Raw genomic sequence first — 72,089 nt, 5'->3', positions numbered from 1 at the left:
TAAATATTTATTAAAGTAGGAAGTTTTATTTGGAGGTTTTACATTAAAGCCACCACTTTTTAAAAATGAAATTTATATTTAAATAGAAAAAATTTGAAAAACAATAAATCCTAACCAACAAATGAATAAGATGGAAAAGGTAGTCATCTAACAATTAGGAAATGAATAATTATAATATTATTCAATAAAAAAAAAGTTATGGGCAAGAGATTTTTTCGAAAAATAGTGGGTTTAAGATCTAGAATTTTTTTGCATTAGAATTGCAATGGTTATGATTTTCATTCACTTTTGTTTTTATGAAAAAAAATTATTATTTTTTAAATAGAAGAAAGCTAGAGTACTCATAGATTAATTATAATGTGTTGCATAACATATTATACAAAATAGCTTTGCATTAATGGGTGAATTCGCCAAATTACAATATTAAAACAATCACGAAAATTAAGAAATTAGTAATATTTTTCATTATTATTGTTAAAAGGAAAGAGAACGAACAAACTAAATTAGGGTTAGATGGATAAGTTTTAATTTTTTTTAATGAATTAAATTAAGAAATTCTCACCATTTACTAAAAGATATTTCTAAAAATAGAAAAATAAGAGAAACTATTTACTCTAAATAACAAAATTTTATGGAGTCTATCAATGCTTTTTTAAAAAAAAAAAAAATAGTTAGACATTTTTTTTATATGTGAAAATTTCTCTTCAACAGATTCTCAATAATAATATAACATTAGTTTCAAAAGTTTCTTTTTTCAATTATGTATAAATAAAACATAATTGGAGGAATTAATTAGTTCATGCATATGAGGTTGTTTCTTCAAATATATATTAATGTCTCTATGATTTTATGATCAAACTAAATTTTATTTCTTGGAATATTATAATACATAGAATTGTTAGACAATATAACTTACTTTGCAATTCATAATATAAAGAAAAATAATTATTTTGCATGCCATAAACTTTGGAAAAAGGGTTGAGAGTGAGGAAGGAAAACAAACCATTAATACATGCATATGAGATTGCTTTCTTCAAAATTCAAATATATGCCAACCTCTCACATTTGTGTTTAAGATCAAGTTAAAAGTTATTTCTTTAAATACAACAATATAATTGTTGGACAACTTACTTTACAATTTTAAAAGAAAAAAAAATCATTTTGCTTACCTAATTGAAAGTAAAAAGGAAAATAAACCAAGAGAAGATGTAATGATAAAAGAAAAAAAAGCATAAGACATAAGTCTTATATAATTTTAAGAAGTGAGGAGGTTGCAAAACTTTTTAAATTCCACAACGTTTGGAATTACGGTATTAATTATAATTAAATGTAAGTAATTATAATATAAAAAACTTATCATATTCTTGTTTTGGGTGGAGGAATATTGAAAGGTTTATGGGTTTTTAATAATTAATATTAATATTTAGTGAATTAGATAATAATTAATATTTTAATTATAAGCTACTACATGTCCATTCTAATCTAATAGTTGAGTTGATTTACTTTATACCGTGGGATTGATTTAATAGTTGGGTGGTTTTGAATGATAGTTTTGACATTATCAAGAAATGCAAGGTCAATATTGTCAAAAAAAAAAAAAAAAATCTTCCACGTTCATATTTATATATTATAAATTATAGATATATAGATAAGATGTGATTTTTTAATATCTTTTTTCCTTGTATCTAATGTGAATTAGATTTAAGAAACAAAATGTGATTTTTAAAATTTACCTTCTTTTAACCTGAATTTGAGATTTTAGAGATAAAATAGGTTTTTTTAAAAAAAAAAAATTAAAAAACCATTCTTTTAATGTGAATGCATAAAAATAGGGAGAATTTTTTTATTTAATAATTTGTAAAATTACATTATATAACCCTATAACTATCATCTAAAAGGGGCAGAATATCAAATGTTGTATCAATGGCCTTTTGTTGATGTCAGCCACATGTGAATATAGTAATTTGTCCTTAGAACGCGCATAAGGGCTTGACGCTTCCACGAATTCTCGTTTCTCCCTCTCACTCCTCAATGTTTCCTCTCGCTTATTCTTCTTGTTCTCCATCAGGCATACCTGCAATTTTTTTCTTTAATTTTTTTTTCTTTGTTGGGATTCTTCCTTTTGCATCTCCATCTAGCTTCTCGCTCCTTCGTTTGGATCCCCCCCCCCCAATTTGGCATTTCCTAGTCTTTTTTTTATTATTTTATTTTAATTTCATTTTCATTTTTCCTCATCACACTTTCCTTTTCCATTTTCCTTAATCGTTACATCACCTAGTCCTCCGTCGTCCACACCTTCCAAAAGACTCGTAACTTCCTCTCATCTAGGCCTCTCCTCGACGCCCTCCCTGTCTCCTACATCGACTCCAACGTTGTTTCTCCTCTCTCTCCCTCCGGATCCAACCAGTCTCCTCCCCTACAACCTCTCAGCAATTCGAAAATCAAAGTCCACATCCTCAATCGAAGGTATCGCTGGCAGCTACGTCCAAGAGAGAGAAACCTCAAAATATACAATTGTTTTTCAATCTGATGGGGAACGAGAGGAAAAAGCGAGAGGAAGATGTTGGGGTTGATGCCCTAAATCTTGTGGGTCATGTAGTTTGTAATTGTATTGTACAAACAGTTTATTTATAAAATTTGAGGTATTTTATTTGACATTTAGTATCATTAACGCACAAAGCCTATAAACAAACATCCAAGGTTATCTTTTGTAGCTTAAACATATATGTAGAGACATATAGGTGGATCGTGTTTAAGTGATAACCTAAATGGTCTGTAGTATATGGATAAGGTTGGGTACCTTATCTTAGTGATATTACGAATACAACCCGCTTTGTAGATGTTACCATTATTGTAAAGTTCTACAATTGCTATGATTCTGATCATTCATGTAGAGATATATGAGCGGGGGTGTTCTATACGAAAAGGCTTATATAAGATCGGACCACGAAATGAATAGTCTCATTATATACACTACAAGAATTTTAGTTTTTCCCAACGAAACTTTCCCAACGAAGAAAAAAGCGTCGGGATAGTTTATTTTTCCCAATGGTTTTTTTTTGTGGTGTTGGGAACATATAATCTCCCGACGAAAAATAGAATCACGTTAAGATAAATCGGCTCTCCCGACGCCATTCTATTAAACCATCAGCATAAACCACGTTTAGGAAAAAGATTTGTTGGCCTTTCCTGATACTAAAATTGCGACATCGGAAGATAGTGCCTATCTTGACGATATAGACGAGGTGTCGAGTTTTAAAAGAAGGTCGAGAAAATTTTATTAGAGTTATTCCGACAGTGGGTCGAACTACCATCGGGAGAACATGCTTCATCCAACGGTTTTAAGAGCATTGGGAGAGGGTCAATTTTTTTTTTTAAAAAAAAAAAAAAGTTTGGGAAATTTTATTAAAGTTATCCCGACAGTGGTTCAAACAACCGTTAGGAGAACGCAGTTAGCCTGGCGGTTATACTAGCATCGAGAGATGGTGAATTTAAATAAAAGGGTTGCCGAAATTTTATTTAAGTTATCCCGATGGTAGTTCAAACTACTGTCGGGAGAACATACTTATCCCGACAGTGTTACAAGCGTCAAGAGAGGGTAAATTTAAAAAAAGTTTGGGAAATTTTTATTAGAGTTATCCCGATGGTTGTCCAAATGAACATCGGGAGAACGTACTTAGCCCGACGGTTTTAAGAGTGTCGGGAGATGGTCAATTAAAACCCTCATTTTCCCCCTCTTTCTTTTTCAGTAACCGTCGCCCGATTTTTTTCTTTCTTCTCCCCGTGTCTCTTTCAGCAGTCGTCTACTGTTCGATGTGATACTCTCCCCGCCCTCTGTCGTTGTCTTTCCCATCCTTGTCGTCCAATGTGATTCTCGTCATCCTTGCCCTCTGTCGTCATCCCCAACTAGGTACAAATTATAAATAGGTTGAGTTTGCTTAATATGTAACCAACATGTTAAGTTTAATGAATATCGTCAACATGTAGAGTATGAAAAAACTTCCATCGAATACGTGATTTCATAAAAAGTTCATCTAGTAGATAATAGATTATAATTTTGTTTCTTGATTTTGGTTATTTTGTAGTTTTAGTTTTACATGTGCAATTCTATGTTTAAGTTTTACATGAACGGTTCTATGTCCGGGCCAACTTAGAAGGTGAATTTGGTTGCAATTCGTGCTTCTAGTTTATGATCTTACTCCACTTCATGTTGGGGAAAGTGGCTTGTATGGTTTTGGATCTAATTCTAGTTTGTTGGTGTAGTGGTATATGGTAAATGCGAAGTATATGGTAAATGAACAAGTATAGGTAATTGAGAAGCAAATTTTGGAAAACAAATTAATATTATGAAATTCCATGTTATCTCCCTTTTCTTCTAGCTTATCTATAAATAGAATCAAAATTTTCAATCTCTAACCCCGCGTTTCATCATCTAATTCATCCTTTCTTTTCCTTGAGCACACTTTAAATCTCTAAACAAAAATCTTTTAAAACCTCTAAATAGTGATACTGTCAAGTTTTTCATTAAGGGCAAATAAGAAAAAAATTTCAAACGAAAAATTCTTCTTCAGATATATTTAGAAAATTTCTCTTTTAGATGTATATTAAATAGAGAAATTGTCCGAAATAGCATATTTATGTTTTTACCTTATAAAACTAGCATCTTTTTTAAAACTCGTGAAAATAATTTTCATTTTTTTATCAAAACATATCAAGAATTGAGTACTTGTTACAATTTACAATTAATAGTCATTCATGGTTGGTGCATGCATAACATTAGCAATATTTACAGATTGTGCTTTTACACACTATGTTTCATAAAATAGTTGGTATGTATTTTTATATTATATCAATTTAGTTAGGACTTAGTGACTATTTTCTTTTGCATATCAATGAAAGGAAGTATTGCTAATGTTTCTTAAGGAAACTACGGTTAATCTTTCTTACACATACATTATCACTAATATGTATATTTAATGGTTGACACCATGGATAACCTGAATTTAGGTGTAAAATGATTATAGGTTTGAACTGAATGATTCACAACACACAAGTTTTCCACACTTACAACATACCTTAATATAAAATCTAACTCATCTTTGTTGATATTCCAAATAAGTAGTATGAAAAGTGATTAGTTTGTTTGCTAATAAAAGGACATCTTATATAGCTTAGGTTCTTCTGAACACTATTTCTTCCATCTTTACTATAGTTTAAGTATTCAGTTTGTTCTCCAATTTCTTGTACCTTCTAAAATCTCAGTTTTTAATTCTTTACTATTCTTTACTATAACTTCTTCCATCTTTACTATAGTTTAAGCTAATAAATTTTTAACACAACTTGGTATAAAGGTAAGTTTAAATTGAGATTTAAGCTCAATAAGTCCATATTTGTTTATGTTACCTATGTGTCTGAATTCATTGATAGTTGCAAATTTGTTTATTGCCCAAACACTTGGAAGTTTCTTACTTCGGACACTTCTTCTTGTATCATCCCTTTCTATTTCATTTTGACCTTTTTTGTTTGATTGGATTACAAGTGATTGCCAAGGGAATGATAATCCCTTGTAATAAAAGAAAGAGACCCTTAAAAGAAAACTTTATTTTGAAGGATGATTGGGGAAATTCACCAAAAAAATGAAACACAAACAAGAAATAAATTAAATTAAATTAAAAGTCTTAATATATATTTTAACTTGAGTTTATTATTTGTGGTCGAATATTGTTCTTAAAGAAAACAACTCTTCTAACAAAAAAATAATACTTACAAATTGAAACTATGTGTTCTAATATAACTAATTGTCTAAATCACACAGGCTCAATTTATCACATATATTATTAAGAATGGATAAGGAGTGGATTAAGATTAGGAACAAGTTATCAACTGAGTATGCAGAAAGAGTATACCGATTCTTTGAAGTTACAAAACTTTATGTTAATAACTCGAGAAAAACAAGACATCTATGCAAAAAATTTATGAATGCAATGTGGGAGCCAATAGATGGAGTTGAACACATTTATTCATTTAACGGAATTTCTCCATCGTACCATCAATGGGTATATCATGGAGACCCAGTCGACTTGTCTAGGGGATACGGGAGTCACACATCTCAATTGATACATAATTATGATGGATTAAGTACGACAGAGATGAATGTTATAAATGAAGAAAATGAAATTTTGAATATTATAAATGAACTATAGTGTCCAATTGCTGATGTAAATGAAGAAGATAACAAGAATGAGATGCACACCAGTGCCCAAGAAAGAGATAACAATTTAAGACCCTGGTTGTACAAAATTTTCTTCATTGTTGTTCTTGGAGAATTCGATGCATATTAAGGTTTTTAACGGTTGGACTAACAAGTCGTTTGATTTGTTACTTGAATTGTTAAAAGAAGCATTTTCCATTGGAGCATCTATACCTAGTTCATTTTATGAAGCTAAAAGAAAATTATGTGACTTAGGACTAGGTTATGATTCTATTCATACTTGCAAATATGATTGCATCATCTATTAGAAAGAATTTGTCAATTGGCAGCAATGTCCATTATATGGTAAGTCTCAATACAACGTTGAAGATGGAAAAAGTAAAAAAATTTCACATAAAATTTCACGACATTTTCCTTTAATACCAAGATTAAAGCGATTATATGCATATAAACATATTGAACCTGAAATGAGGTAGCATAAAGATAAACATGTTGAAACTAATGGAGTGTTGCGACATTCAACTGATGTTGAAGAATGGAAGCATTTTGATCGTGAGTTTCCTCAGTTTGCTTCAGACCCACAAAATAATTGTTTAGGACTAACTTTAGATGGCTTCAATCCATTCGGGAATATGAGTACTTCATATAGTATGTGGGCCAATAATGTTCATTCCTTACAATTTGCCACCTTGGAAATGTATGAAAGAGACAAATTTCCTATACTCGGGCTGAAATCTCCTAGAAAAAAATTGATATTTACTTACAACCATTGATTGAAGAGTTAAAGGAGTTATGGAATGATGGTGTACACACTTATGATTGTGTTAGCAGTGAATACTTTCAACTAGCGCGAGCTTATTGTGGACTATTAGTGACTTTCATGCGTAGAGTGACCTATCTGGACGGAGTACCAAAGGTTACCAAGCATGCCCTATTTGTAAAGAGGATACATCATTATTAAGACTAAGAGGAAAGCAATATTTTATGGGGCATCGACGTTATTTTCCAGATAATCACAGTTGACTTAAGAGCAAATAATATGATGGAAAAGTGGAACTAGACCTCCTCCAGTTTTCATGGATGGAGAAAATATCTTACAGTAGGTGAACTTGTTAAACTTTTCTTTGCTTAGCAAACATCCAGAGGAACGTGATAAAAAACATAAACCAAGTTCAAATTGGAATAAAAAAAAGCATATTTTCCAACTTCCATATTAGTCGAAACTTTCATTGAAAATAAAATTGGATATGATGCATATCAAAATGAATATTTGTGATAAATTGGTAAACACATTGTTAAATATTGAGGGAAATAATAGGGATGCAACTAATGCTCGTTTGAATTTAGAAGATCTAATATACGAAAAGAACTACATTTGCAAAAGGTATGAGGTAAAATTGTAAAACCACATACTGCATACAGATTGACTAATAGTGACAAACAAGATTGCATTCTGTAAGTGCATGAAATCAACCAATTTCCTCATGGATTTGTATCAAATATATCAAGATATATGAGTGAGAAAGATGGAAAGCTATGGGGATTAAAAACTCACGACTTTCATGTCCTGCTTTAGAGGCTTCTTCCAATTGGTGTTCGAGCATACTTAAAAAAAGATGTGTACATTATTGTTGTTGAGTTATGCAATTTTTTTGTGATCTATGTGCAAAACAATATCTATAGAAGATTTGGATCGATTACAAAGAGACATTATAATCATGCTTTGTAAGTTAGAAAAAATATTTCCACCGGCATTTTTTTGATGTAATGGTGAACCTAATAGTCCATTTGCCATATGAAACAAAAGTTGCAGGTTTAGTTAGTTATTGTTGGATGTACCCTATCAGAAGAAGTTTATGGACATTGAGATAATACGTAAGAAACAAAGCACGTCACGAGGGTTCTATAGCGGAAGCGTAATAATAAATGAATCATTGGTATTTTGTTCTTTGTACATAGCTGGAATTGAGACGAGGTACAATAAAAATGAAAGAAATGATGATAGACTTCCAAATAATGAGATATATGGTGAATTTTCAATGTTTAGACAAAATGCGCAACCATTAATAGCACCAAGAGTAAAGACATTATCAAGAGAAGAGAAATGCAATTCACATTGGTACATTTTGAACAATTGCATGGAAATAAAATCTTATCGAAAGTATATTTCAAGCATTCTATTATAATTGATGATTTTGATACAAAGTGTGAAAATTTGAGACATGTCTCTTTCTTATAGGCAATATTTGAGACTAATTCGACATGAGGCTCAAAGTCAAGGTGATTTATATGGAAGGCACCCGCGAGGCTTTCTTGATTAGTTCAAATCTCATGTAAGTATGACTTTAAAAGACAAGTAACAATTCCATTGAATTAATGTGAGTGACATTAGTTTTTAAGATCTAGTGTGTTATACTGAATTAATAGGTTCTTTCATTGCAAGAAAATGGAGATATATTTGATGATATATATTCACTAGCCATGGAGCCGACTTCGGAAGTCGCTTATATAGTGGATATATTGTTAATGGAGTACGCTATATTTTAATGTTGAGTGTGATAATTGTCAGAGTACACAAAATAGCGAGATCATGGTGCCTTCAGAAAGTGAAAGTGGAGGTGATCTCCATAATTTCTATGGTGTTATCAATAAAATCTTGGACTTTCAATATGCCAAGAGAAGATGTGTAATTGTGTTTAAGTGTATATGGTTCAACACATACTCTAAAAAGACCAATAAAGTACACATGAATTTGGGGTATAAATCAATTAATACAACTCGTCATTGGTTTGTTAACAAGCCTTTTGTATTTGCCAGTCAAGTTAAACAAGTGTTTTACCTCAACGATCCCAAATATGGTAATAATTAGAAAGTGGTGCAAGTAGTCCAAAACAAGCGTGTGTTCATGCCAGAAGTAGAAGAACATGAGAATGACCAAACTGAATTATTAGAAGTTGTGAATAGTATTCTTTGTACAATCGATGAACCAATGAACGACATTAGTTTATGGAACATGGAGAGATATACCAATATAAACTAGAGAGTTTGTTAAAAGTCGATTAATGGTAAGATGATTATTTGATATTTTACAAATTATATATATGCGTTTGTATGAATACTAACTATTTTTTAAAAAAAAAAATTTAGAACATCTGTTTAACTTGTCCAATCAACTATTCAATGATTTCATTGATGAACAGATGAAAAATTATTTAAAGAGTATAGGGTGGAACTACACAAATACTATAAAAAAAAATATATATGTAAGTCCTGAAGAGGCATAAGCACACCTACTTAATCGACTTAAAGATGCCATCGAAGATTGACACTTTTTATGTACCAAGTTTGAATCCACAAAATGGAAAGTAAAAACTTTAGTGTTTATTTCAGTTTATTTACATTTCAATTATTCCTTTCCTCTTAATTTCTCATTTTATTAGAAAGTGGCAGAGACTAATAAAAAAATCGATCAACTCTAAAGTTCACTCAAACAACTGGTTCTAAGACTTTCATACGCATATAAGAATCCATGGTAGAAATAAAAGTATTTCTATATTTGATTTGTAAGAAAATATTAGTAATATCTTCTATGTAAATTGTTTTACAAAAAGGACCCGACGGTCAAACAATGGACATAGTAGATTTATTTAAGCATACGCACTCTAAGAGTGACAACTCATTTGTTACTCAGGCTGCTAATAATGCATATGTAAGTTTTTATTCCTCAATGTAACTTTATTTATATATAATTGTCATATAATTATTAGTCTTAATTATTTGATGTAGAGTTAAATGATCGAGCTGAGAGAAGCCTCCACCCAGGAAGGGTCTGAACCATATCAGAAGAAGAAATATGCAAGCAGGTGTTGGGCACAAGAGTGGGTCTTGGTAGGACATCAAAGTGTAAAAAATCAAGAAAAAAATAAATTATTGTCTAGTGCATCCTCCTCAAAAATTATAGAGGAGCAACAACAAAAGATATAATCCTTAAAGGCTAGATTGACTAGGCTGGATGAACTAGAAGAAAGAAGACAAACTGAGATAGATGATATGAAAGTTATGATCTTACAACTCATAAAAGAAATTGAACTAGGTATGAGCTCTTCAACTTTTGTAGTAAACTAATTAGAAGATTGTGTATGTTATTATCCTGCAATTATGGTAACAATATAAACGTATAGTTATGTAAAGTATAGTTAATGTTCTGAAGTTGAGTTTTAAGTTTTATACTGAGTTGGAGATTAATTTTGAGATGAGAATATGCTATATTAGGTTTGAGGCTAAAGTGAGTGGGGGAGGAATTGAATAAAGTTCATTTATATTTGTCAATGTTCTTATGTTGGGTTTAAAGTTGGTTTAGGCATAACACTTACCAAGCTTCCACCATTAACAAATCTGTTTCAATAAAGTGTTATGCCCAAACGAATTGGTTTGTTTCAATTTGTTAATGTTCTTAAGTTGAGTTTTAAGTTTTATGTTCATTTTGAATAAAGTTCATTTGAATATGTTAATATTCTTATGTTGGGTTTCCATTCGTATAGAGGTGATTGTCTAATTATGTTTATGCTGAAGTTGAGTTTTAAGTTATATACTATTGAGATTGTTATTTGTATATTGAGTTTGAGTTTAAAATGTGTATATACAGATTGGTTTGAGGTTAAAGGGGGGGTTGCCAAAATTCATTTATATTTGTTAATGTTCTTATGTTGGGTTTAAAGTTGGTATAGAGATAAATGTATAATTATATTTAAGTTTAAATTGGGTTTTAGGTTCTATATTGAGTTCGAGATTGAAATATGTAAATTTGAGTTGGTTTGTTTCAATTCATTAATGTTCTTAGTTGAGTTTTAAGTTCTGTATTTATTTTGAGATTGGTATATAGTATATTGAGTACTAAACTTATTTAAATTTGTATTTTGTAGGTATCTTGAGATTTATGTTGAAGATGCATCTCCCAACAAGCTAAGTTAGGTTGTAGAATTGTGTTTTATATGTGCTTTGTGGATATTATTTAATGTTATTTCGGAGTTAAGAATTTGTGGATTTATGTTATATTTAAGACGAATAGTATTAATAGTTATTTATTTGACAAATTCTTAAGATTCAAACATGTTTTCTAGATATTATTTAATATTGTAGATATCTAATTAACTTTAGAAATTTTTACTTTAGTTCATTTGATATTTGTAAGATTCAAACATATATGACATTTGTTAAAAAAAAATAGACATACAATTTAGTAAATAAAGAAAAAAATATTTTTGACGCCTAAATATGTAATCTTGATAGTGCATGGGTTTGGAAAAAGTGTAATTTCATGCTTGTTTTTTCTTTACCTTTTTCACGACGCTAAAATAAATCACCGTCGACATAAGTAACCATCTCTTGACGGTACATGGGTCGGAAAAAGTGTAATTTCACACCAAAATAACTCTCAAGATAACTTTTACTGACGGTCGAATCGTAGATTAAGCGTCGGGATAAGTAACCATCTCTTGACGCCAACTAAAACTGTCGATATAAGCTGACTTCTCCCAATAGTGGAAAATTATTCTTACATTCGGGAGACATAACTTTTTCCGATAGTATCTCGGCAAAAGCCCTCATCTTTGTTCCGTTGAGATATCTTTTTCTCCCATACAACAAGACTTTTTTAGGTTGATGAAGGTTTTCTCAACGACACTGTCCTAATGATACTGCTGACGATTGGGTTACTGTCAGGATAGATTTTCCCGAAGGTTTTTTAATTTTTTCCAACGATTTTCGTCGTCGGCAAAAGTCCAAATTCTTGTAGTGATAACATTGTTAATAGTAGAGACTTACATTTCACCAAGATGACCATAGATGATATGACCTAAATCTTGAGTGAGTTGTAAACTCCTGCTTATAAAGGCGATCTTTTGATTTGCATGGGTGAGAGTGACCAGTTCGCCGACTTAATATGCCTACCATTTTGGAGATTCGTCTTATTAAGGAGCTGGAAACATAGCTATACAAGAAGGAATTCACTCATTTCCTACTGTCAGGGTAAGTAGATAAATTACTCTCTTAAAGATTGATTCCGGAGCTTGAATGATATGGCATCACACCCTCTCTTGGCTCGAAAGAGGTTTGGTCATAGGTGGACTATGACGTATTGTTCATTAGAGGGATCGATGGTACTTAAGGAGTTAAATATAACTATAGGAGCAAAATGATAATTTTGGCCCAACTATACTTATGAGCAATTTGTGAAATGTCATTACACCGTTGTTTGGTTAAATTTAATGGACATAGAAATATATCTATCATGTAAAGAATGCAATTGTCGGTCTTTAGTGGAATGACTGACAGTTAATGAAAGTTGAGTAATTTAATTAAAATAGTTTAATTAATTATTTAAGTACCATTGGAGCTTCAATCTATAGGTCCATAAGGTCCCCTCCATAACTCAACTTGGATAATTGAGATCAAATTAATTTTGGGTAAATTTGAATTGTTCAAATTAATTTTATATGATATAATTAATTTAAATTAATTTTATATGATATAATTAATTTAAATTAATTTTACATGATATAATTAATTTAAATTAATTATATCTGATATAATTAACCTAATGTATTTGATATATTATAATATATAGTTTATTTTGAGAGGAAATAAATATTTGATTATGATTCAAATATAAATTTATATAAACTTGATTCATATAACAACTATAGCTTAAAATTTAATATGAATTAGATTTATATTAAACACTATAGATTTGATGAGAGATAAATAACCTTATGTTGTATTTGATGTAACATAAAGTTAGTTATATATATATATATATATATTAATTGTTAATATATGTATAATCAGTTATATATTTATATACATATTGATATATGATATAAAATTTTATATTTTATTTTAAAATAAAATTGAGAGGGAGTTATGTAATTCCCTTTTCCTAATTTTTTTTTATCATGGATTGTTGGGAGTTGGGAAAAAGAATAGTCTTCTTCCTCATCCTGCACACAAGAAGTTTTTTTTTTTAAAAAAAATGATTTGCTCTAGTAAAATCTCCCGTCATAAAGATTATCCTATTATTCTTTTAAAAAATTAACACAAAGCCCCGCACTGTCACACCCCCTCCCAGTTTACCCTATAAAACTGGGGACATGACACGGGCTGTTACCAACCTACTTGGTAGCACTTACTGCCTAACTTAAGTGAAACTTGCTTAAGACCTTAATATGCAAAAACAACTTAGCAGTAAACCAATTATGACTTTAATCAGCAAAACAACTTAAATACAATTCCGAAAAGACAACAAACATATGTCCTACAAACAACACAAGAACGAATCATGGGTCCCAAAATAAAATCCATAAGTTCCAGACTTCTCTCAAAATATGTGTACATCAAAACAAGTTTAACCTAAGCTTCTTCCTTCTTAACCGAGCTTTGAGTGGCAAGCAGCAGTAGGTTTAACCGCGAGGAAATTGACCGTTACTTGGGAAAAAGGAAAACATTTGAAATGATGAGCTAGTTGCCCAGTAAGTTACTCATAGAAATACAGTTCGTCTCAAGCCTTTCATACACATTATTTTAAACATATAAACATGTTAGAAATAATCTCAAGCAACTTACGTAGTTTCACGGTTCCATTATATTGACTGTGGCCAGGAGACCCATACTTCGGCTTCTCATATAGAACCACCTACGTGCACGTGATACTAAGTACGGTCAACACTTTAGGTACTTTCTCGGATACCTTCTATACCTCCGGTATCCGATTTTTTAGAATCATAACATTCATAGAAGATTTGGGTACAATAAGCTTTAAGCATAGCACTTACCTAGCTTCCACCATAATAGCATTATCACAATTCAACATGCATACTTCACAAATTATAAACATGTAGTTTTGCAATATCTTATCATTCAACCTTAACATGTGCTAGATTTAGTAAACCTCATTTAAATAACTTACAACATCATGCTTAAGAAATGCCATGAATCATTTAAAAACATAAGTATAAACTTTAGTTGCTTGGAAAACCTGTAAACCCTAGCATGAAATTCATTTGGAACGTATGCTCCTTTGATATATATATATTTTAAAACATTTCATCACTCACTGGTCTTTAGGCTTGACTTTTCGTAGGCTTGGTAGGCGTCTCCAATGGACATCGCTCCTATATATAAGAGTAAGAATTTTAATTACTACTTGGGTCTCCCTTTTGAGACTACTCTTTTTAACCAAGCTCATACTTAGCAAGAAGTTGCCTGTTCATCCACAATTATTCAACTTCTAACGTCAATAACTTGAAAACCATAACCCATTTTAAGAAAGTTCATTTTTCAAACATGCTCAGAATTTTGTTAACAATGTTACCTCAACCAACGTAACACTCTTGTGGTTTAACCTGGGCCTTTAGATCTTTCTCGATGGCCCTAAACCGCAACTCCCTGCTTAAACAAAGATTCTGGGTTTAACTTCCAAAATATGTAACTCGAACTCCATATCTTATCTTACCAAAGTTCCTTCTACAAACTCACTAGAAATGTGTTAGCAATAATACCTTAAAATTTCAGCTTGAAAAACCAAGTGATTCGATTTAGATCTTTGATTCTTCGTCGAGTGCTTGGAACGCTCAACAACAAACCTTTGTCTCTCTCTTCCTTTTTCGGCCCTTTTTCTGGCGAGAACTCCCTTCCAAAGGCTCGATTTTAGGAACTAGACTCACAGAGCTTTCAATGATACTAAGTTTGTTTGGTTTGCTCGAGGAAATCGTCCAAAACGAGCTATTGAAATTCTCTTCCCTTTTATACCACCGCCCAATCCTTTTGCATGAAATCTCCTTAAGTCACCTCACCCACTAGTGGAGATTAAGGGCCCAGATTAAGCCATCTGTCTGAATAATCAAAAGAAAAGTTTAAAACTTACCGTTTCAAGCAAACTCGATCCTTGCTGGAAAAACTCGATGGAGAAAGGCCATAACTTGATGGAAAATTCAACAGTTCTCTACTGAATACTCGATGGGAAACTTGGTGTAGGATGGCCTGCTTGATGCACGTTCCTTACTCGATCACTCGTACTCGAAGTGCGGACCCTTCCTCGATTGCTTACACTCGACGTTCTACCCTTCATCGATCTCTTATACTCGACGCTCGACGACATTTACTTGATGCTTGCCTCATGCTTACTCGTTGCTCAGGCACCACTTTTCACGACTAACACTTAGCAAGAAATGCTTTTTGCAAGGCTAGATTAATAAGTATTCGAGAGCTAAGTTCCCATACGTAGACATTTTTCCTTCTTCAAACTTATCCTTTACCTCAAATCCCACAATTCCAATCTAACTTAAATATTTAACCCCACTCCTTTGCTTAACTCAAACAATAAATATATTAAAAAGGGAAAGTAAGGTGTGGGTTTTACATGCACATTCTTGTGGATTTCTCACCCCTAAAGAAGAATACCTTGGTAATTCTTGTGGTTGTGTACATTCTTTTGGCTTTTAGAATTGTTGCTTTTGGGATTCAAAGTCCAAAGAATTCAAAGAGTTCGTGACAATTCAAGGATGAATTTGTGAAGAATCTTGTCTTCAAAGAGGTTGGATTTTTGAAACCCTATTATTCTTTTCACTGTTTTTTTTTAAAGCATGCTGTAAAATTAAATTTCTTTTAGAATACATATTTTATATATTTTTTGTTTTTACATTGTGTGAAAAACTAAAATTGGGACCGATTTTGCTTCCGCTTCAAATTCACAATTCTTCAGAAGGAATGAGACTCAATGGGAGCACCAAGTCCTCGCGCTGGTTTTGGGGACAAATAAGTACTTTCACACATTGTTGAGCCATTCCCCCTCCCCCCCACCCAAAAAAAAAAAAGAGGGCCATCCATTACAAATTTTACACTAAAATGGGTCAAACTTCAAAATATAAGGATCAAAATGGTATCTCAACCAACTTTTGAACTAATAGTTATATTATTTGGTTCATCTAAAAGAATAGTTGTATCAATTTACACCTTCTTTTATATATATATATATATTTAAATATATATATATTGTGTGGGACTATAATTGTTTAAATTACGTTCATAAAATATCATAAGTGAATCAATTTAGACCATTTATTAAGATTGCTTTTAAAATCATCTATGTATCAATTCTTGTATGTGTAAATAAACTTCTTCAAACGTTAGATTAACAAAATGGACAACTAGAATTGATGCATGGATGATTTTCATGAAATCCTGACTAAGAGTCTAATTAAATTGACTTACCTAGAAAAGTTTTAGTATGTAATTGATAAAATTCTAAATCTCAAACGATATTTACTCGAACAGAACGTAATAGAAGGTGTAAATTGATATATCTACATAAATTCGGGGGTTTAATTGATACAATTATTAATTTAGAATTTTAATTAATTCAATCCCAAAACTTAGAATATTAATTATGCAACATAATTGAGTAAGAGACTATAACTCGAGAACATACTAAAAAAATAATTATTTTTTAACTAAATAGTTCAAAAAGTATTTGAGCTAAAGAATTATTTTTGAACTATTTTTTAGCTCAAACACTTTTTAAGTTCGTAAAATAGGCTAATATTGTAAAATTGGTATAAAGAGTATATTGTGGACTAAGATATTTGAGTCTTAGAACGGATGTTGAACTTCAAAATATAGATTTTATTGTTATCTTTCTTTTATAGGTGGTTTGACACTTGATGTAGTCACATTTGTAGTGTTAGAAAGATTGGACCATACTAAAATGCTTAAATAAGAAATTGGAGAAGTTATTATCATGCACCATCAATATGGTTTTTGCAATTCTATCTTAAAGATTATCAGAAGTAAAAAAAGGTAATATTATTAAACATAAAAGTTTTAGATGTACTTAACATAACATTGAATAGTTGTAAATATATATGTATTTTTATGAAATCAAACTAGGTTAGGTAGATTAAAACTTAATAGGTTAATTAAAACGATTTCTTTTATTCGTGAAAATTACTAATGGTGTATATCAATCGACAAACAAATTATTTATTTTATTTCATTGGATAAATTCTTTTTATTTTTGTTACTCCCCAACCATGTTATAAACATAATATATTTTTATTGTAAAAGAAATTCTCTTAAATATGTGGATTATACTTTTACACCCCGTAAAAACTAATACCATATTCAACTAACCAACTTAAATCGTATACATTTATCATTCCACCTATTAAAATGAATCAAGTTGTACAAAAAAAAAAAAAAAATTCGAACCTAATTTAGACTTGCTAAAATGAGCATACATCGACTACATAAAAAAAAACTCTTATTTAAAGTTAGAGGTTAAATTCCTTACATACAAATGGTCAAAAAAAAAATAAAATAAAAAAAAATCATAACCTAGATCAAACCCTGCCTTTGAAAAGTTAAAAAAAAAAGTTTAGTACAACCCTAAATTATTTACTTATATAGATGATGATAAAAATAATAGAGTGGATACTAAAAAATAAAATGACTCTTGCCAAATTGAGCTTAACTCAGTGGTATTGATATGCACTTAAAAAAATAAAGTGACCCAATATAATCATAATAAATTAGAAAATATAGATTGATACACAACCTGGGTTGTCGAGTTATTTTTCTTTCATTTTTTAATATATTCTTTATTAAGTTAAAATACTTAAGTTTGTTTATAACACATATTAATAACTAAAATTTCATTAAAACTCAAATGTTAAATATCAAAATCCAAGATATTTATTACAAACTTCAAGCAAACATCATAACAATATACATTAGTTATAATATAAATATATTATTTTAATAATATTAGAAATGGGTTAGGTCAACCAAAACTTTTAACCCAAGTGTAACACGAATTCAATCTAAGTCGAAAAAAAACACCCAAAAAAAATTCAACCAAAAATAAAACTAACTCAACTCAAACCAATTTAGATTGAATAGTCGAGTTATTCGGGTTGTCGAGTGGTTTGAATATCTAAGTATTATGCTGGTCATTTTGACAATCAAAATATTTTATTTTAATCTAAATAACTAAAATTAAATAAAATAGATTTACTATTCCAACAATTGGAATGGATCACTTGTAAACCTAACTTAGACTAAACTCTACCTTCTCAAACCCTAGCACAACCCTAAATTATTATTATTATTTTTTTTTTTGAGAAACACAACCATAATTTATTTACCGTCATAAAAATGGAAGGTGAATGATTGTTTTTTTTTTTTTTTTTGTGTAAAATATATTTCATTATAAAAAAAAAACGATTATTTGACTCGGAAATGTCTGCCCGGCTGGTTTTTTATCAGATGCCTCTCTGATTTTCGGGGAAATATCGTGGGTACAACATCTATAGAAATGTGATGAAGTGGCACAATCAGAGGCATTCTTCTACACCACGTCTTCAAATCTGGGCCGTCGAATTAAAAAAAAAAATTGATAAATGATAAAAAAAAAATTAACGTCGTGAAAAATTACACACGAGTACAGCATATCGCAGCCCGGACATGTTCTCCGTTCAAAAACCGGAATGGATAATCGGCGATGAGTCCGAACTTTGTAATTGGAGGGGATTTGTTCTGGTTGGGGTTTCGGTCAAAAAGAAACACTAGCGCTAAAGGACAGGGTCGAGTGGGGAAGTCGGCGTGGGCGACCCGAGCCTCTGTTCATCGATATACCGCTTTCAATTCTTCTTCCACTTTGTACAAATCCAAATTTTCCTTTAGGTAAATTTGCTTTGTAATCTGTTTATACGCCATCTGTTGTTCAATTGGTGGTTTTTTTTTGTTGATTAAATTTTGCTTCAATTTTTGTAAGTGAAATCTGATTTTGTTTTGTTTTTGTGTTTTTGTTTTTTGTTTTTTTTTTAAATTTTGGTTGTTTTCATGAGATCAATCGCAGTTTTGAGGCCATGCGTTGGTGGTGTGTATTGGGTTACTGTTAAAATCGTCTTTTTGGCATACCATCGTTAGGGATTTTGTGGGTTGTTGCTTTGAAGGGATGGACTTGGTTGCTAATTGCAAGGTACTTTTTAATGTTGGTTTTTAGTTCAATTTGTGATTTTGTGCATGTTTTTTTTTTTACATGAATTTAAGGATACTCATTTGTCTTGTCACTTGGCTTGCTTCAGGATTTTGTTGATGTAATGTTAGGTTAATGTGGATTTTGACTTGTGAAATGAAATGCCGTGTAGCTAAATTCGTTGGAGATTTGCTTCTCTGCTTTAGTTACTTTTTTTCTCTGTTAACTTGAGATGATCAGGATATCACAAGTTTAGTTTAGAGTTTGTTTGTTACATTTTTCTAATTACACTCTGGACGTTTACTGTGATTGTTGAACACGAACAGTGTTAAAATTTCCTTGAATTCAATCAACTGGCTAGCCTTTTGAGTGATTGTGTCGTTCAAGCTCTCACATCGTTCATGGATTACTGTTGAACTAGTTGTTGACTATCAAATATAAATGTTCAGATGTTAAGTATTGTTGATTGGACAATAACCTCGAGTCTTAAACTAAGAGATGATAGAAAGTCAGTTGGACTTCTGTTTTTATATAAAGAAAGAATTAGATATAGCAGCATTTGGCCAATTGAGTATTTAGGAAGGGTTTCCTGTAGTTTGGTTAGGTAGTCGTAGTACCATACCATCCAACTGTTTAACTAATCTATCTACATCATATTTTCAGGTCATTTTAAATTTCAATGCTGTATAGGATTGCATAATTGAGAAGAGAAGACGTCTAGTTTTGACTTAAACTGAATGCAACTCATCTAGGAGACTAGAACAATACTTTGATCTTGTATAGTATAAGATTGAACACTTGTTTATGATTTTAGTCGTGGTTTTTTATATCCACCCATGAAAATATTTGGAAAAATTTTCATGCTGTCTCCTATATTTTCCTTTTGAGAAGGGATTCACAAATTGATTATCATATACTAGTTAAGAAGAGGGCGATGGTATTCAATATTATGCTTGTTTATCTTCAAATTGTGGATAGTTTCTGATGCATATTGCCTTTGGTACATTTTATATATGCATTTGAGATGATATCTAGGAATGAATTAGAGTCCCTTCCATTCTTCTTACTTGTTAACTATGATGTATTTTATGTTTTACTTAGTTTCTTGTTAGTACGATATACTTACCATTTAGTTTTGCAGACTAATAAAATGAAGTGTACTCTCTGCCGTAGTTGATAGATTGGTTGTTCCTTATTTTGATGTAGTCTTAGTTGTCCAAAAGTTTTGTTTGTCATTTCTGTTTTCTATTTGCTGGTTAATCTTCTTCTTTAATTTCAAACTTCTAATTCATCTTTAAGAAGCTCCAGATCAGGATTAATAATTAAATTGGATTTTTAGATGGTCGTTAGATTGGTTAGACCGAGTATATCTTTTTCCTTTCCTTCCTTGCTCAGATTTTATTAGATCAATATGGATCTTGTGAAGAAATTTTAATACCACTGATTTGAATTCTGATTGTGCTTATTTCATTTTCACTCGTAGGATAAATTGGCTTATTTTCGTATAAAAGAGCTCAAGGATATTCTCACTCAACTAGGTCTCTCAAAGCAAGGAAAGAAGCAGGTGAATTGTCCGAATGTTGACGGTTATTTTTTGTTTTTTATTTTGGTAAGTAATGGTCTCATGTTCAGAGAAATGTCAAGTACTACACAAGAAGTCAAAGAGGGTTTAGGTCAATACAAAGGTTCAAAAGACAAAAAGCAAGCTGTTAGAAGAAAGAGCCCTAATTGTTGGTTTCAGCATTATCAACTTGAACGTGTTGTTTGATTCACATAGTATAGTGGTGCATATAGATAATTTTTCCTGCATTGAGAAACGACTGATGATGGTTTTTGTCTTTTTCTACTCTTTGCTCAGCATGCTACATGAACATAATTCATTTTCGATGGAGTTTGGATGTCACTGAACCAAAAAAAAAAAAGTAGTATATAAGTTTTTGGGTTGCGTGATTGAAAAATGTAAACAAAATTTTTATTTTTGAAAAATATGGAACTATGTACAGCGTTTTTGTAAAAGTTTGTTTGGCTTTAGAGAAATGAAGGTTCTTGGATATTTCTTCATTTATTTATAATTTATTTTTGTTTTTTCCCAAATAAGAAATGGTGAGGTTGTGAGGGAGCCTTTTTGACAAGACACTTTTTTAAAGCACTGTTTGGTGATTTGTGAAAGTTGAATTCTTTATTCAGTTGTTGAGGTTAATTAGGGGAGACTTTGGTTTTGTCTAGGAAAAGTGTGTTCGTATGTCTAGCATATGATCTTTGATGATTCTAGAAAGAGCTTTTTTCAGATTATTATTAGTCATGCCAACCAGATATAGGTCTTCTAGGATGTCACTTGTATAAGAAAGTAGAATCCTTCTGGCAAGTAGGGGGTGTGTCTTTCATAGAGGCCTTTTGTATTTTTTTTTTTTTTTTTTAAAGGAAACAAGACTTTTCATTGATAAAATGAAAAGAGACTAATGCTCAAAATATAAAGGGCTTTTGTATTAAATTCAAAGAATGGGATCGAGCAGTCCTTGAGTGAATCTCTGTTATTCCCAACTGTTGAGGCTGGATTACAATTTCATAATCTTCCTTTGAACTTGTGGAAGGACGTTTTGCAATCCTTATGGGGATGCATGTGAGGATTTCATTTATTGTACAATAAATCCTTGAACTGAACTGATCTGAATGTATGGGAGTTATTATCAAAGTTCCAAAAGATTATCTTGGGTTTGTGCCAGCAGAAGTCACTTGCTCATTTTGATTTTTTTTTATGTTGCTCAGTCCTTACGATAAATTTGGACTTCTAATGAACTACAAAGCTGAAATTCATGAATGCTTCATTAAGATTGTTTTGAGGAAAATTCTTCCTCTTCGGCTTTGTATGTTATCCGGACAGCTTCAACTTCTGGGGAGTAGGGAGTTGTGACAAGAGCTGTGCGACTTATTAGGCATTTGTAACAGTCCTGAGTGTATTAGTGGGCATTCAAATGTAGTTAGATGAGTTTATTTTATTTTATTTTTTGGGTTATAGTTTTTCTATTAAGTGGCTTGGATGGGTTTATCAAAGCCCTCGGAGTGTGCACTTTTATTTGTTCTCATTGGTTTTATTGTAAGCTTGAGCATTGTATGGTTTGTTTTGATGTTTTTATTTTATTGTCTTATGGTAGAAGGTTTAGAGACTTTTTGGATAGTTGGCTTTTAGTCGGGTGTCTTCCTTGTAAGTTGCAGCAACTACCATTGTGACTTTTGATTTTATAAATAAAAATTTCTTTCTGCTTTCACCTTTTTTTGGTTTATTTGTTTGTTTAAAATGGAGTCTTCCTGCTAGCACAGGATGTGTGAAAAAGTTTAACAAGCTTGTCTCGGAGCTTTCTCATTGATATCAACTACCATTTTGACTTTTTATTTTATCAATAACAAGTTCTTTCTTCTTTCACCCTTTTTTTTTTGGTTGTTTGTTTAAAATGGAGTTTTCCTGCTAGCACACCTGTGAAAAAGTTTAACAAGCTTGTCTCGGAGCTCTCCCATTGATATTCCCCTGTCAAATGGTGGTTCGATATGAACGAGCAACTTGTTTTTGTTTTCATTGATTGTTTTTTGCATCGGTGCCCCCCCACCAAATATGCTATCCAGCAAGTTCAAGAAAATTTTTGGGTCACTTCCCCATTCTCCTTGAAAGTGCACTTGTAGGGTCTAATGGCCTTCCACAAAAAAAAAAAATTCTGGCTTCATCATTATGGTCTTCGCACACTTATTTGGGGGGGTGGGGAAGGGATCTTATTGGGGGGAAGGTTTGAATCCTTCTGATAATTCCTTGATTTTAGGAGAGTTTGATATCCTTTCTCACTTTTTTCACACACCGACTTCTCTTACCGAAAATATCTGTTGCCAAAGAAGAAAGACTGGAAAAGTTCAACCAAAATATGTTTCCATGCTTATCAAGTTGAGTTACACATTGATGTATATTCCTTCCAATTCCTACCTTATGCATTACAAGTTACAATATGAGATGTTTTCTAGTGATTGTCTGGTATGTTTTTGTAGGACCTTGTTGAGCGGATACTAGCCATTCTTTCTGATGAACAAGGTAAGATTTATAAATTTTGATAATATTCTTCTTTATAACCATACATATGCTGTACAATTGAATACTATATGGCCCCCTTTGTCCACGAGGAAACCTTAATAAATTGGATTCTGTTTCATAATTCTTTGCTGGAATACGTTGAAGTCTTAGATATATGCTACACTTTTATGTTGATTGTTTCATACTGCATGTCTTGGTTGAGAGGCACTAAGGGAAAGCCAGTTGGTGGTTCAGTATATTAATGTTAAGTTCTCACGTACAATTCTTTTTGGTTAATAAAACCAACAATTTTGTGGTTTCTCCTGGTATTTGGTGTTGAATGACCCTATCATGTTACTTCTGTGAACTTAAGTTTTAGTTAGTTTATGGCTTTGATGATACCTGTCTTTTTATTTGTTTATTATTTATTTTTTAGACAAAGACTCGTCTTTTATGTATAATCAATATTTGATTATTTGTTTCAGTTTCAAAAATGTGGGCAAAGAAAAATGCTGTTGGCAAGGATCAAGTGGCAAAGCTAGTTGATGACACCTACAGGTTTGTCTTCTGGTGTCATATTTTTCTTCAAGGTTCTTGTTGACAAATTTTCTCTTGATTCAATAATTTTTCACACGTTTATGTTTCATAAATATATCTTATCTTGTAGTGTTTTCTGTAATCATCTAAAGTGATGCTTTATTTTTCACATTTTCTCATTCCTTTTGTATGCCCCACTGTCATCTTTTCTTTGTTTCATGTTCTTACTCGTATGATTTTCTTGTACAGAAAGATGCAGGTTTCTTCTGGGGCCACGGATTTAGCTTCTAAGGGTCAAGGTGTCTCAGACAGCAGTAATGTGCAGGTAAAAGGTGAAACAGATGATTCTTTGCAATTAGATACAAAGGTTCGGTGTCTTTGTGGAAATGGTTTGCAAACAGAATCGATGATTAAGGTATATCAAACCATTCCTTTTAATGCATTTTTCTTTATAAGTTCCTCCCATGTTTTATTTTTTTATTTTGATCCCTTTCATGGTTCCATCTGATCTGCCTTGAAGCATCAGTTAATTTTGCTCACCAGGGTGTTTTTTTTTAGATTTTTTTTTAAAAAAAAAATTTAATTTATTTTTGGCAGTGTGAGGATCCACGGTGCCAAGTGTGGCAGCACATTAGCTGTGTTATAGTTCCGGAGAAACCTACAGAAGGAAATCCACCATATCCTGAACACTTCTATTGTGAGATCTGTCGACTCAATCGCGCTGACCCGTACGTATCTACTACCGTTGTCTTTCGTTTAGACTATAGGGTTTGTGAATGTCTGTATGGATTTGTGCAGTAGAGGGCTGTGAAGTATATTGTTTGCTTGAAAGTATCTTCTTCATACGGTTTGATTTATTTTGGCTTGTTTTGTATCTCTCTATGTAGAGATAAGGGATAAGGGATCTCTTGATTTTAGTTTGATGCACGTCAACCATGAGTTAATTTTTTGGGTTCCCAGATTCACCTTTCAAATATCCAACTAGTTAAATTACTAATGTTGTTTTATTTTCTTCTTTCGTGGTGTATTTTCTAACAATTTTTTAATACAGTTTTTGGGTTTCAGTTGCACATCCTCTGTTTCCCGTAAAGCTGATAACCACAATGTCCGCAAATATTCCAACGGATGGGTGAGTTCACATTCGTTGACTTCTGATTCAAGATATTCTATATTGCCCACCTCTAGGAAAGTAAATGAAACCCAAAAACACCGTTTATATTTATGTATGGATACAATATATTAGCTTAAACTTAAATGGTAATGTCATTTCGGTTGCTGCTTTTTGATGTTGACTTAATAATTTCTTATGTAATTCAATTTATGATATGTGGACTGAGTTGAGCGCTTTCTTTTAGACTTAATTGTGTCAGGGAAATGTTCTGTTTCTTTTCAGAAAAGTATGGATGGTTATATTGACATTTTAAGAGTTGGAAGTAACTTAAAACGAATGGATGAGGATCATATTCTGGAGATGAATCTCTCTATTACTGAATAGTGTGATTTCTTTGATTTACACTTGAACTAGGTGATTTCTCTTTTTGTTTTATCCATCTACCTGATGCAAGCAGTTCTCCTGGGAGTCAGCAGAAGTTCTGATGTCTTGTTTGCATATTCCCGATTCAATCAGTTTTCCCAAAAGGTTGGATAGTTTTCGGGAAAATGGTAAATGACTTCCTCTTATCTTTTGAGAACAAGATGCATTCGGAGGCTGAATCTTTTCAATTCTTATGATGAGGTTTCTTCTTCTCTTTGAGTAAGAAAAGAAAAGGAAGTATGAATTTGAATATTATCTCATTTGGTGGTATTTCGCTTGCATACTTTTTGAAGGAAGTTCAGTTTTCCTTGGATTATTTTCTTTCCAGAGTTTATATTAATCCTATTATGGATGATAAGGCTTTACTATGACTACGCTCCTCTTGTGACAAGAAACTTTTGAGCCATGACAAAGAATTTCAATTCCTGATTGTGATATCTAGACAAATGCCATATTGAACAAGGTTGTAGACAGTGTCAGCAATAATTGTCCATACAAGAGTGGTTCTAAACTTTCCTGAAGAGCGATGGTGAAAGATTTTCCAGTTAGGAGGAAACAAGTGATAAAGACCTTCAAGGGACAACATTAGTGCATTATTTAGCCTTTTGCCTTTTCACCCACATAATTCATCGGTTATTAGGTAGAGCTGCAACTCATTTTTTCATTAGTCCATAAATAAGATTATTCTTTCTTTTAAAAAAAAAAAGATGATAAGGCTGTAGTAAATATTGACGATGATTATTCAGACCTCAATTTAAATGGTAGATGGAAGCTTTTTGGAGGCCATCTGAAATTTGAGCGTTGATCTAACAGGACTTACTCTCATCCAAAGGTTATTAAAAGTAATGCAGGTTGGTTATCAATTTAAAACTTTCCTTTAGGATACTGGGAGAGATCCGTCTTAGAAGCTATAGTACAAAATTTAGCCAAGTTAGTTAGCATTGCCGCCTAAATCCTCAATTTCATAGATTGTTCAGCTGCTTAATTGAAGTTAAAAAGACATTTGTGGCTTCATTCCAACCGAAGTTAATGTTTAGGATGGTATTATTAATAGTTTCTCTCTTTGATTTGGTGATATAGCTTCTGTGGACACTCCAAATTCAAGTAATTTACTTCATGGCGATTTATCATTAAAAAAATTCTCAAATTTGGTGGATTTAAAGAGGATCAATAGGTAATGGGAGATTATGCAATTATTTTGTATCTTGAAGTACTTGTTTGTTCAAAGGCCCCCTTAGAGCATGATCCGCTTCTTAACTTGAAAGACTTGGATGTCTATGGTCCTAATGTGGCTATTCCTTTTTCTCTCTCTCTCATTGTTGACACTTTTTCACAAGGAGAGCCATTAGAAGAAGCCAAGTATTCAAAGGGAACTCTTCATAATTTTTCATCTCCTCACCCGACAGTGAGTACTAGTGAGTAGGGTCAAGATATATGAAAGCCTTCCCTCTTCATTATTCTCGTAAGAAAGAACTCCCCATTATCCTTGAATGCTTAAAGGGTAATTCAGATGCTTTAGACGAATCTTGTACTTGTTTTTTGATTTCCTCTTCACATTCATCAGTGCCTTATATGTCGTTTCAAAGCCGCATCAGTCATTGGATCCTGTAAAGTCTTTTAAGCAATCCATTATCTCTCTCCCTGGGTCAAACGTTCAGTTTCAGAAAGGGGTACTCAACCCCCTTTCTCCCAGAGTAGCTTTATCGTCTAGGGACTATGATGAATCAATTGTAAATGTAAGCAGTGAGGGAGAAGAGCTTCTATAGAGGAACCACAGCAACAAGAGTCATGTTATTTTTCAAGTGAAGACAATGAGTCGCTTAGATTAGAGCCTATCACAGTAGCAACACTAGTGTCTTCTCCTTTGATTCTGGACAAATTCTCTTCTCTGGTTGAGATTTGTGGTCTTCACTAATTACCCTCTGTTTTGGCTTCTTCCTCCACAAGCAACCTGTAAGAAGCTATCCTGTTCTGAGCTTTTAACAAACACGATAAATGTCGAAATTCTGCTGTATCCTTGCGCAAGGGAAATAATTGCATTCAAGCAAACTCTAAAATCTTATTTGATTGATCTAAACCCATTTTCTATGTGGTTAAATAATTCTCTTCTGTGTTTTAATTGGATTACCAACCCTTTTCATCTCATTTTCTATGTGGTTAAGTTTCAATATGCAAGTTCTCCTTCAGAAAAGGAAAGCTAAGTTGCAAGCTGTTTTTTCTTCTCTCTCTCATTTTCTTGACTGCTTTCTGCTTAATTGCCTTTTGTTCAAGCATGTTTGCAAGCTAGTCTGATTTTAGTCTGTCAATGGCTTTTCCATCTAAGCTTCAAGTCTCGCCTGCTGCTGGTCAGTTCCTCGGATGGAAGCTTTGGATTAGAAAGTTTTTGCTAGTCGTCTCTTTGGTTGGAAGATTTTTCGTTTTGGTTTCTAGTTGTATTAGCTTGTTCGTTTGGTTTCTTCTTGTTGGTTGTAATGGCTTGTTCTTCTGTATTTTTTTGTTACTATTACATTGTTTCCTTGTATTCAGAGCATTAGTATCTTTTCATTACTTCAATGAAAAGTCTAGTTTCCGTTTCAAAAACAACTTTTTCATCAACTGGTCAATCTGTGGGTGACAGTTTGTGTTAGTTATACTGCAGGGTTTTCTTTTTAGATTAGGTGTTGAGTCATGGATTGAAGTGCCAATTTATTTTCTATGGGACAAGGGTACAGTGTTCTACTTGGCAGATCAGTCCGTAGAAGAGCCTGTTTACAGCCAGTGTTCATCAACTTTGAGCTGAAGTAAGCTGCTTCTCATGAGTGTGGTTTGCTGGATTATGTGTAAACCACTGATTATGTGTGTGATTGGCTTGATTGCTGCACTCAAGCAAAACAACCTCTACCTAGTGATCTGTGCTCAAATGGACTACTGGCAAATTAAAGACGTAGCAAAATTGTTAGAGTCAAGTGAACTTTATCTTATTTGACCAACCTTAACCATTTTTCATATGATCAAGAAGTTCTCTTTGGGTTTATATATATGCAAAGAGGCTTTTGAGGCTTCTGATACGGCACCAATGTTTTCATCATTTGGTTATTTGGTAGGTGATTAAAGTTCACATTAGTTACAACAGCAGGTTTTTATCATAGAAGAGGTGTTGAGCTATTAATTTTTTTTGGGTGAGAGACTGAGCTCGTGTCAACTTCGTTTTCTTTGGAACAAGATAAGCTGTCAGGTTAAAAATTGGGAGATCAATTTTAACGTTAGAAGTCCTGTTTGCAGCCAAAGTATGTGGTCTTTGAGCCTAGATCTACGTAATAAGGAAGTTCTATACACATATCATTATCCTTTTTTTTTCTTTTTTTTTTTTGAGAAAAGGAAACAACTTTTGACTGATAAAATGAAAAGAGACCGATGCTCAAAGTACTAGGAAACCATGGACAAAATTACCAAAAATATTAAACGAATATGCATATCGTTATTGTTACATTTCTGCATTCACATTAATTCTTTCCTTGCTTCTGATCTTGGAGGTATGAACTTTGCATGTAGTACCTCGGTTTTTATTTGAGTTTTAATGTTACACTCTTCCTCACATTCCATATCACATGTGAAATGATTTTATGTATTTTACATGATGGGCCTCTTGTACAAATTTGTAGTACAAATCCGATGCAGAGTGTGGATAGAACGTTTCAACTCACAAGGGCAGATAAGGACCTACTTTCTAAGCAGGAATACGATGTTCAGGTTGTTTAGTGCATCATATGGTGAATCTCTTTCCCTGTAAACTGATTATTTTCTTGGACTAAGTATGTCTTTGTTATGCTAGGCGTGGTGTATGCTTTTGAATGATAAGGTTCCATTCAGGATGCAATGGCCTCAATATGCAGATTTGCAAATTAATGGTATGATATTTTTTTTTAAAAAAAAATCAAGGATATGCTATAAATTTGTTGCTTTATGTATCAAAATTATAGGGCTCTCGGTTTTTGAGCATGTTGGGAGATTAGGTGGCTGTTGAAAGTACTTGTGATCCGGGGCATGAAGCAGTTGAAGTTGATGATTTGTTTTCCAATTTTGCGATGACATTTTTTTTTTGGGTTTTGTTGTTTCTGTTTCTTAAATTTTTTTAAGAAACATACTTGTTTGATAATCCATCTCGTTTCTTCTTTCCAAAATTTGAAAAACGTTTCTAAAATTGGGGATGAATTTAAGAAACTACTAGAAGCTGTTTTTCTATATTCCGTTTCTTTTTTCTATTATATTTATGTTTCTCCATTCTGTGGTGTGGTGTGGTGGGGTGGGGGATTGGAGGGGAGGGAAGGGACGTATTTTTGGGAAGATCATTGGGTGGGGAGAGACCTTGTTGTACTTTGTTTCCTTATCTTTATCATTTGTTGTCCCTCGAAAATCAAAATCATTTTGTTGTTGACTTCCTTTTGTGGTCTAGGAACTTTTGTTCTTTTTATTTCGGGTTTCGTCGCTCTCTTTCCAATAGGGAAGCGATGGACGTGGCCTCTTCTTTCTTCGCTTGAGGGTCACTCCTTTAGGCGTGGGAGAAGGGATGTAAGGAGCCCCAATTCTTTAGAGGGATTCTGTGCAAGTCTTCTTTTTGTAGTCTGGTTGATCTCTCCCTTAGGAGTATCGACCCTTTTAGTGTTTTGGAGGCTTAAGATCCCCAGGTAAGGGAGGTTCTTTACTTGGCAAATTTTACATGACTGTGCTAACACGATGGATTGGATCGGTATTGGTCCGTGTTCCAACTCCAACAAACTAATCACGAAAATGGCATGAAGAAAATAAGAATGGTAAGAAAGGGAGGAGAAACCAGATGAAAGAAAGAAGAAAATGGAAGAAGAAAGGGAGAGGAGAACACTAAAAGAAAGAAAGAAGAGAGGGAGATTGGCGGCTCTTGGTTCTTCTAGTGGAAGACACTAAAAAGAAAAGAAAATCAGGAGAGAGAAAGGAGAAAGAGATAGAAGAAGGGAGAAAAATGAGGAGGAAGAAAACTAAAAATAAAAATGAAAAGAGGGAGGAAATGGAGAGTGAAGAAAGTAATAAAAAATGTATGTGTGTGTATATATATATTTGAAATGGAAATGAGCCTCTTCATTAATAAATCAAATGAGACTAATGCTCAAAGTACAAGAGAATTATACAAAGAGCAAAAAGGCCTAAGGATCAAGAGGTGCACCCGGGCATCTCAACTGGGTTGACACCCCCTTAGCGCTCTCATCCTTTCTGTACAAACTATCCTCAAGATAAAAGAAACCAGGTAACTATAGGTAATCATTACATAAAGATAAAAACAAGTTGGCAAACAAGTTGGTTTTAATGCAATTGTTTTATTTATTGTTATATATATATATACACACACACACACATATACATATATAGGCTTGCTGATTGATCATCTTGAGTTATTTTTAGGCCTGCTGACTGATCGACTGGTCAGGTTTTCTATGGGCAAAACCGACATTGACTGACATATATCACTAAATTGACCAACCAAAGTCGGTTTGGTCAGTTTTGGTTGGGAAACTTGATTTTATATTCTATTTTAATTTTTAGTACACTTGGTGCCAGTTTTATAATCTAGTTGGATTTGAGTCAAACCTGAGTTAAGATGAATAACTCGAGTGAGAGAAAACATTGCAGATCAAATTTGAAGGATATAAACAATTTTATTATGGTTGTTAATTTTGCCTAGGGACTTATTTATGGTAATGTTAGCTTTTGATAATTGCTTTTTATATGTTTTAGTTTTATGTATGTTATATATTTTTACCGTATATAACCAAACTTCTATTTGAACTTCAAAAAGGGAAATAAAGGAGAAAAAGAACAAGAAACAAACAAACAACAGTTATAAATTAAGTTTATATTTTTGTTTCCTTTTTCGGAGAAACAAGTAATAGAATTTGTTATCAAACACATACTTGTTTCTAGTTTTTGAAAAACAAGAACCAAGAAACAGAAGACTCAAAAAAAAACAAGAACCAAGAAACAGAAATGTTATCAAACGTGGCCATAATTTCCAGTTTTACTTGTTGTATTTATCTATTTATGTATCCAAACTATATAATTGTCAGTTTTGTGACTGTATTTATCTATCATAGATCATATTTGTAAGTTTGTAACTAAGTAGGTCTGCATTTAATTCTGGATAAATTCCTTGTTGCATTATGCACGTACGATCGAGGATATCTTTTTGCAGTAGGACAGTTCATTAAATGTTGAGGAACCAATTGTAATGGCTTCACAGGTTTAGCTGTTCGTGCTATTAATAGGCCCGGCTCTCAACTTTTGGGGGCTAATGGTCGTGATGATGGCCCAATTGTGAGTTCTCATGCTAAATTGAGATTTTCCTGTATTCTAGTAGAGCAATTATATTCTCTAACTCCCATCTTTCTGAGTCTTTTCTTCTTTCAGATCACAGCATGCACAAAAGATGGAATGAATAAGATAACATTAACAGGGTGTGATGCTAGATCCTTTTGTTTAGGGGTTCGGATTGTGAAACGTCGCACTGTTCAACAGGTAACTTTTCTGGATTAATGAAATGGTCTGTTCCCTAAAAGAATGTGAACCATAGTTGTTAAATGTCTGACTGGGTTTTGGCTTTTGGGTATCATTTTGGAGCACCTTTTATGTTTTTAGCCTATTTAGAATATGAAGCAGCACATTTTTCTAATCGTGCAATTTTCTAAGACATAAGTATGTCTTCTTTATTCTTATACACTGTCATTTCTTGTTATGCATGCATCTTCATAGAATTAAACTTATCTTTCTAATTAAGTTACTAGTTTCTACGGCCAAAAAGATAGATGGAGATGTTGGGAAAATGTTGTAAAAGGGGATGGATAGTGATGGAGGCTTCTTGGGTTGATGGGGTGTGGTCACTAAGCCTTAAACTGGTGGATGTTTAGGCGTTTGAGATTTTATTTATAAGAATTTTGCTATTAGGAAAGTGGTGCTTGAGACTATCACGAGGGATAAGCTTTTTGGGCATTATTTGTGAGAGGTAAATTGTAGTTGGGTGTATTTAGTGAGGGAGATGGCTGGAAAGAGAAGCAAAAAAGGTTGGATGCTTTTCCCATATTATAAAGGAGAGGGGAGTGAGACATGTTACAAATGCACGTCTTTGTATTCTTTTTCATTTCTACTTTTATTTTTGTCTATCACCAGCATTGCCGTTTGCCACCCCCCCCTCCTCCTCCTCCTCCTCCTCCTCCTCCTCCTCGAAACTTCAAAAGTTATATTCCAAAGGAGGGCTTTCCAATAACTAATAGTCATCAAAAGGTTGTAGTTACAAAAGAATTTCTGGTGTAAAGATATCTGGCATGATGTATTTTGTATGCTATACCAAAAATCTAGAAAGCTAAAAGATAATACAAGTTTTGTGTTTTGTTATTGCTAGGATTTTAATTTCTACTTTTTTTTTTTGGTTGTCTTTGCACTTGTTTGTTTACATGTGTTTTTTCCTCTCTAGATTCTAAGCATGATCCCTAAGGATTCAGAGGGTGAACGTTTTCAAGATGCTCTTGCCCGTATTTGCCGCTGCATTGGTGGTGGGAGCACGGCAGATAATGCTGATAGTGACAGTGATTTGGAGGTTGTTGCAGAATTTTTTGGGGTTAATCTACGCTGTCCTGTAAGTCTCATGCTAGACGTTAGTCTTGACATTGTATTATCATGGTTATCATTTGGGGTATTTGTGAGAAGGGGGAGGGACTCTCAATCCTTTATGGATTATGCTTGTTGCAGATTCATTTTCTCAGTGAAATGATAAACACCTTTCATAGGTTCACTGGGGTTGGACTAATGAAATTGCTACAGAAGGGGAGGGATAGCCAAACCCCAAAAGAACACAAAAAAACTCTTCTCGTGTGCATTAAGAGGATTTAGACTATCATTGTTTTGTTTATTTGGCAAGGAACCAAACTTTCATTGAGAAAAATGAAAAAATATACAAAAAATATACGAGGGGATGCAAAACTCAAGCCCACAAAAAAGGATCCAATAGAAGCTATAACAATGGAAGACGGTCTAAGAGAATGTGACAAGCTGGTGATTATAAAAAAATTAATTAACAGACAGCTGTGAAGAAGAATTAAATGTGGTTGACTCCTTCCAACATCTCTCAACCCGTCTAAAGATTTTATTGTTCTCATAAAAAGAAAAAAACTGCCCTCTTATCTAAAAAGGGAGGGTCAAGAGAGCCTACTCAAACGTGAAACGGAAATCTTTGTTGACCTGAAAGACTTACTCTAAATAAATTCTGGACGAAGCAGGAGACAACAAAATTGAAATTATCCAGAGACAGGAAAAAAAAAAAAACTTCTACTAATTGCTAAAATTATTCTTTTTCTTTCAGACCACATGTTCCAGAAGAAAGCTCTAATTCGTTGTACCGGTCTTCTGTTTCTTTAAATGAAGACCCCAAGAGATTACAGAATATGAGGAGGTGGGTTTTTCAATTGGGAGGGTGCTGTCCAGTTGTAGGTAAGAGCATGAGATTACACATCCAATCAATTAAGTGCAATCCAAGTTAAAGAAAGAATGACTTTGAGATGTAACTCCTTTTCACGATAGAACACTGTCTAGAGGGGGGAGGGTGTGACTGGGGAGTCTTCTTTGGATAGTGTCATGCATGTTAATTCCCATATATACAAGTTCCCTCAAGAAGAAATTTACCTTTTAGGGTACCTTGGGAGGAAATGGTTATGAAGGAATTCTTCCTCAAAGAGCTCAAGTTCTTGCCTTGGGAGCTCAGTCATTCTTGCCCCAATACTCTTCATCTGGAAATAGAGGATTAGTCATCCCTGGATGGCCATTTCACCAAACTGGTGCCAATGGTGCAAAAAGGACAATGAATCATACTTGCGCTTCCCTCACTAGCTTTGGATGGTCTGTGGTTTCTCCGACCAATATCACTGCTTGGTTATCCTTTATCTTATTTGATAGCCTTTATTTGGTTGCTACAGAATGAGAGTAGCCACAGAATTTTCTTAACTAAGAAGACATCAAAAATCCTTTTTGGATCTCGCTGTTTTGGCTTTGTCATGGTGTAAAAATTTTCCCATGGAATAAGCACTCTTTCATCGAAGTTGGAGGAGGTTTTTTTGGATGGGTTTTCATCCCTTGTATAATTTCATTTTATCAATGGAATTATTTCTTATCCAAGAACAAAATAATGATAATAGGCTTGGCTTTGGCTTCATTTCGACATAGCCTTTATTTGGTTGCTTGAGAATGAGAGTAGCCACTGTATTTTCTTAAATAAGAAAGACCTAAGAACTCCTTTTTGAATCTCATTATGTTTTGGCTGTCATGGTGACAAAAATGTCTCCCCCTTTTGTCCATGGTACGAGCACTTTTTTAATCTAAGTTGGAGGATTTTGTAACCTCCGTTGGATGGGGTTTTTATTTCACCCCTTGTATAATTTCATTTTATTAATGGAATTGTTTCTTATCCGATAACAAAACGATGAAAATAATAATTGATGATCACAATATGGAGATCTAATCCATATTGGAAAATAGTTTGGAACCAAGTGACTGGCCTAATAGATCATCTAGCCATCTGGGTATTGAGAACCTATGGTTCAAAATTATCAGACATGGTCACGATTATCTTATTATTGGTTCCGCGCACAGTTGACTATCAATTTTTAAGTCCCTTTACCTAGGGCAATAAAGTGGATCATGTTGAGTATTAAGCTTTTTCTATGCACCATAAGGTTTTTTTTGTACCATATACGTACATCTGAGGCCAGGTTCCTCATAGTTTTGAAGAACATTGCACACTTTTTCCTTGGTGGAGCTTTATATTTTAGTATCTTTTCATTATTTCAATTAACTATGTAGCAGTGTTTCAAAAAGCCCTCTCAGGCACCAGGTGCGCATAGGCTCAAGGCGCAGGTCTGGCGCCTCGTCTTGGAGAAGCGAGGCTCACAAAATAAGGCACGCCTCAGGTGTGCGCCTTTTGTGAAGCCCCAAGGATCAAAGCTCTGCGTCTTGGGGCTTTTCAATTATTTTTAAAAAATAGTGATAATTAAGGGTTTTCCTTCTTTATTAATTAAAAGAATCACGTTTACCAGACCTAAATGCAAATTTTTTTTGTGTTTGGGGTCCCTTTTTTCCATTGTACTCTCTTTTTTGCGCCTCACAGAATAAAGTCCGCGCCTTTTTGTACACCTTGCGACTAGGCTCCAGAGAGCCATTACGCCTTAGTGCGCGTTGGGCATTTAAAAACACACGAGGAAAGATGGTTGAAGCTAGTGTGCAAATTCATTTTTCAGCAAGAAAGATCTTTAATCTTTTTTGGAAACTAGCATACTCTTGTGTGGCAGAAGTCATTTATTGATAGTAATCTGTATTTTTCCTCTCTATGCTCCCGTTCTCTAGATGAGTGGCTCAAGGATGAAGATTGCTGGACGATTTAAACCTTGTGCTCATATGGGATGCTTTGATCTTGAAGTGTTTGTAGAATTGAATCAGCGTTCAAGGAAGGCAAGTTGCTTAATCAATTTCTTAATCAAATCTTGTTCTCATCTCATATTTAACTGTTTGTACTTTTACTGCAGTGGCAGTGTCCAATTTGTCTGAAGAACTATGCACTGGAGAATGTTATTATAGACCCTTATTTCAACCGTATAACAGCTCTGGTACTGCCTTATGCATTCTTCATCTACATTTTTTTGAATGGAATTGATTTAATGATATTGTATTATGGGTGTACAGATGAGACATTGTGGAGAAGATGTTACAGAAATTGAAGTTAAACCTGATGGTTCCTGGCGTGTGAGGTCAAAAACTGAAAGTGAGCGCAGGGATCTTGGTGATCTTTGCATGTGGCATTCCCCTGAGGGCATTGTGTGTGTTTCAAACGAGGAAGTTAAACCAAAGATGGAAGCATTGAAGCAGATAAAGCAGGAAGGTGGATCAGACCGTGGTCTGAAACTTGGCATCAGGAAGAATAGTAATGGGGTTTGGGAAGTCAGCAGAACTGAAGATATCAATACTTTCACTTCTGGTAGTAGATTACCAGATAACTATGGGAGCCATGACCAGAAGATTATCCCAATGAGCAGCAGTGCCACCGGCAGTAGGGACGGTGAAGATCCAAGTGTAAACCAAGATGGTGGTGTAAACTTTGATTTCTCTACTAATAATGGGATTGAGTTGGATTCTCTTTCCTTAAATGTTGACTCAACGTATGGACTTACTGAACAAACTCCAATTGCTCCAGTAGGTGAAGTCATTGTTCTAAGTGATTCAGATGATGACAATAACATTTTAATTTCACCTGGAACTGTTTATCCAAGCAACCATACAGATGCAGGTGAAGTTCCTTTCTCCATGCCACCTTCTGGACTCACAGATGCATATCCTGAAGATCCAACTTTATTATCTGCTGGAAATTCATGCTTGGGTCTTTTTAACTCCCATGATGATGAATTTGGCATGCCTGTTTGGTTACCTCCTGGAACTCAAGGAGGCGCTGGCTTCCAATTGTTTAGCTCTGATCCAGATGTATCAGATGCTCTAGTTGACTTGCAGCATAATTCCATTAATTGTTCCACCATGAATGGATATGCAGCTACTCAAGAGGCTGCTATAAGTCCTGCTTCTCTTGTTCCAGGTTCTTCAATTGGCCGTACTGATGGTGACATAAATGACAGCTTGGTTGATAATACCTTAGCTTTTGCCGGTGATGATCCATCTCTTCAAATATTTCTTCCTACAAGGCCTTCGGATGCACCTATGCAGTCTGATTTCAGAGATGAGGCTGATGTATCAAATGGTGTTCATACTGAAGATTGGATCTCTCTCAGGCTTGGGGGTGATGCCGGTGGTAGCAATGGGGAGTCCAGGACCTCCAAGGGATTAAATTCAAGACAGCATATTCCCTCAACAGGAGGGGAAATCAATTCATTGTCTGATACTGGTCAGTTTTCCGTTTTCCCTCTCCTGTTGCATTTGTGAAGATTGGTTAAATTTCAATTCAAACCATCTGTTGGTTGAGGATATATACCTTAACCAAGGGTTGGAAATATGTCTCATCCAATTGAGCTATGCTTAGGTAGTAGCATTTTTGTAATTAAGTACTTTCTCTTTTTTCATAGCTTTCCCATCTTTCAAGCGGTCAATTAGAACTAAAAATATAGATTAATTAATAGCTCTTTGAAAAAAATTGGTAAATCCAAACGAAAATGGACATGATCAGTGAAGTGGAGCAAAAGAAAGGTGAAACAAATATATAAATAACACTTCTCACTGATATGGTAAAAAATCATAAAACATTAGTGAAGAAATAGAAGAAGAATAAAACACTTTGCAGGCAAAACATGCCCATTGACCAAAATTTAGTTCTTGCATCGTGGTTTGTTTATGCATAACATGTTTTCTGGCCGTTTTTCATGATGCTGCTGGCTTGTGATTTACTTTAGAAAGAACATTCCCGAACGATCTCTGAAATTATACTCAGTGAAGGGTCTTTTGGTAACTTTCATTAAGCCTTTGCGGAGGCTTTACTGTACCCTTTGTACATCTCATCACATTAATGAAATAATGTTTCTGATTTTATTTTTTATTATTAATTTTTAAAAACCTATTTAATTTATCTCTCGTTTCTGCATTTGTTTTTATTCAAAGTTCTGGTGTATTCTTGATTTTGAGGCTAACTATAACCTTGCATCAGCTTCTCTGCTTCTTGGAATGAATGATGTTAGACATGACAAAGCAAGTAGGCAAAGATCAGATAGTCCTTTCTCCTTCCCTCGCCAGAAACGTTCTGTCCGACCGCGGATCTGCTTTTCTATAGACTCCGAGTCAGAGTAGGCTATGGACTTTTAGGTGACCAAGAATTGTTGCTGCTCTCATTTGAATTTTTTCTGGGGATAGGCAAGACAAGACCGTAAATATTCATTTTGGTCCATCTCATCTTCAAACTTTGAAGTATGTTCAATGTTTTTGTGGGTAAGAAAGTTGATGACACTGATTGTGCTCATAAGCGAGCCATCGTCGTGGAACGAAGCTAGCGGAAGGAATCTGACCACTCATTTTGGAAATAGGTAAGGGATATGTCATACCCTAATTTCAATTCTCTTCGCTCCTGATGCCTAGTCCTAATTTGATTTATGAGAGAGCAGGTTGGTCGGATGACTTGTGTGCCTCTAGTTCCGGTGCGGTTAAACTGTACAGAGAGATGTGGTCATATGAAATTTGGTGGCCGTCATGTAATACAAATTTTTTCCTCTGCGATGAGAGCAATTAGCTGTAAATATCTTTGATTGAGATCTAGTTTATTTATAGAAATTAATTTTACACCAGAAAGAAAATTTTAATGTTTAATTGGCCTAACCTTTCTAGATTTCCAAAGGGTAAGGTAGTTTATTGTCATATCAAAGCATTGGTAATGTAATGAGTGGTTGCTGCCCCTCTTTCTTTGTTGTTACGTTTTCGAAACCGACAACTCGAAATACATTGATCGTTTCATTGCCAATGAAAATCGTTCAGGAATTTGTGTATCTATTTTCTAGGCTCATTCCTAAGGTATATATTTGAAAGAAATTTCCTTTCTCATTCTCATCGTTCACTTCCATTTCCCCTAAAAATTCCCGTAGAGTCAATATGATATGCATTTGAGAGACTAGATCAGTACAACCTTATTGACTAATGGTCGCAACATTGGCAATATCTTTTATGGTTCATACAATATGTTTAAAATGTCGTCCAAGAAATATCGATTTTACAAAATTTTGATATATCTGGAAACATTATTAAAAAAAATTGAGTAAATGAACATTTTGTTTTTAAACTAATTAAAATGTCTACTTGAAACAATTGATGGAAATATTTTTAAATATGTGCAGACTATTGTTTATCAAATAAGTTTACTTATTTATTTTTCTAGATTGGAAAATAACTTTGTTCTATATTCACACATTTTATATTTCAATGAAAATTTGGCATAAACAATTTCAATAACTTAAAATGTCAAATTAATATCAGATAATTGAAATCAAGTTCCTAAAAAGCCTCGTGAAAATGGAAATCGTCTATTGGGGGTCAACTTTGGGTACACCCCAAGTAAAATCACCACACTACGGCCTATAAGAAAAGTAGACTTCAGCCTTCCAGCTTGAAAAATCTTGTCTTCAAGCCAATTTCAACAAAGGCATCAAAATGTAGTCCATAAGCTTTGCATCTCTATGGAATGGGTTTAGGAGCTGCCCAAACACGAAAGACATGCTTGAAACTTTGTAAACAGTGGTACAAAGCATTGCCATAGCCATATGGAATATTGAGTTTGAATTTGGTTAGGACCAAGCAATTGCACCCGCAATTGTATGTTCATCCGTCAGAAGTCTGATTTGGAACGCCGAAGCTCTTGCAGCCAGGACAATTGTGCAAGCTCTTGCGAGTATAAATATCACAATCAAGATAGGAAATGTTGTTTGCACTTTGGGCAAGAAATACAGAAGCCTGTGTTATTACCTGTGCCTGAAATGAAAAGTACATTTGAATGAGTATTACTATTAAAAGACAACAACAATTACCATAAAAAGAAATTGAAAGCTTCCAAATATCATGTTTATTTGAGTTCTTACCAGAGTTCATGAGGCTTTTCTTGGTATCCAAAGCAAACTTTTGGTAGTTGATGTCGTGGATCATGAACTACTTTATCATAGATTTTATCAAGTAGTTAATTGGATGGAGATGATGATAAGACCTAGCCAAATGGAGTGAGGAGATAAATATGAATCCACAAATCCGAAACTTTGGTGGCAGCTTAGAAACTCGTGCTTTGCATCGAGGGCAAGTCTAGCCCCGTCCAACTTTAGCTTCCTTCTGGCATGAACATAATGCAATAGAACTCTCTGCCGCTCTTTCTGTAAAGCCATCTTGATCAAATTAGGCATTGCAGAGTCTGCCATTGCTGGGGAGGTGGGGCATGCTCCAATTACAACCTTTTGAAGTGGTACTATACACAAGGAAAGCATTTCATAAAGGTTTAGGAAACAGAACTTCCATATGTATAAATATCAAATAGAATTTTGCAATGGTAATTTTACTTTGAACTTCTGTTTCATAACTGTATTCTCTGTTAAGCTTCCTTTGTGGTCAGTTCTATTAGCTGGTCAACTAAAAAAAATAGGATAAATAGCCACTTTAATTTTTCTCATTGTGGCGAAGTCCATGATGTCCCCAAGATCACAGGAATTAAGAGCAGGGTATGAAATTAAAACTTCTCTATGCTCATATGATGAAATTTGATTTAGATAGCTGTGGACAAGTTCCATACCATTCTGCAAGGATGCTTTATCTAAGCATTCCAGTCTACCCATTAAAGCACTAACATGGGGTTCAGTACTTCTACTTCCACCAAGATCTGCTAAGCAATGAGCCACTCAACCTTTTATAGTCACCAAAACCAATATGAATGAGTGGATTTTGGTCAAAGAATTCCCTGACAAAAGCCTCAGCTAGTTTTGCCACAACAGCCATTCGACCTGGTTGAAAATCCATTTATGCAGCTGCCTGGCTGCACATGGTAGGATAAGCAAAATAAGAGATAGAAAAAGCAAAACCTCCATTCCATCACCTTCCACTCAAAATCTTCATCTCTACCGTCGTTTATAGTTTCTATGGATTGAAATCATCCTTGCTTATGACAAAACTCGAGGTAGCACATATTTCATCCACTACATGGAGGTTGGATTGGGTAGCCTAGTGGTAAATAAGGGAGTATTCCACCTAGTGGTAAATAATGGAACATCCAATCGATAAAGGGCTAAGAGATCATAGGTTCAGTCCATGTGGCTACCTACCTAGGATTTAATATCTTAGGAGTTTCCTTGACACTTAAATGTTGTAGGGTCAGATGGGTTATCCTGTGATATTAGTGGAGGAGTGTGTAAGCTGTTGGACAGTCATGGATATTTAAAAAAGACATGGAGGTTGGATTGGATGACCAGACAATCCTCTAAAATAACTGTGAAGATACTTCTTTAGATCCATTGAAACATAATCAGAGAACAAACACAAGTTGGGAAGATGACGACATTACACGACAGTACAGTTCTTGGGTCAGGTAAAAACAACAAAATTATTAATTCACCAATCCAGTTTGATGGTCATGAAAATTTTTTCAACAGAGAAACCCTGCATTTAACTTGATGAACATTGCAACAAAACCGTTTTTTCAATAAGAAGATTAGAGGCCAAGGCACATAACACAATAAATCAAACGGATGGAACATTTACAAATCTAATAATGGAGAGATGGGAGAAAAAGAGTACCCTTGAGAAGTCGATGGCAATATAGAGATATAGTGAATAAGACCTTTCTTAATTCAACCAGTGGTTGCTAAGGAAGAAAGGGAACGACGATGCCTTCGATACTGAGCATAGTGTCCTCTTGCAGGGCTTCCCACGACCCATTATCCGCACACGTTGTTTATTGTCACAATCGTCTTCTTCATTGGCTTTCACATTAAATTGCCTATTGTCGGCATTGTTCATGCTCAGTTTAAGGACTTTCTCAGGAGCTACGGTCAAGGGTTTTGAAACATGATGAAATTGATGAAGACCCAATACATAAAACAAGCTCTACACAGGGGGAAAACAGTAGATAGGTAAAAAGAATAGGGAAACGAGGCCCAATTGGTTGATACAAGGTGCGATGAAGAATGGGCAAAGAAGGAACTCAGTTGGGTTTGATTTCATTTGGTCGGATTAGAGAGTAAAGAGAAGAGAGATCGGTGGCAGCTGATTCCATGGGAGGAAAGAAGATGGTTTTGATTCGGTGTTAATTGTACTAATAAAGGTTATGTGATGAGCAGGTAACCCCTAAAATTCCCAAAATTGTCGTCGGTCTGTTATTTTTCCTTTTTAGTTTGCAGAATTAGGTCACTCAGGGCTGGTTTCTTTTTAATTTGCAGCATGCCTCAGCCTCACCTTCTGGTTAAAACACATATGAATATGTGTTTTATAAGAAAAAAACCTAAAGCCCATATGGGCCCAGGCCCAAATTAAGAAACCTTCGATTTGACCACTTCTTCAAATTGACTATGGTCAAAATTACATATTGTGTGTGTGTGCACCCAAGTCTGCAGGTAAATAAGTTGAAGAGACCATTCAGTCGTAACCGAACCGACTGAGATCACCCCACAGCCGCTAAAGGTCATACCTCCTTCTCACTCGATTTGTACGAGTCAATGTCACTTCGTGCACCATAAAAACCACCCCCAATTTATACGACATTCATCATTCAGCAAAGTTGCATTGTGCTTTTTAGTACAATTCACTAGAGTGATACTCTTTTTCGGTTGATGGACCGAGAATCTTCCCCTTCCATTCCGCCTTTCTTCGCTGTGTGAATAACCAGGAGCGGTCTGATCAAATAAGGGGTCAACGCATCAGTGGTCGGGAAAAAATTCATTCATAGTTGAGGCTCCGAACACATGAGATGACTTGAACTGACCTTCTGTTATGCATGTGCATGTGTGTGCGAGAACTTTAGTTAAAGAAAAAAATTTCACTTCCATATATATTGAGCTCTAACTTGATTGTTGTTATTGTCAAAAAGAAAAAAAAATTGTTATTATCAATATTTAAGTAGAATCTCTAATTTGAAACATAGTAAATAACTGGTGCGTGTGCGTGCGCGTACGTGCAGGTGTGTGAAAGAAAAAACAACCTGTAACGCCCTTCCAAAGCTCTCACATTTTCTATAATCTTTTCCATTTTTAGTTTATTAACTTTTGGGCGAATTATATATCAATTTCTTCGTTTTCCCCTCTTTTTGTTCATCTACATCTTACATTTGGTTGATTTTAAGTATATGTTTAGCCTTTTGGATTGAACCATGGAGTTTGGCAACGCCATCCCATTGGTCGACTAGATTCTCATCGTGAGTATGGAGGTTAGTCAATCTTGTAAACATTGTGAGACTTTGGGCTGATTATGAATGATTTTTTTGAGTTATTTGTCTTTTAATACTTGCCGTGATTATGAACGTATTTGTTTGATTACATTGAAGCCTTAATCACCCATGCAAATTTGCTAAGCATGATTTTTTTTTTTTTATAGGAAACGGATATGTATATTTGATTATCCAAGATTACTGAATAATACCCTTCCAATTTTGTTAAGCATGATCTTAGTGATCCATAATTGTCATTTAATTCGAGCTTCATGTTAGTAGTGTGCAGGTTGCTGCATGTGTGTGTTGTTTAGGCTTTTCTTAGATTTTATAGTTTGAATCATAGGTCTTAAAATTTAAGACGTCAAAATTAGAGTATCTCAATCAATCAACTTAATGTAAATATTTGTATGAACTGTTTCTCATGCCCCAATTTATGAGCTTAAACTATTGTATTATCAATATTTTCATCATTCAACTTCCCATGCAACTAATATTATCTGTTTTAAGTTTTGACATGTTCAAATAGGCTTTATTACCTAAAAAGTATAGAAGAGAAAGTATGTGAAAAGATAAGTTTATAAAAGTGATTGTAAAAGTGGAATGTAGGAGTCTGCAGCATGATAAAAACTACTTCTTAGAGTTTGTTTAAAAAAGGGCAAAAATGATAGATCTATGATAATAGATGTCTTATCTACTCAGCTAGTTACTTGAACTATGCTCAAAAGATTGGTTGCAACCACTAACATGACAAAGCTAAAAACATTTCACAAAACTACTATTTCTTTTTTTAAAAAAAGAGCATAAAAAATCAAAATATCAGTAGAAGTTGATAACAATAACTCCCTCTTTACAACATTCAACAATCAATCGGGAAAATCAAAATCCCAAAAGACTCCATTATCTTTCGAATTGGAAGAAAGACTCCTCGAAAAATTCTCAAAACCAGCTATAACACAAACTAGGAGTATTCGTGGGTTGAGTTGGGTTGGGTTAAAGGACTTTTTAGACCAAACCCAATTGTTTAGGTTGTAAATTTCTTCAACCCAAATAACCTTCATTAAAAAATGAACCCAATCTAACCCAACTATGAAACATGTAGGTTGGGTTGGTTCGGATTACATGGGTCATTTATTAAATTTTTGTTATAAAAGGAAGTAAAATGTTAATACGTAAAAATTCAATATAACTATTTTCATATATGAATTAAGATTAACAACTCAATTTCAATTTATATAATGTATAATCTTTTTTCAAAGTGCAAAAACAACTATTTTTAAGAGTTGTTGAAGAATAAATTACCAAAAGAATTGATGAAATTAAAGAAAACTAAAATAAATATATGTATATCTAATTGTACATAAGCAAAAAAAAAAAAAATACATTTTAAAGTTAATAATAAGTTTGGGTTGGTTTGGGTTATTTCAGGCTGATGAAGTGCTTGCATGCTGAAGAGTGATAAAACACTCGGAATTAAAGTGGAAGAGGTAGTGCTTTGAGCTGAAGAAAGAGTTTGGAGGGTATGGATATTTCATCAGGTTCGTTGATGACTATTCTAGGTATGGGCATATTTACCTAATGCACCAGAAGTCTAAAACATTTGAAAAGTTCAAAGAATATAAGGTTGAGGTTGAAAACCAATTATGTAAAAAGATTAAAATACTTCGATCAGATCAGGGTGGTGAGTATATGGACTTAGAGTTCCAGAACTATTTTATAAAACATGGAATCAGCCCCTGGTACACCTCAGCAAAACGGTGTGGCAAAAAGGAGAAACAGAACCTTGTTGGACATGATTCGTTCCATGATGAGTTATACCCAGTTACCAAATTCTTTCTGGGGACACGCAATTGAAACTGCAGTGTACATTTTGAACATGTTTCCCTCGAAAAATGTTTTTGAAATACCTTATGAACTCTTGAGAGGATTTAAAGAAAGTTTACACCATTTCAGAATTTAGGGTTATCCAGAACATGTGTTGGTGCGAAATCCTAAAAAGTTGGAATGTCGTTCAAAAGTATGCCTATTTGTAGGTTACCCAAAAAAAAACGAAAGGTGGTTTCTTTTACGATCCTCAGGAAGACAAAGTATTTGTATCAACAAATGCAACTTTCCTGGAGGAAGACCACATAAAGAATCATCAACCTCGCAAGCTAGTAATAGTAGAAATGTCCAGAAAAACGACAAATACATCAATAAGAGTTGTTGACAGAAAAGGTCCATCAACAAGAGTTGTTGATGAAACTGGTACTTCAATCCGAATGCCTCGTCGTAGTGGGAGGGTTATGTGACAACGGGCAGAAATGCACGTTATTACAGTGCTAAGTTATTAAACCATGAAGGTTTGCGTTGATAAAATATATAGAATTGCGTCTAAAAAGCATTAAGTTCATAATATTGCGGTTGCATGCGCCCATCGCATGAAAACAGTTAACTTATGTATTTTTGTGCAGAAATGCGTTGACGCAAGGCGAAAAATACGATCACAAGAAATCAACGGTTGAATGCAGTGCTACCACAAAGTTTTGCGGTGATTTGTGCTCGCAAATATCTGCTCAAGAAGGATTGCCACATAGAGCTGACGCAACTTGGTGGGCGCATCTGGGTGAAAAACATAATAAATCACGATGGGATAGAAAGCTGATGACGGTCGAGTCCGAATTAAGTTGACAAGTCGCTAACGAACTACTGTAGCAAGTACACTCAACTTTTCGGTGAAAAATATTCGGCGCATCAGACAGAAAATTAATGCCATCCCATCAGTGCAATCATGAGAGAGAAGACGCCTTTCACCCCGAAGCTCTATAAATACTGAAGGCAACCTTCAGTAAAAGAGTTCAGATAGTTAGATAATTTTCCTTAGAGAGAAGTAGCCTTATTCATAGTTTTCCTTTCTACTTAGAAGGCGGAGCGAGAGAAGGGAAGAGACACCAGAACATCGCTCTGATCAGCTCGAGAGAGAATCCAGAGGCGTGAAAAAGCAGAGAGAGGGTCGACTCTCACGAGAGCGAGACTATCTTTTGAACAGAGTAGAGAAGAACAGTGTAAAAAGCCTTGGGAAGCAAGAGATTGCTACCAGGCTCTTTATTCTCATTTCGCATTGTTATTTTGTATTTCAACTCTATATCTATAAAATGGAACTTGCTTATCTACATCTGTTCACTCTCTTAAAAGCACGCATGATTAGCTAAACTTATCGAATGGTTGAGAAGAACTAAGCTAACATGACCTAGGATCTTCATTGCATGCGATTATCTTGTCTTATGCTGCGCCCAACATCCCTTTAGAGCTACTCGAGAGAGAGTCTAAAAAAAAAACCTAAGACTTGAGAGAGCTAGGATAGAATCTAGACTCGAGAGAGCGAGATTAGATATGCATAAACGAGAGATAGGGACTTAGAGATAAGCTCTGTTTGCCAACATGCATCGCATGCATCCTAGAGATAGGTTATGATATTATGTGGTCGCCTTATTTGTGTGTGTGTCATTTTTCATCGCATAAATAAGAATAGAGGCTTATGTGTAGGTCCTATAGACTTATCGCATATATCGCATGCGTTCTAGAATTAAAAGCTGTAGCATTTGTGTTGAAAGATGACTTACTATTGTATATGTGTGTTGCATGATCACATAGCATGAACGCATCCTAGGAAGTGTTAGCTGAACCCCTTCTCAACCCGTTCCCCACATATTCATCGCATCTTCCGTATTATCAACTCTTTTCGTAACTCCGCCGCATACATTTATTTTATACCGCAAACAACAACCTAAAACAACTCTTTGATTTATTGGTTACCGCAAAGTCTTCTTAAAAATTATCACCGCATACCGTTTTTCCAAGTCCCTGAGTTTGACCCTGGACTTACCAGGAAACTCAGTAGAATTTATACTTGGGTTCTGCTGTTGCACAACGCATTTCCATCACCGCATTTCATTCCATTATTTTATAACATAAAATAACGCATCATTATGCAACAACTTGATCGATACATGGGTTTAATTGAAATTTAAGTTATCATACCAGATGATGGCTTAGAGGATCCATTGACTTTTAAACAAGAATGATGTGAATAAAGACCAATGGATTAAAGCCATGGACCTTGAAATGGAATTTATGTATTTCAATAATGTCTGGGATCTAATAGATAAACCTGGAGGGGTAAAATCCATCGATTGCAAATGGATCTACAAGAGAAAACGAGACCAAGCTGGTAAGGTATAGACCTACAAAGCTAGACTAGTGGCAAAAGGGTTTATCCAAAGAGAGGGGGTAGACTATGAAGAAACCTTCTCTCTTGTTGCCATGATAAAGTCAATTAGAATACTCTTGTCCATAGCTGCATTTTATGATTATGAAATATGGAAAATGGATATCAAGACAACCTTTCTGAATGGCTATCTTGAAGAGAGTATCTATATGTCTCAAACCAGAAGGGTTTATTGAACAGGGTCAAGAGCAAAAGGTTTGCAAGCTTAATCGATCCATTTATGGGTTGAAACAAGCATCTAGATCCATGAATATGAGATTTGACACTGCGATCAAAGCTTATGGCTTTGAATAAAATGTTGACGAACCTTGTGTTTACAAGAAAATCGTTAACGAAATTGTCGCTTTTCTGGTGTTGTATGTTGTTGATATTCTACTCATTGGAAATGAAGTAGAATTTCTAGCTGACATTAAGAGATGACTGGCTATGAAATCCCAAATGAAAGATTTGGGAGAAGCACAGTATGTTCTCGGAATCCAAATAGTTTGAAACCGTAAGAACAAAACTTTAGCACTATCTCAAGCATCTTATATAGACAAAATGTTGTTTAGATATAAAATGCAAAATTCCAAGAAATGAACGTTGCCTTTCAGACATGGAATTCATCTGTCTAAGGAACAAAGTCCTAAGACACCTAAAGAGGTTGAGGATATGAAACAAATTTCATATGCATCAGCAGTAGGGAGTTTATGTATGCTATTTTGTGTACACGTCACGATATATGCTATGCAGTTGGAATAGTTAGCAGGTTTTAGTCCAATCCTGGATATGATCATTGGATTTTCATTAAGAACATTCTCAAGTATCTTCGGATAACGAGAAATTATATGCTTGTTTATGGTGCTGAGGATCTGATCCTTATTGGATACATTGATTCTGACTTCCAAACTGATATTGATTTAAGGAAATCAACTTCGGGGTCAGTATTCACTCTGAATGGAGGAGCAATTGTGTGGAGAAACATCAAGCAAAGTTGTATTGCTGACTCCACAATGGAAGTTGAGTATGTAGCTTCAAGTGAAGCAGCAAAAGAAGCAGTATGGCTCATAAAGTTCCTAATGGATTTGGAAGTAGTTCCAAATATGCACATGTCATTTACCCTGTATTGTGATAACAGTGGAGCAGTTGTAAATTCAAAGGAACTTCGAAACCATAAACGAGGAAAGCATATCGAGTGGAAGTACCATCTCATCAGGGAGATTGTACATAGAGGAGACGTGATCGTCATGCAGATAGCCTCACAAGACAACTTAGTTGATCCATTTACGAAGGCCCTCTCGGCTAAAGTGTTTGAGGGTCACCTAGTAGAACTGGGTCTACGAGATATTTGTCACTAGGGCAAGTGGGAGAATTTATGGGTATCTGATGCCCTAGTTTATTGTATTTATACCTTTTATTCTCTCAGTATAACTCAACATTGTATATATTTGTATATATTGATCCACTGGAATTTTAGTCCAAGTGGAAGTATTGTTGGGTTGTGTGTCCTAAAACTCGCAGTTTGTAAACTTAAACACATTCTATTATCAATAAAGATATTATTCAAACATTTCTTCAATAAAGTTGTAATTGAATCTTTAAATTGCATTCATAAAGTCTAAATCCAATAAACTAAGATTCATGGCTATTATATGAATAATTGAACTTTATGTAGAGATATAAAGATGGATCAAGTTCGAGTAAATAACTAAAACGGTCTATAGTATATGATTAAGGTTGGGTACCTTATTTTGGTAACACTATTGGATGCGGCCTACTCTGTAGTTGTTACAAATTGTTGTAAAGATACTACAAGCGAAGTGATCCAGATTCGTTCATGTATTGACATGAGGAGTGGGGGTGTCCTATGCAATGAGTTTGCATAAGATCGGACCAAGAAATAAGTCACCCTTACTTTAAAACGTTGTTTACTATTTAAGACTGACTATTTTGCTTAGATGACCTAGGTAACTCGATCTTATTTCTGAGCTAACTATGAACTCCTGTTTATTCAAGATTATCCTTAAATTTGCATAGGTGAGGGTTGACTCAACAACGTTGGCTCAATAAGCCTCCCATTTCAGGGGTAAGACTGGGTAGATAACTGGGGACATAGGGTGCAAGATGGAATTCACGCCTACCCGATTTAGGGATAGAAGAAAGGTTGTTCTCTTAAGTACTATATCCATGTCTTAAACAAGGGGCCTCACCCTCTCACTGGCTCGAGAGAGATTCGATTTAGTGATTAGATCATAAACCAATTGTTCATTAGATGATCAATTGGAACTTAAGCAACAAGACGTAATATCGGGGGTAAAACAATATATTGACCCAACCGTTATTACGAACAACCTGTGAAGGGTCGACTTACTAGTTATGGTTAAATCATGTGGACACAAATACATCCACAGTGAGAATAGTGAAACTATCGAGCTATAGTGGTGTGACTCCATAGTTAATGAATACTGATTAATTCGGTCTAAAGAGTTTTAGCCAATTAATCTTAATTGTTGGGGTTGATGCCCTAAAGTTTCGTGTCCTGTAGTTTGTAAACAATTTGTACGAACACTTGTGATGTATAATATATGATATTTTACTTCACTTTTTGATTTTGCTCAATTGTTTGTTTATTTGCTTTACTACAAACCAATAAACCTAAAATCCCTGGTTATCTGTATGAACTTAAGCATGTATGTGGTGACATACATGTGGATCATGTCTTAAGTGATAACCAAAATGGCCTTATAGTATATGGATATAGGAGGAAAACATTATCTTGGTAATGTTACAGATGCGACCCGTTTTGTGGAATGGTCACAAGTGTTGTGACTTGTCACAGATGATCTGATCCTGATCATTCGTATAAGAGACATGTGAGTGGGGGCATCCTATACAAAGAGATTGTATAAGACCCGACCACGAAGTGTTAACTTCTCGTTATATAACACCGTTCATGACAGAGACTTCACTTCACTAGGATGACCATAGGTAAGATGAAATTCACTCATTCCTCAAAGTAGGGACAAGTAGATAGATAGCTCCCTTAAGGGCTGATTCTAGGGCTTGAAGGATGTGGCGCCACACACCTTCTCTTGACCCGAGAGGTGTTCACACATAGTTGAACTATGTTGTATTGTTCATTAGAGGAATCCGTGGTATTTAAGAAGTGAGATATAATTATAGGGGCAAAATGGTAAATTGGCCCAGCTGTAGTTACGAGCGTCTATGAAGGGTCATCGTACTCATGATTGGTTATATCCGATGGACACAGAAATATATCTGTGGTAAGAAGAGTTCAGATGTTGGTCTTTAGTGGAATGCTTGGCAATTAACGGATGGTGGATCTTGTGGCTAAAAAGTTTAGTTAGCTATTCACGTACCGTTGGAGCTTCGAACCACAGGTCTATAAGGTCCCCTTAGTATCTTGGATAAAGTCGAGAATCAGTTTTGGGTCAGTTTAAAATGTTTAAATTGACAAGAGAAAGTTCGATTATATATGATATAATTGAACTGATTATATATGATATAATTGACTAAATGTATGAGATATATTATTTAGGAGGAAATTAGATATAAATATGATTTATATCAAATAAAGAAGAAATTACTATAGTAGATATGTGATATCAAACTATAGGTTAAGAATATAATATGATTATATTCATTATTTATTTAAATAGGCGGTTATGAGATAATTGGTCGAGAATTTCTCCTAAAGCGTGTGAAAGTGGGAAGATTGATTTCGGTTATTGTAACTGAAGAATAAAATGAAAAATGTTTTCATTTTGGAAAAACGGAGTTCGAAAATTCGCTCATGGTATGGAAACTTCACGATTGCTTAGTTGAAAGCCTATGCGATAGCGCCCATCGCTTAAACGATCGCACACCCGCGCACTAAACGATCACACGCGATTTCTAAACGATCGCTCACCTTTTCTAAACGATTGCTTAGCGCACCGAGCTTTTCTAAACGACCGCTTAGTAAAACCTACACGATTGTGTACCTTTCTCTAAATGACAAGTACCTGACTATATGATAGTCACCTACTATCTCCCACTTGCTTATTCGTTCTACACGATCGTCCTTTCCTTCTTCCTCTACCAATTCCATCAAAGTCCATTATTTGGATTCTCACTCCGAGAATTCCAAGGGCTTCAAGTGATGGTGTCGTCACAGATTGCTGTTTGTTCGTGCATTGCCATTCGTGTATACGACCGTAGAGGGGTTGCTTCCGCTGGATTGAGTTCCAGTGAAGACAGTCTTCAATTGGTACGTTTACTCAACCTGTTGTATTTTAATTGTTAAAGCATGCCTATAATTAGTGTTAAAATGCATACTTGTTTGTTAGAATGTGTGTGTGGTAATTTGGTCACAATAAAGTAGGAAAGATCCAACCCCCCTCATCGATACTCTTGTTTAAGAGTTCCTTCAATTGGTATCAGAGCCAGGTTACTGATATTCCAATTTCATTGATGCAACGAATTGCATAGACATTTGCGATGGGTGCATATCTGCTCTCTATTTAATTGTTAAATTGTTTGTGGATGTGCAGTTAATGGAGTTTTCTGAGATGTAACCTCAGTTTGATTAATTCTTTTATATTTTCGGTTAATTGTAAAGGCCCCTGCGTTTTTGGGCATAATTAATTGATGTTGAGTATGTAATTCAAAGTCAGTTTGAGTCTTGAGTCGTTCGTGAAGAAGTCCGGAGCAAGAGTTGCTGTTCTTCGAGGAATAAGATGATCAAGGGTTGATCGGGTCGTGTAAACGATGGGGTAAGCGATTGCTGAGTATTAGATGGTCGAGTGTCGTTTAACGCGCACGCGCACACTAGACGATCGTTTAGCTCAACAAACTTTATCGCTTAGTAACTGACTAAACGATCGCGGAGTAACACATGGTAAATCATTTACCTTTCGCCGTGTTAAACGATCGCCTAGACGATCAGGCTTCGCAGCCTCGTTGTCGTCTAAGCAATCGTTTAGCTTTTGCGCTATCGTCTAGTGTGCGTTAAGCGATCGTTTACCTGCGGCGTTTACTAAGCGATGGAGTTCTCCTGGCTGTTCAAAACCCGGTTCGCCTGTGAATCGGTTTGCTCGGTGAAAATGTAATAGATAGAGTTATTTCATTCCGGTTTTGTAAAGGTTCATCCCGGTCCATTAATCCTTGGTTTATTACATGAGATGTATGGTTATTTATATGTCATATGGTATGCACATATAGTAAATCCCACCTTAGGTTATGCATTGGTCATGCATCATATCTTTATTGTAAATGTTATAATTTAGAGAAGCATGATTTAATTATGTAAGAGCATGCTCATACATCATATAATATAAGAGTTATATCTATGCATGCATAAAAGACATTGACATGCATCATCTTTATATTATAATTGTTATAGTATAAGGATGTATGGAAAGCATGTTTGCTTGGTTATTACACATATATAAAAATTATGTATAGTAATGACCAAACATTGCATAAAGCATGACACATAGGTTTCTTTATAAGTATTATGAACACCTAGTTATGCGCAATGTGTTTTAGTTGTTTCTTTTTAAGGGTTAAAGAGAAATTAGAACTAAAAGCAATAAGAAAGACATGCATGCTAACTTAGGTTTAATTCATGGTTTTAAAATGTTTAAAACTTGGATAACATAGGCCTAAGATCACGGTTCTAATTTGATTAGCAACCCTTAGGCTTTAATCTTTTAATCAGTTTAATAGAATTAAATTGACTAATAAAAGGTTAAAGTGTAGCAAATCTATCTATAAGGGACCTTTTGTCTAAGGCAGGTTTTGTCTAGGTTGGGGTATTTAAGTTGATGGGAACGTAACACCCTTACCTAGGAACCTACCTGGAAAGGTGAATTAGATAGATTTGATGCATGCATGCAAGTTAAGGACAGTCCATTAAAGTGTTTAAATGTGACTACTTGAACTTGTTCATATTTCATAGACAAAAGTTGTTTATGGGCGGACTTAAAAAGATGACTTAGACTAAAATCAGTAGCCGGATTGTCTAGGTTAACCCCTAGGTAAAACATTCAGTGGGAGGTACTTGAGACATATGATGCTTCACTTAAACCTTTGACGTTTCTCTTACATAGTCCACACCGTGAGATCTACCCTTGACCTCATGGAACCCTGAGAATGTCCCCCTAAAGGATGGTGTTTAGGTAGGTCAATATCAAGGTGGATAGAGAGAGTGTTCATACTAAGTGGGAGCGGGAAGTGCGACAGCATATCCCTCGGTCTCCTTCGTTGGATTGAATAAAGTTACTGCACATCGCCTTGAGGCACCCTAGGAGTGTCCTTCTATAGGATGACAGTTTTGTCCGTTTCTTTATTTGATTTCCTATAAGAGGACAAGGTTACTTAGTCTCTTGTCCTAATCTGCTTCTTCCCTATGGTGGGCTCATTAGGGCGGGACTCTAGCGCCGAAAGCGAGGGGTCACACTTACGCGGAATTGTTAAAGGTTAACAGTTCTGGACCAAATAAATGGTGGCTGTTAGGTTCAGTTCCAAGAATTAGTTCTGCCTAATGGTTGAGAATGTCTCATCCCAGTGAAAGGGCATTTGATCACCCCATCGGTGATGTTTGTTCTGCCTCGCTAGGGCATCATTGCAAAATAGAAGTCTTACACTTAGGGTACTTGAAACTGTTTTGAAAAATTAATTGGTTAAAATGTGGTTAGCAAAATCTAATAAAAGTTTTGTTCGTTTTTTAGCAACAATCTTTTGAAAATGGCCACATCCACATTAGCTTTGCTTAGCGCCGAGAAATTAACTGACGATAACATTTCAACATGGAAACGTATGATTACGACGATACTAATTATCAAAGATCTCATGTTTTCCCTTACAGAGGTTTTTCCTCCTATTCCAGCTCCGAATGCCCCTCGAAATGTTCGAGAGACATACGAGCGGTGGACACGGGTGAATGAGAAGGCTCGAGCCTATATCTTGGTAAGTCTTAATGAAGTCTTGGCCAAGAAGCATGAGCCCATGGTCTCAGCACGTGAGATCATGGAGTCCCTGCGGGGAATGTTTGGACAACCGTCTGAACAGCTCCAACATGAGGATTTTAAGTATATATTCAACTCCAAAATGCAAGAAGGTAAGTCTGTTCGTGAACATGTGCTTAACATGATGATCCACTTCAATATGACGGAGTTGAATGAGTTTACAATCGATGAGGGCAGCCAAGTTAGCATAATCCTGCATTCTTTGTCAGAGAGCTTCCTGCACTTTGTTAGTAATGTGATTCTTAACAAAGTGAAATATAACCTTGCAACTCTCCTCAACAAATTGCAGACCTAGCAATCTTTATTGAATAGTAAGGAGAGGAAAATGTTGCTTCATCTTCCAGGACGTTCCATAGAGGTTCGACCTTAGGAACAAAGTCTGCATCTTCTACTTCTAACTTTGCAAAGGGGAAGAAGAATAACAGTGGTAAGGGAAAAAGGAAGTCGCCTGCTAACCCGCCGCCTGTCGCCCTAAGAAGGCGTCCACCGCGAGTTGAAAAGGGAAAATGTTTCCACTGCAACCAGAATAGACAGTGGACGAGGAATTGTCCTTGCTGGCTGAAGGAAAGGAAGGCCACCAAGGCTAAGGCCAAGACTGATAAAGGTAAATATGATTTACTTGTACTTGAAACTTGCTTAGTGGATAATGATAATTCAGCCTGGATAATTAATTCGGGCGCCACTAATCACGTTTGTTCTTCTTTTCAGGGGATTAGATCTTGGCGACAGTTGGAGGCTGGTGAGATGACGATGCGAGTAGGCAACAGGCACGTCGTCTCAGCTATGGCAGTGGGAGGGATCCAGTTATCTTTACATAATAGGTTTCTAGTTTTAAATGATGTATATATTGTTCCTGAACTTAAGAGGAACCTTATTTCTGTAAAGTACTTGCTAAAATGTAAATACACTATTTCTTTTAATATGGATAAAGTATTTATTCATAAAGATGGTGTTAATATTTATACAGCCTATCTGAAAAATAATTTGTATGTGCTAAGGCCATTAGCCATTAGTTCCCTCCATAACACAGAATTGTTTAAAACTGTCGTAACTCAAATTAAACGTCAACGAATTTCTCCAAAAGAAAATGCCCAACTTTGGCACCTTCGATTAGGGCACATCAATCTCAATAGGATTGAGAGATTGGTGAAGAATGGACGTCTAAGTGAGTTAGAAGAAAATTCTTTACCGATGTGTGAATCTTGCTTTGAGGGTAAGATGACTAAACGACCCTTTACTAGAAAAGGTTATCGAGCCAAAGAGCCTCTTGAGTTAGTACATTCTGACCTTTGTGGTTCGATGAATGTGTGAGCCTGAGGTGGCTATGAGTATTTTATTAGTTTTGCTGATGATTACTCTAGGTATGGGTATGTTTATCTTATGCAACGGAAGTCTGAATCCTTTGAAAAATTCAAAGAGTTCAAAGCTGAAGTTGAAAACACATTGGATAGACAGATTAAAACACTTCGATCGGATCGAGGTGGAGAGTTTTTGGACTCGCAATTCCATGACTATTTGATAGAACATGGAATCGTTTCCTAACTCTCAGCGCCAGGTACACCTTAGCAAAATGGTGTAGCAGAGAGGAGAAATAAAACCTTGTTGGACATGGTTCGTTCGATGATGAGTTACGCTTCCTTATCAGACTCGTTTTGGGGTTTCGCAGTGGAGATTGCGGTATATATACTCAACTGTGTTCACTCCAAGAGTGTTGCAAGAACACCTCTAGAGTTGTGAAATGGGCATAAAACTAGTTTACGTCACTTCCGCATTTAGGGTTGCCTGCACATGTGCTTGAGGCAAATCCCAAGAAGTTGGAACCACGGTCAAGGTTATGCCTCTTTGTAGGCTACCCCAAAGGTACACGTGGGGGTTATTTTTATGATCCATCGGAAAATAGGGTGTTTGTTTCCACAAACGCTACTTTGCTGAAAGAGGATCACATTAGGGAGCACAGTCCACGAAGTAAAGTCGTGTTGAGTGAGCTTTCCAATGAAACTATTGAAACTTCAACAAGGGTAGGTCGGTTCCACCTCAAGAGTTGAGGGAACCTCGACGTAGTGGAAGGGTTGCGAACCCACTCGTTCGTTATTTGGGTTTTACGAAAATCCTTGCTATGGTAGCAGATGACGACGTTGAGGATCCATTGTCTTATCAGAAGGCAATGGAGGATGTAGATCAGGATGAATGGGTCAAGGCCATGGATCTCGAGATGGAGTCGATGTACTTTAACTCAGTATGGGATCTTGTAGATCAGCCTGATGGGATAAGACCTATAGGTTGTAAATGGATCTACAAGCGCAAATGGGGTGCTGATGGGAAGGTGCAAACCTTCAAGGCTCGACTTGTGGCAAAGGGTTATACCCAGGTATAGGGAGTTGACTATGAGGAAACTTTCTCGCCTGTGCCATGTTGAAGTTGATCCGCATCCTCCTGTCCATTGCAGCTTATTATAATTATGAGATCTGGCAAATGGACGTCAAGATGACATTTCTGAATAGAAATCTTGAGGAGACCATTTATATGGTGCAACCCGAGGGAGTCATAGCCCAAGGTCAAGAGAAAAAAGTTTGCAAGCTGAATTGGTCCATTTATGGGTTGAAACAGGCGTCTTAATCTTGGAACATACGGTTTGATACTACGATCTAGTTGTATGGCTTTGACCAGAACGTTAATGAACCTTGTGTCTATAAGAAGATCATCAACACTTCAGTAGTATTCTTAGTATTGTATGTGGACGATATACTACTCATTGGGAATGATATAGGTCTACTGACTGCAGTTAAGAATTGGCCAGCGACCCAATTCCAAATGAAAGATTTGGGAGAGGCTCAGTTTTTTCTAGGTATACAGATCTTTCGGGATCGTAAGAACAAAGTGCTAGCACTGTCTCAGGCATTATACATTGACAAGATACTGCTCAAGTACTCGATGCAGGACTTCAAGAAGGGCCTATTTCCTTTCAGGCATGGAGTCACTTTGTTTAAGGCCATGTGTCCTAAGACGCCTCAAGGTTGAGGAGATGAGATGGGTCCTATATACGTCTGCTGTTGGCAGTTTGATGTACGCGATGCTCTGTACTAGACCAGACATCTGCTATGCTGTGGGCATAGTCAGTAGGTATCAGTCTAACCCAGGCCAGGGTCACTGGACCGCAGTGAAGAATATCCTTAAGTATCTTCGGAGAATGAGGGACTACATGCTCGTGTATGGATCTAAGGATTTGATCCTTACTGGATACACGGATTCTGACTTTCAGACTGATAGGGACTATCACAAGTCCACTTCAGGGTTAGTCTTTACTCTTAACAGAGGAGCTGTAGTGTGACGAAGCATTAAGAAAGGGTGCACTGCGGACTCCACTATGGAGGTGGAGTATGTAGTGGCTTACGAAGCTGCTAAGGAGGTCGTTTGACTCAGGAAGTTCTTGACAGAACTGGAAGTTTTTCCAGATATATCTAGGCCCATTACCCTCTATTGTGATAATAGTGGGCAGTGGCGAACTTCAAGGAGCCTAAGAGTCACATGCACGACAAACGTATAGAGCGAAAGTATCATCCGGTCTGTGAGATAGTGCATCGAGGGGACGTGATTGTCACGAAGATCGCTTCGGAGCACAATGTTGCTGACTCGTTTATGAAGGCTCTCAGGGCTACAGTGTTTGAGGGTCACCTACGGAGCATGGGTCTACAGGATCACTCACGGCTGGACTAGGGCAAGTGGGAGATTTTCTTGGACTGGGCTTTTATGCCCTAGTTTATTACTTTGTACTATGTTTTTTTTGTACACCCCACTTCGCTTTAGGACAAGTGGGAGATTGTTGAGGTTGATGCCCTAAAGTCTCGTGTCCTATAGTTTGTAAACAATTTGTACGAACGCTTGTGATGTATATTATATGATATTTTACTTCACTTATATAACACCGTTCATGATAGAGACTTCACTTCACTAGGATGACCATAGGTAACATGATCTCAATCCTGAGTGAGTTGGGAACTCTTGCCTTTGAGGGCGGTTCTTCTTTGATTTGCATGGGTGGCGAGTGGCCAGGTCGCCGACTCAATCCTACGCACTTTGGGGATTCGTTTTGATTTGGGAAGCCTGGAACTCAACTATATAAGAAGTGAATTCACTCCTTCCCCAAAGTAGGGGCATGTAGATAGATAGCTCCCTTAAGCGCTGATTCCAAGGCTTGAACAATGTGGTGTTACACACCTTCTCTTGGCCCGAGAGGTGTTCACACATAGTTGAACTATGTTGTATTGTTCATTAGAGAAATCAGTGGTACTTAAGGAGTGAGATATAACTACAGAGGCAAAACGGTAAATTTGGCCCAGCTGTATTTATGAGCGTCTATGAAGGGTCATCGTACTCATGATTGGTTATATCCGATGGACACAGAAATATATTTGTGGTCAGAAGAGTTCAGCTGTTGGTTTTTATTGGAATGTCTGGGAGTTAACGGATGGTGGATCTCGTGGCTAAAGAGTTTAGTCAACTATTCACGTATGGTTGGAGCTTCGAACCACAGGTCTATAAGGTCCCCTTGGTAGCTTGGATAAAGTCGAGAATCAGTTTTTGGGTCAGTTTGAAATGTTTAAATTGACAAGAGGAAGTTCGATTATATATGATATAATTGAACTGGTTAATTATATATGATATAATTGACTAAATGTATGAGATATATTATTTAGGAGGAAAGTAGATATAAATATGATTTATATCAAATAGAGGAGAAATTGCTATAGTAGATATGTGATATCAAACTATATGTTAAGAATATAATATGATTATATTCATTATTTATTTAAATAGACGGTTATGAGATAATTGGCCGAGAATTTCTCCTAAATCGTGTGAAAATGGAAAGATTGATTTCGGTTATTGTAACTGAAGAATAAAATGAAAAATGTTTTCATTTTGAAAAAAAAGAGTTCGAAAATTCGCTCACGGTGTGGAAACTTCACGATCGCTTAGTTGAGAGCCTATGCTATAGCGCCCATCGCTTAAACGATCGTACACCCGTGCACTAAACGATCACACGCGATTTCTAAACGATCGCTTACCTTCTCTAAATGATTGCTTAGCGCGCCGAGCTTTTCTAAACAATCGCTTACTAATTGCTAGACGATCGCTTAGTAAAACCTACACGGTCGTGTACCTTTCTTTAAGCGACAAGCATCCGACTATACGATAGTCACCTACTATCTCCCACTTGCTTGTTCATTCTACACGATCGTCCTTTACTTCTTCCTCTACCAATTCCATCAAAGTCCACTCTTTGGATTCTTACTCCGAGAATACCAAGGGCTTCAAGTGGTGGTGTCATCCCGGTTGTTGTTATCCCAGTTGTTGTTTGTTCGTGCGCGGCCGTTCGTATAGACGATCGTGGTGCTACTAGGCAACTGTTTTCTGGGTGAGGGTCGTAGAGGGGTTGCTTCCGCTGGTTTGAGTTCGAGTGAAGATAGTCTTCAACTGGTACGTTTACTCAATCTGTTGTATTTTAATTGTTAAAACATGCCTATAATTAGTGTTAAAATTTTGTTAGAATGTGTGTGGTAATTCGGTCACAATGAAATAGGAAAGATCCGAACCCGCTCATGGATACTCTTGTTTAAGAGTTCCTTCAATGATTTATAGGTCCATAAGGTCCCTTTACTAACTCGTAAAACATGAACATTTTGAATTAATAAATTGAGTGAATTTGGAATGATATCAGTTTGAATTGTTCAAATTGAATTTCAATTTGAAAATATTCAAATTGAAACTAGGGTTTGAATTTGAATAGGTTCAAATTCGAATTTGGGTTTGTATAATTATATATGATATAACTAACGTTTAGTTTATTAAAATTAGACGGGATTGGAAGAATTCATCAAAGGTATGAAACTTGAAACCCTCTTGTGTTTTTCTAAAAATGCATGCTTTAGAACTCAAATTAAATGTAATTAAAGTACTTATTCATTTTGTTTGCTTCCGTTGCATACTTGTCACGAACCAATCTAACCTATAAAATTTTCATTTATTTAAACCCAACCCAACCCAAGAAAATTCATAACCCAATCCAAAACGAACAGATTAAGTTAGATTGATCAATTTTTTCGGGTCATCAAGTTTTTTGAACACTCCTAACATGGACAATAGTAGTACAATGAGCTCTACAATTTCCATCCCTATAGCAAGATGAAAAAGACAACAAGGGATCCAAAGAGAGCGTTAGCTCTTCGATTTCATCGATGGATCACAAAACTACCGACTGTTTTCATTAGAAACCCCTCTAAAATATTTTTGGCTTCTTTTGAGAACGATTCAACATTATACTCAAACATGTATCATTAATAAATCAAAAGCGGTTTAAAGAACCAAAAGCACTGCCAAATAAACTTTAAAATGGATCACTCAAGCTCAAAGTTCAATACACACTATCTATATAATACAGCCAGCCAAACAAAATTCTAAAATGGTGTTCTATGAAAATTCCTCATGATGGACCCTTGTGAATTTGTGGTCAGTACTACTACAGCTATTGAAGAATTCAGACTAGGATACATGAACATTCAAGCTGGGAAACTAAAGTTAGAGGCTTTCAATAGCCAGACCTTAAGCAAATCCCCCAGGATACATGTTGCCCAAAGGAGAAAAATTGTTGCATAAACACAGTTTGTGCGTATCATGTAACAGCTAGTGAGTTTATGCAATAAAAAGACTGTTGGAAGTAAAAACACGGTGATTCACTCAGTCTACAGGATCTGGATTCAAAACTGGAAGGATTCTCAAGGCAGATGAACCAAGGTGCATTCCCCGAATAATTCCACCATATCCGATCTTCACTCTGTGACACAGAAGCAATATGGAATCCCACAATGCTGTTCTTCCCTGAAAATAAAGATCAGAACAGTTATTTTTATCCTAATAATGTTCCAAAACTTGTAGTAGTTGAGATCAATTTCAATAACATGCTCAAGGGCAAACAACCTGAAGAGAAAACTGAAGCTTCTTATCCCAATACAAAGAGAAAACTGGAGGATTTTTCCTTCCAACAGCCAGTATGCAAGCTCCGGGATGAATAACGGAAGGAACACCATATATGATTGCTATGTACTTCTCGGGAAAGCGTTCTTTTGGAGGAAGAACACCCAAGAACAAAGGATTTTTACTGGACTGAGCCCCGGCATAGATTGAAGGTTCCAGATGTAACATCCACTTTGGATGCTCTAGGAAAGCACAGAATAAATATAGGAGTAAGTGAGAATCGGTTGGAAGCTCAAGTGTCCACTTCTTGTTCTTCTTATCATAAACCTCTCCAGTCCCAAGATACTCGTAATTCTTCAAGCACGTCCCTTCGGAAAGCTCTGTAGATTCACAAAGGCATTGGTGTGAAAGTCAGTAAAGTTTTTTTTTTTTTTTTTTAATCTATTCTTCTGCAAATTCCGGAGAGACCAATAACACGGCGGGAAACTGGAAAACATAATAAACTGATAATCTACGGCCTATGCCTACCTTTGATTCTTTGTACTGTATAATCTGCTCGAATACTGCTTTGAGGCAGTAAGCCTTTGACCCATTCACCCTTCATCAAAGCAAGGAGTTTCTGGTGCTCTGTAATGGCATTAACACACTCTTGCATGGTTGGAACTAAGGGATTCTGCTGAGGGGACTGTGGTGCATTCGCCAGAGGCATTTTGACTGCATTGGAGGTGGATGATTGTAAGCAATTATTATTATTTCTATAAGTTAACCTAAACTCCACCCTCCCCCCACCCCCAACCAAAAAAAGAAAGAAAAAAAAAAAAAAAAGGAAAACCAACTATCACCAGAGACCAATAGGAAACAGAAATTGTAGAAACTTTTGAACAAAATGATGGAAAGCCTTACTTGTAGAGGCATCTATAGATTGCAAGAGAGTTGCTCGTAATTGGTGGAGGAGTCCATCTTCATCAAGAGTCAGTGTTGGTTGCCATTCATTAGTCCTGTCAACCGAAGACACAGTGGGAAGGGATCCTGTGGAGTCGCCTACAGGACTTATAGCAATTGAGACACCGAGTTTAGCGGCCACTTCTTTTACCTTAAAAAACCAAGAAGATAAGCAGACTCATAAGGCGCAAAGGATGTGTAACCTACCAATATAATTATCATTAGATTTGAAGTTCAAAACTCCTCATCCAACTAATCAAATATCACTCTCAAACACAGCCATAAATCAGCCTAGTTTGAAATTCGCACACATAAATCTTAATACAGAGATACAAAAGAAATTAAAATGTTCCACTATACAGGTTAAAATTATAGGTTATAGCACATGCTCATATATTTTCTATGACATATAATTTATATTTATACCAAAAACTTGATCATCAACAAGTTAACGTGCCCAATATAGACTTCCTAAATTTTGGTGGCTTTGACTAAAGAAAATGATTGAAATTTCAGTCATGGCAAATGAAAATTAATTACTAAAGCACAATGTAGAACAGCCATACCTGAACATGACTGGTTTCAATCTTTTCTACAAGAGGATGAAGCAATGTGGAAGAAAACCATTGCCTGAGACAATCACGCCATTCTTCAATTTGTGGATATACTCCCAAATGCTTGAAAGCTTCAACCATTTCCTCCATAGACATTGGGGAGGGAACATCGCCCTCTACTTTCTTAGGAGGAGTGGTGAATTTCTGTGAACTCGGTGACATCCTTACAGGCCTCAAGGGAGTACTTCTGGTAGTTCCAGAAGTATTGGCTGAAGTAGCCACAGTACTGGGACTGGCTATACCAACACTGCCAATGGTGGGGGGTGGAGTTGCCAATTTTCCTGCAGACTCGGTTAATTTTTCATCTACTTCAGTAAGAAATCGTTCAAAGCCTTCTTCAGATGTAATTTCTTTAAGAGAGGATACTCGCTTGCTTGACCACGGGGTACACACCACTGAATCCCGTCCTGATGAACTCTGAGTAGAAGGCAATGGTGAGGCCACTCCAGAGACAAGATACAAGGAAGATGCAGAACCCGGGGATGTCGAAGGTGTTGCAAAAGACTGCATTTTGCTCCCACTGGCAGAGTTCGATTTATCTATGTTTCTTTGAGATGAATAACTAAAACTGCTAATTGATTGATGAAGAGGAACAAGAACATAAGAAGGAGAAGGTGATGAGTAGGGTTTAGATTTTGGAGGCTTTACAGCCTTTTCAGATGTCCCATTGTCAACCTTTGGTTTTAATCCCATAAGCCCCAGTTGACGCTTGGAAAGAGGTGTTTGTTCCTTGGTTCCTTTGGTGGCAGATACAACAGACACAACACCACTGAATCTTTTCCTATACAAGGATATCGCTTTGAAAAAGGCTAATACTGTTCCTAAAAAGATTAAGCCTACCACAATCTGTGCAGCCTTGGCAGACAAATCTGAAACATAGAAGCGAAGAATTAAAAAAAAAAAAAAAAAATCAATACAGCCATAAGTGTCCAAGGTGGTAGCTCAAGCTCAAAGCAGACATAAACAAATGAGAATAATCTAATAGCTTACAGGCTGCCTCTTCAGGAAAGTTCTTGAGCTTCAAATTGCCAACAATCGCATTTTCCCTTCATTAATTCAGGAAGAAAAAAAGAAAGCCTTAGCTTCAATTAACTGGAAAACAGAACCCAGAGCATAAAACAATATCTGGAAACGAATTCCAGCAGAACTCTTTCTCAAGCACTAGTTCAAGACAACATTCATAAAACCCTCATTCATAACTAACGAAAATCTACATCCTTACTTGAACAGGACTGTGTCCTTCAGTTTTAAGGAGTCAGAAGTAACGGAAAGATTCACAGTCCACACAAAACAAAGCCATATACAGAAAAACGAAGATAAAAAAGTTGAGAAAATTAAAAAACACATAAAAGGAAGGTGCAGTAGATCAAATTGTACCAGGAAAGAATACGAAGAAAGGCAAATGCAGATACGGAGGAGAGGGAGAAGATGCAGAGGAAGGTGAACTTCGAAGGTTGGAGGCTGTTGGCGGTGAGAGCGGCGGATAGGGCCGGGTTCTGATAAGCTGAGAACTTCAAGGGCTTCGGAGAAGAAGAGCTATCGGCTCTTCTGCCATTTTCGGCAGCTTCCATTCGTAATGGGCCCGAGTTTGGGATTCAATTTAGGGTTTTGCAACAGAAACAGGGATTCGATTATACTATGACATTGGGGAAGATTTCTCCAAGATGTTCTTCTCTACAGAATCTCTTCATCTTGAGTAACGAGTCCCGTCAGTTTGAAATTGCAGTAAAACCCCATAGCCTCCAAGGGTTTTTCTCTCTCTCTCTTTTTCTCTTCAATTTTTATAAAATAAATGTAATATTCTTATTAGAACCCCGGACCATTCATTTTTTTGTTAGTATAATAGAAGATGAGAGATTTGAAAGATAGACCTCTTTGTTGTTGATCGTATGTCAATCGAGCTTCCTTTGGTGAACCTTCAACCTTATATGTTAATTACACCTAAGTTTAAGAAATAAAGATGTGTATTTTTTTGTCTTAGTTTAAGATTTTTTCCTACTCCTATTAGAGAAAATGGACATCTCTATATATGTTAGATTCCTCCACTTCTCATAATCTCTTATCTAATATCAAACCCCAAATTCAAAAAATATATATATACAAGAACATATGCTCCAATTAATAATCGGTTAAATAACCCACACTGTGTTTGGGGCATAGGGAGTAAGAGTTGTTTTAACTTCTATTTTGCTACAATAACACTATTTATTACTCGTGGTTAAAATAATCAACTTCCTCCCCTTCCAATATTTTCAATGACTTCACCAACTAGTAACCAACTCCAACGACCACCTTCGACTATTTTCTCCAGTGAAGACCACCTCCAATAGCCAATTTGGTGACAATTACCTCCGACAATCAACTCCAACAGTCACCTTGACCACCTATGTGACCAACTTTAGTGACCAATTCATAGTGTTTAATAGTCTTTTTTATGGTAATTTAACATGTTTTTCTGCATTTTCTCTTTTCACACTAAACCCTTTGTTTATTTAAGAATTTAGTTTGTTGAGACTATTCTCAGGCTTCCCTATGGATCAACCTAGTTTCCTATTAATACCACTTACTTTTGGTAGTTGTAGAATGGTATATAAATTATTTTTTATTGTAGACCTTCATAAGTTAACTTTTGAATTGTCGCGTTACTAGATAAACCAATTAGTTTTGCCTAGGTACTTTTCTAAAAGCTTTCTTTTGTGTTTGATTTTTTTTTCTTTGTATCTTTGTCCTATGCATGTCATGACATTCTCAATGAGGTTGGAAGCGATATAATGGAGTAGCTTGGCCAAGTAACAAGGTGAGGAACCTTAACCGTTAGCTTTCTGAGTACCTTTTCTTTTGTTGGTCAAGTGGTTGCAAGGAGATTGCAGCAAGTGCAGGTAAGTACAACTAGGCCAAATTATCGTTTTGCCGCTGTAGTTACATCTGACTCCTTAAGTACCACTGATCCCTCTAATAAATAATAGATCATAGTCTCACTATGACTAAACCCCTCTCGGGCCAAGAGAGGGTGTGGTGCCACATTGTTCAAGACTCGGAACTAGTTCTTAAGGGAGTAATTTATCTACTTACCCCTGCTTTTGGGAAGGAGTGAATTCCATCATGTGTAGCTGAGTTCCTAGCTCCCCAACCAGACGAATCCCCAAAATGGTAGGTTTGTTGAGTCGGCGATCTGGCCACTCTCACCCATGCAAATCAAAGGGCCGTCTTCATAGGCATGAGTTTACAACTCACTCAGGATTAAGGTCATGTTACCTATGGTCATCCTAGTGAAATGAAAGTCTCAATTATGAATGACGTTATATAACGAGACTAAACATTTTTTGGTCCGGTCTTATACAAACTTCTTTGTATAGAATATCCTCGCTCGCATGTCTAATACATGAATGATCAGGATCAGATAATTTGTAGCACTTTACAACATTTGTAACACCTACAAAGCGGGTCATACTCGTAGTGTCACTAGGATAAGGTATCCAACCTTATCCATATACTACAAACCATTTAGGTTATCACTTAAAACATGATCCATTTGTATGTTTCCGCATACATATTTAAGTTACAACGACAACCATGGATCTTAGTTTATTGGTTTGTGGTAAATGCAACTAAAATATCAAATATTTCATAGACAACGTGAATAAAATATCATATATTATAAATCACAAAATGTTTGTTCATACAAGTGTCTACAAACTACAGGACCCTACGAGATTTAGGGCATCAACCCCAACAGTTGAGAAGTTGAAGATGTGAAGGAATTATTTGGAGGAATAATTGTAGGGTCGACTGGTTTTTCAGTGTTGAACAGAAGACTATCATTACTTATGGCAGGAGGTTGAAGACGAAAAAGAGAGCGGAAGAGTAAAAAAAAGAAAAAAATTAGAGGAAAAATTGCTTTGATACCATATTAACAACCAACATTCAAAAGAGTGAATATCTTCACATATTTTATTAAAGAAATTATGAGTATATACATACACAGAGATGGGCTTTAACAAACTGATTAGGCCCAATCGAGTACTTCATTATCGAGCAACGAGTATTGCATCGAGTATTTTAAGAACTACTGATAATCACCATCGAGTATCACCTCATCGAGCATCGACTATTTTAAGAACTTCTGATAATCACCATCGAGTATCATCTCATCGGGCATCGAGTATTTTAAGAACTTTTGATAATCACTATTGAGTATCATCTCATCGAGCACCGAATATTTTAAATAACTTCTAATACCGGACCATTTTTTTGTTAGTATAATAGAAGAAGAGAGATTCAAAAGATAGACCTCTTTATTGTTGATCGTACGTCAATTGAGCCTCCTTTGGTGAACCTTCAACCTTATATGTTAATTACACCTAAGTTTAAGAAATAAAGATGTGTATTTTTCGTCTTAGTTTAAGATTTTTTTTTCCTGCTCCTACTAGAGAAAATGGGCATCTCTATGTATGTTAAATTCCTCCACTCCTCATTATCTCTTATATAATATCAAACCCCAAATTCAAAGAAAAAAAAAAAAAGAAAAGAAAAGAAGAAGAAAAAGAACATATGCTCCAATTAATAATCATTTAAGGGGTCTTTATGACTTTAACTTGGAATAAGTTGATGAGTTAAATAACCCACTTTGTGTTTGGGGCGTGTGTTAAGAAAATGGGGAGTAAGAGTTGTTTTAACTTCTATTTTGCTACAATAACACTATTTATTACTCGTGGTTAAAATAATCAACTTCCTTTCCTTCCAATGTTTTCAATATCTTCACCAACTAGTAACCAACTTCGATGACCACCTTCGACTATTATCTTCAGTGAAGACCACCTCCAACAGTCAATTTGGTGACACCACCTTCGATAACCAACTCTAACGGTCACCTTGACCAACTATGTGACCAACTTTAGTGACCAGTTCATAGTGTTTAATAGTCTTTTTTATGGTAATTTGACATGTTTTTCTACATTTTCTCTTTCCACACTAAACCCCTTGTTTATTTAAGAATTTAGTTTGTAGAAACTATTCTTACGCTTCCCTATGGATCAACCTAGTCTCCTATTAATACTACTTACTTTTGGTAATTGTAGAATGGTATATAAATTATATTTGATTGTAGACCTTCAATAAGTTAACTTTCAAGTTGTTGCATTACTGGATAAGCCAATTAGTTTTGCCTAGGTACTTTTCTAAAAGCTTTCTTTTGTGTTTGATTTTTTTTCTTTGTATCTTTGTCCTACGCATGTCATGACATTCTCAATGAGATTGGGAGTAATATAATGGAGTAGCTTGGCCAAGTAACGAGGTGAGTAACCTTAACTGTTAGCTTTTTTAGTATCTTTTCTTTTATTAGTCAAGTGGTTGCAGGGAGATTACGGCAAGTGTAGGTATGTATATTTTTCTCGTTCGTAGGTCATCCTATGCAAGCATGTCCTAGGTTGCAGTAGAGTCTAATGCCACACGACTACTCTATGGGAGGGTATCAAGTCAAAAGGATTACAATTCCTACTGTCCTTGATGAGAGGAATCATTTGGCTATGGAAATCAAGGATGGGAGTAGAGCCAATACGATTCATACCCCGTTGTGCCTAATATGTCGATGCAGACTCATAATGTCGACCCAAATATGTCCCTACAAAATGTGGTGAGAGATTGCTAACAAAAATGTTCTTTTTAAGAAAGAAAATCTCCGTTTCCAGCATAAGAGTCTTTATTTTGAACTAGAGACTTGAATTGAGATATAGAGTTTAAGTGATTTAGTCACTCAAATAGTTGAATCATTTAGGAGGCAAGATGAACCCTTGTTGCAGTCATCTTTTGACACCATCGAGGCACATAATTGTGAGGTAATCCACATCGATAGTAAGAGTTGGAGTATAGCATATAGTGCTCAAAACTAGTTGGTAGACTAAAGAAGAATTTGTGATGAAACCTAAAAAAGCTCGGGTGATAAAGTTTAATGTTGGAAAGGCTTAGTTTATTTTATCCTCTAGGATTTCCCTTATTCATGAGTCTTTCTTCTTTAATTTCTTACGAGTACAAAGTGTTATTTTTCTTTTCATTCTTTTGTTTATTTTGAATAAGTTGTTGAGTCAGTTTTTATTTCTTTTACTTTTATAGATATAAAAATCCAAAATGACTTACTTGCATGAGCACTTGTTGGTTTTGAAAGCTATATTGACCCAAGCCAAAAGATACGGCTAGAGAAATACGAGAACTTTTATGTGCCTAGACATATGAATCTCGTCAAGCATAATGACATAAAAAATTTGTGCTTCTTGGACGCAGCCAAGCGTCAAACATTTACTCACTTTCTTAGTTTAATTTCTTTTTATTTTTTGTTTTTTTTTGTAGGTTAAATTTATTTTTCTTTTCTATTTCTCAGGTGTCAATTGAAAGGAGAAAGATTAGGGAGAAGCAACCCTCGCCACTGGTGCACATCCAAATTTAAGCGAAGGTTTTATGTTTTCCTTCTATTTTTTCTTCACCTTTTATTGTTTTATACATTAAGAACAATGTGTGCTTTTGAAGTTGAGGAAGGTTGGATTTTGATCAAGACCTGTGATCTTGTTGAGTCATTGAGCATCTTGTGCATAAACTGTTTGTTTGCTTTATTGCTCGTCTTATTGATTAGAACCATTGATGATATACTTTTTATGTGATGTTGTTTGCTTTTGAGCAAGTTTGAAGTATAATTATGATTTTTTAGCCCATTTTTCCAAAAAAAAAAAAATATATATAAGTTTTCATGCATGCTTAGTGCTTTGCCCATCTATTTTAAGTCTCAAGAACCTAGAATCTTGTTCTATGGTCTAATTTTTGTTGCAATTCCAAAAGACCTTAGTGGTAGTTGTTAGGTTGTTCGAAGCACAATTCCATGATGCATGCTTAGATTTTAGCTAAGCCATTTGTGAATAAATAAAAAAAGAAAGTGTTGAAAAGCATAGTAAAAAAAAAAAAAAGAGAGAAAAAGAAAAGTCTTTGTTAAACTTATATTGCTCAATGCTAGCCTCTTTCATCATTAGTTGTTAGTGTGTAGGAAAGAAAGCGAGAGAGTTACCAAAGTAAGGCTGCAAAGTTGGAGTTCTTATACTATTTAGATGCACGTTGTTGCCAAGATTATTTGCTTTGTGATACGTAATTGCCTTGTTGAAATCACGTAGGAGTAATGTTAGGATTGTGTATTATTGATGAGTTGGTTGTTCCAAGTGGTTAACATGCATTTAGGGCTAATTTTAGTTAATAAATTGGGGACACTTGTTTGGGTCAACTAAACAAAGTGGGTGAGCCTTTGCATGATTGAATGACCGTTATCTTTATATGATCAATCAAGCAATTGGGTGAATTCGAGTTCCAAAGCTAGACCCATTTTACACTTTGATGTGAATTCAACCCTTGAACCATTGCATGCACCTAAAGAACCAATTACAAGAAGCAAGGCAAAGAAGATTCAAGAGGCATTTACACTACATCTTAAAAAACTAGCAAATTCACAAGAATCGACAAATAATTTTGAAACCAAAGTTTTATATAATGTTAGTTCAATGAGTCAAGAAGAGAATGGCATAAAGATGGCACGGGAAAAGTCCTATAGTTGGAAGATGATATGGTGGTCAAAAAAAGTGTGCAGATTTTGTAAAGAAAATATTGTCAAGTATGCACTGCATGGGGAAATGTGATGTCAAACCTTGTCAAACGTGAATAACTACTTTGCCGCCTTCTAGAGGAGATATAAAGAAATTTGAAGACTTTCTACATTCTTAGTTTTGCATTTTGACTTATAATTTAGTATGCAATTAAGTTTCAAGTTTCTAGGTGTTATTTTCTACAATTTGCAATTAATTGTATTTGAATGACTTTTGAGTTTCTTGGTCTATCCACGACCATTTGGCCTATAAAATGGCTTGTAATGTTCTTCAAAACTCAAATTATTGATGTAAAAAGCTTGTGCTTATTCAACCCTTTGGTGTTGTCTTTTTCTTTCAAATCTTGCTTTAGATTTGATATTTAAATCAATTCATTGGATTAGTCTTGATCAAGCTAATTTTGGAATGAGTTGTCTTAGGATCTAAGAGTGACCATCATAGATTCTAAGTTCGATCTAAGCAGCTTTCTTTGTGAGTGTTTGCAAGGATCCTAGAAGGACCTCTAGCTTTGCATCCAACAAGTATCGCGGGCGCTTATCACACTTGTTATAATTTTCTTATAACTTCTACTCCTTTATTTTTAGGGTTGTATTCAAATAAAGAAAAATGAGCCAACTTATTTATAAATATAGCAAAATGTCATTCTCTATCAATGATAGACCGCAATAAATTTTTATCACTTAGATTTTTTCAGCATTTATCTTTTTGTAGCTTCTCTTTCCACAATAAACCCCTCATTATTACCATTTTATTTAGAAATTTAGCTTGTCAAAACTATCTTTAGACTTCCATTTGATTGTACCTATTCTCCTACTAATACTATTTAATTTTGATAGTTGTAGATGGATATTACAAAATTATAGATTTTTTTTTAAATAATGTTTTTTTAAAATATAATGACAAAAATAGGGTTGGAGGGAAACATTTTCTAAGAATAGGTGTTTTGTGAAACTATTGACAAAATTGGAGTAGTGGAATCGTGTACCGGGTACATGATTTCTATGTGGCAAACTCGTGTACCCAGTACACGAGTACCGTTTAATCTAGTCAGCACCATGTCGACTAACTGGTTGACCAGTCAAATGCAAACTCGTGGACCCAGTCCATGATTTGCTTTTTTTTTTTTTATTATTTTTTTTAAAGTTTGTTGACTATTTTTTTTAATTGTAGATGTACAACAATATAAAAACTTTAGGAATTGATCCACAAATTCCTTCATTATTAAACTTAATTATATATTTAATCTATAATGAAAACATCTTGCACTCATATTTTAAGAAAAAATACCATGACATTAAAGAATATTTACAATTAGTTCTTGAATTTATAATTTGAAAATGAAAGTTTACATGAAATTTAAAAACGACCCC

The 72,089-nt window shown here is 35.2% G+C and overlaps 2 protein-coding genes and 1 pseudogene across 6 annotated transcripts; 1 reads left to right on the top strand and 2 right to left on the bottom strand.

Moving 5' to 3' along the window:
* Positions 1 to 18,728: 18,728 nt before the first annotated feature.
* Positions 18,729 to 38,883, top strand: LOC120082880 (E3 SUMO-protein ligase SIZ1). Of its 5 annotated transcripts, XR_005483326.1 has the most exons (18): positions 18,729 to 18,946; positions 19,122 to 19,244; positions 20,725 to 20,850; positions 23,271 to 23,313; positions 23,778 to 23,850; positions 24,079 to 24,244; positions 24,427 to 24,557; positions 24,881 to 24,958; positions 29,005 to 29,092; positions 29,175 to 29,250; positions 31,611 to 31,684; positions 31,778 to 31,885; positions 32,838 to 32,999; positions 35,756 to 35,860; positions 35,935 to 36,015; positions 36,092 to 37,298; positions 38,052 to 38,424; positions 38,503 to 38,883. XR_005483326.1 is itself a non-coding variant. In XM_039038246.1 (17 exons), the coding sequence occupies exons 2-17, from the start codon at positions 19,221 to 19,223 to the stop codon at positions 38,189 to 38,191; spliced, it is 2,682 nt and encodes an 893-aa protein (XP_038894174.1). In that variant the 5' UTR covers positions 18,729 to 18,946; positions 19,122 to 19,220; the 3' UTR covers positions 38,192 to 38,883. The 5 variants fall into 5 exon arrangements, 4 of the variants coding, with proteins under 4 accessions (XP_038894174.1, XP_038894175.1, XP_038894176.1 ...); XM_039038246.1 differs by having other exon boundaries at positions 38,052 to 38,883; XM_039038247.1 differs by having other exon boundaries at positions 19,111 to 19,244; positions 38,052 to 38,883.
* Positions 38,884 to 39,279: 396 nt separating this feature from the next.
* LOC120083922 lies at positions 39,280 to 40,882 on the bottom strand (annotated as a pseudogene).
* Positions 40,883 to 60,929: 20,047 nt separating this feature from the next.
* On the bottom strand, positions 60,930 to 64,880 carry LOC120083853 (transmembrane protein 209). Its single transcript, XM_039039740.1, has 7 exons — positions 64,463 to 64,880; positions 64,076 to 64,131; positions 63,038 to 63,954; positions 62,433 to 62,622; positions 62,058 to 62,243; positions 61,533 to 61,909; positions 60,930 to 61,433 (listed from the first exon to the last, which is right to left on the bottom strand). The coding sequence occupies exons 1-7, from the start codon at positions 64,654 to 64,656 to the stop codon at positions 61,293 to 61,295; spliced, it is 2,061 nt and encodes a 686-aa protein (XP_038895668.1). The 5' UTR covers positions 64,657 to 64,880; the 3' UTR covers positions 60,930 to 61,292.
* Positions 64,881 to 72,089: the final 7,209 nt, after the last annotated feature.

This window comes from Benincasa hispida, chromosome 8, assembly GCF_009727055.1.
Source record: "Benincasa hispida cultivar B227 chromosome 8, ASM972705v1, whole genome shotgun sequence".
Lineage (NCBI taxonomy): Eukaryota > Viridiplantae > Streptophyta > Magnoliopsida > Cucurbitales > Cucurbitaceae > Benincasa > Benincasa hispida.
Note: the sequence above shows the minus strand (reverse complement) of the source record. Positions and strands in the feature narration are given on the sequence as shown.

What these genes read in the sequence shown, in the direction of transcription:
- LOC120083853 (XM_039039740.1), bottom strand. Translation starts at nt 64,656, where the DNA reads ATGGAAGCTGCCGAAAATGGCAGAAGAGCCGATAGCTCTTCTTCTCCG. An exon ending in TTGAAACCAGTCATGTTCAG is followed by an intron (nt 62,623 to 63,037) that starts GTATGGCTGTTC and finishes TGGTTTTTTAAG; the next exon opens with GTAAAAGAAGTGGCCGCTAA. An exon ending in ATCTATAGATGCCTCTACAA is followed by an intron (nt 62,244 to 62,432) that starts GTAAGGCTTTCC and finishes CCTCCAATGCAG; the next exon opens with TCAAAATGCCTCTGGCGAAT.
- LOC120082880 (XM_039038246.1), top strand. Translation starts at nt 19,221, where the DNA reads ATGGACTTGGTTGCTAATTGCAAG. An exon ending in ATTTTTTGTTTTTTATTTTG is followed by an intron (nt 20,851 to 23,270) that starts GTAAGTAATGGT and finishes ATGTTTTTGTAG; the next exon opens with GACCTTGTTGAGCGGATACT. An exon ending in GTCGTGATGATGGCCCAATT is followed by an intron (nt 31,685 to 31,777) that starts GTGAGTTCTCAT and finishes TTCTTCTTTCAG; the next exon opens with ATCACAGCATGCACAAAAGA.